At 42.5% G+C, this 61,162-nt stretch overlaps 1 protein-coding gene and 1 long non-coding RNA gene across 4 annotated transcripts; one reads left to right on the plus strand and one right to left on the minus strand.

Moving 5' to 3' along the window:
• Positions 1 to 7,447: 7,447 nt before the first annotated feature.
• On the minus strand, positions 7,448 to 25,851 carry LOC111097438. The gene is made up of 3 exons (XR_005364068.1): positions 25,437 to 25,851; positions 9,091 to 9,212; positions 7,448 to 7,535 (listed from the first exon to the last, which is right to left on the minus strand). It is a non-coding gene; the product is annotated as an uncharacterized LOC111097438 (long non-coding RNA).
• An 870-nt stretch (positions 25,852 to 26,721) lies between these two features.
• Positions 26,722 to 43,662, plus strand: WSB1 (WD repeat and SOCS box containing 1). 3 transcript variants are annotated; one of them, XM_038548208.1, is made up of 9 exons: positions 26,722 to 27,051; positions 33,583 to 33,751; positions 34,566 to 34,834; positions 36,523 to 36,654; positions 37,669 to 37,769; positions 40,011 to 40,183; positions 40,675 to 40,788; positions 42,062 to 42,169; positions 42,452 to 43,662. In XM_038548208.1, exons 1-9 carry the CDS (start codon positions 27,012 to 27,014, stop codon positions 42,609 to 42,611), a joined length of 1,266 nt encoding a protein of 421 aa, XP_038404136.1. In that variant the 5' UTR covers positions 26,722 to 27,011; the 3' UTR covers positions 42,612 to 43,662. The 3 variants fall into 3 exon arrangements, with proteins under 3 accessions (XP_038404136.1, XP_038404137.1, XP_038404138.1); XM_038548209.1 differs by lacking the exon at positions 40,675 to 40,788; XM_038548210.1 differs by lacking the exon at positions 36,523 to 36,654.
• Positions 43,663 to 61,162: the final 17,500 nt, after the last annotated feature.

The raw sequence follows: 61,162 nt of genomic DNA on the forward strand, positions 1-61,162 counted from the left end.
CAAGTTTGACCATGGAGTGTGGGGTGGTCCGAGGAGGGGCTCCAAGGGAGCCTGTTCCTGAGACTCCATTAATAGGACAGTTATTGCAGATGAGGCACATACATTTGCCCATCCCTGAGGACAGGGTTTTGGAAGGGCATTGATAATCTGAGCACTAGGGAGAGATGCACTTCCCAAAGATACTCAGCTGTTGTCTGTAACAAGTCTGAACCCTCAGGGCATAGGCCCATTGTTTTGATGCCCAGGTGACAGAGAAATGTGACCCAAAATGGTGGAGGGTCCCCCACCAACGGCAGCAGAGCCTCACATGGGCCTCTGGGCACTGAGGGCACCCCAAGGTGGGCTCATGGGCTGTCAGGTTTTGTTCTGGGCTGGTTCACCAGCCTGTGTCACATGACCTCACTTTGTTCACAGTCTCCACATTTAGATTCTTGTCCAACTTGTTTTTTAAAATTATTTTCAGCTCCTGATGTCACACATCCCTAAGGTGTTACTTCTCTATTTTCTCCAACAGGACTTACTGCTGTGACCTCTTACCTGCCTCCCTGCTGCCATTCACACCTTGCCACACCCCGTGTTCACAATAATAACCAGCAGGAACTTTTCAAAATGGAAATCTCTAGAGATGCCTGGGTGGCTCAGTGGGTTAAGCATCCGACTTTTGATCTTAACTCAGGTTTTGATCTCAGGGTGGTGAGTTCAAGCCCAGTGTGGAGTCTACTTAAGAAGAAGAAGAAGAAGAGGGATCCCTGGGTGGCTCAGCGGTTTAGCGCCTGCCTTTGGCCCAGGGCATGATCCTGGAGACCGGGGATCAAATCCCACGTTGGGCTCCTGGTGCATGGAGCCTGCTTCTCCCTCTGCCTGTGTCTCGGCCTCTCTCTCTCTCACTGTGTGCCTATCATAAATAAATAAAAATTAAAAAAAAAAGAAGAAGAAGAAGAAAAAGGAGGAGGAGAAGGAGGAGGAGGAGAAGAAGAAGAAAAGAAGAAGAAGAAAAGAAGAAGAAGAGGGATCCCTGGGTGGCTCAGCGGTTTAGCGCCTGCCTTTGGCCCAGGGCATGATCCTGGAGACCGGGGATCAAATCCCATGTTGGGCTCCTGGTGCATGGAGCCTGCTTCTCCCTCTGCCTGTGTCTTGGCCTCTCTCTCTCTCACTGTGTGCCTATCATAAATAAATAAAAATTAAAAAAAAAAGAAGAAGAAGAAAAAGGAGGAGGAGAAGAAGAAGAAAAGAAGAAGAAGAAGAAAAGAAGAAGAAGGAGAAATAATAATCTCTCCTTAATATTCCAATGTCTTCCTGTGGTCCTTAGCAGGAACCACAGACGTTACCCTAGTCTCTAAGCCCCAGGGGCGTCTGGCCTCTGCCGAGCTCTCTGACATCACCCACTTCAGCTCTCCTTGCTGGTTTCACTCCATCCATATGGGCTTTCCTTCTTTTTCTCAAATGCCCTGAGCTCTCTCTCCTGCTCTCAGTCCCCTTGTGGAAGCTGGTCTGGCTGCCTGGGCTCCTTATGGCAACTCAAATCCTACTTTCTTTTTCTTTTTCTTTTTTAAGATTTTATTCATTTATTCATAAGAGACACAGAGAGGCAGAGACATAGGCAAGTGGAGAAGTAGGCTCCCTGAGGGGAGCCAGATGCAGGACTCGATCCTAGGACCCCAGGATCACAGACCTGAGCAGAAGGCAGACACTCAACCCCTGAGTCACCCAGGTGCCCCCAAATCCTACTTTCTACTGTTAAGCTTCTTGTGACCCGTGTAAAGTGGCCTGCTCTCTGCTAAAACCACTTTCTATTACATCACTGTTTTATTTTTTCATCAAATGTCTCACTAAAATTTCCATGTGTCTGTTTCTTGCTTGTTTATTGCCTGTCTCTGTTCAGTACAATGAAAACTTCATGACAGCACAGGCCTCATTTGCTGCTGTATTGCCAGTACCTCGAACGAGTTTTGTGGATGCAGGACGAGGGCAATAAATACGCCTTCAAAGCACAAATAAGTGAACTCCCTCCCGTCTGATTTCCCGCTGGCTGCTGAGACTGTATGCCTGCCTTTGCTCCTCTGGCTGTGGGCGACCCCCTCTTCACTTACACTTGCTTCTGGCCATTCTGATGAATTGCTCAGGTGAATTCTATCCCTGGAATCTTCTCTAGCCCCAGAAGAGGAAAGCTAATGGATGTTGACTCTGTATTTAGACTTTTGGCGATTGAAAGTATTGCTTCCTGTTCCACATACATTTGACTCTGCAGAGAAATCCTTTCTGCCAGCACTTTGCTCTGTTTTGCCATTCTCTGCATGTTGACTCCGGTCTCCAAGAGAGCAGGCCTGGTTACTGGCAGCACCTGGGCCTCACATCCACAGAAGCCACCACCAGAGAGATGCTGATTCTCTCTTCTAAGTTCCCATTCGAAAAAACTCCTAGGAGAGGACAAACCTGGCTTGTGTCATGTGGCAGCTCTGGCAGGTGGACAGCACAGGCATGACCCCTGGGGTCCACTCCTGGGACTCAAGGCTGTTTCTGGAGAAGGGAGACTTGTCAGCTGGGAACCTACTCCCATTTGTCTTTCCAGTGGCTCTCTAGCCTTGCCTGATAGGATTCAGAGTGGGTGCCAAATGCACCCATATTAGGTCAATGAGTTTTGATAAATGTATACACCCATGGACTCACCACCATAATCAAGATATAAAATATTTTAATTACCCCCAAAAGTTGTCTTATACCCCTTTGCAATCAACTCCTTTACCCCATACCCAGGCAACTACTCATCAGTTTCCCACCATTATGGAGGAGTTGGGCCTTTTCTAGTATTTTGTACGGATGGAATCACACAGCGTGTATTCCCTCCATCATTTGCCACAATGTCTGTGAGATTTATGCAGTTTGTTGCATCTATCAATAATTCGTAGAGCACCCAGTGTTGGTCACAAAGTAAGAACCAACCAGTAGATATAGAAGAACAGGGGCACCTGGGTGGATCAGTCAGTTAAGCGTCTGCCTTGGGTTCAGGTCATGATCTCAGAATCCTGGGATTAAGCCCTGGTTTGGGAGCCTGCTTCTCTCTCTCCCTCTGCCACCCCCCACCTCTGGCTCGTGCTCCTGCTCTGTCTCCAATAAATAAATAAAATATTTAAAAAAAGAAAGAAAGAAAGAAAGAAAGAAAAGAAAGAAAGAAAGAGGAAGAAAGAAAGAAAAACTACTTCCCTTTCTACTGAAGGAAGTAGAAATGGAAGCCCACGGGGTCGAGGAGGTAGAGAGTGTGACATCAGAGCCTGGTCCTAAACCAAGTTTTTAAAAACAGCCATCACTACCCAGGCATGTACAGTACTATCCCGTTTATCAAAACAAAGGGAAGAAAAACAAGCCCGTATATCACTATATTTGTCTAGGCAAAGGCTGGAAAGATACACAGCAAGAGTTAATTGTGGTTATCTCTGAGTAGTGGGATTACAGATGTTTAAAAATATTATTTTTGCTTATCTAAATTTTTCGTTTTCTACCATCAATGAAGTTAGTTTAAGGGAAAAAAAGCATTTTTGTTTTCAAGTGTGCAGCCTTTAAAATCAGGCTGGGCAACTTCTCAAACGCTCCATCATTTTTAAATGATGTGAAAATGTTCCCAGTTACATTTCAAAGCTATGAGGTGGCAGAGTCAGCTACAGATGTGTGAAAAAAACCCAACCTCCCCCCCCAAAAAAAAACTTGTGAGATAAGGTCATTTTTGACGAATTATTCATGAAGCCCAATTATGCCGAAGGCCCTCTTAAGTCCTCTCGAATTCTAACAGTTCCACTTGTGGGCTAAAACCTTCATCCAGTTTTCCTGGGCATCCATGAGCCTCCAAACAAGCAGGAAAGATTGCTTTTCCCGTCGTTCACAAAATGTGGGCCAACAGAATCACTTGGATCGGTTGTAAAATCGCAGAATCCTGAGCGGCATCCCAGATATATCGATTCAGAGTCTCTAGGGGTAGAGTCCAGAATAGGATTTTTAAACAACCCAACTAGGCAATTCTGGGACACACTCATCTTGGAGAGTCAGGGTGTTGTTGTTTCTGGCCAAATATGCTTAGCTCCTGCCCTGTACAGGCCTCCTAGGACCCCCACATCTAACCAGCTGATCTTCACCTCAGCTCCACCTTGCTCCCAGGACTGGTCATAACCTTGGACACAAGAGAACAGAACCGGTATTCAGCTGGTATTAACCTTACTTTGTTCCAAAGAACTACACATCCTTTGTTTTGCAAGTGTAGTCTCTCTTGGGAATCTGAGTACTGCCCCTGAATCTTGGGCCTTCCTGGCGTCCCCACTATCTGGGGACTCTTTAATGCCTACCCTGTTAGATCCTATCCTAGGGTCCTATTGTTTTGCATTCATTGCCTGTCTCTTCGGAGACTGCTAATTTGACAACTGCCCTCCAGACTAAACCTTCTTTATCTGTGCTCATATGCAGAGCTTCCCTGCCCCTTCCCTACCCATCCACTTACACATGGACTTTGTTCTATGCTGGTGACTGGGTTTATTTCTAGATCCAAGTCCCATTCTGATGACTGGATCCCCAAAGATGGTGTGAAGGAGACTGGCTATAATGACTTAGGTTGCTTTGGGGCTTATTTCTCCAAGTTCAACAATTCAGGTTGAACTCATTGAGACTTATTGAATCTTTTGAAGTTGTCTCTAATTGGTCTTAGAAGACAATTTACTGGGGGGAAAAAGGAAGGGGATTTTTTGGGGGGTGTTGCTTTATCTGTATTTATCCTATCCTCATCTCTCTCTTTTTTTTTTAAAGTTTCTTTTCTTTTTCTTTTAAATTTTTATTTATTTATGATAGTCACAGAGAGAGAGAGAGAGGCAGAGACACAGGCAGAGGGAGAAGCAGGCTCCATGCACCGGGAGCCCGACATGGGATTCGATCCCGGGTCTCCAGGATCGTGCCCTGGGCCAAAGGCAGGCGCCAAACCGCTGCGCCACCCAGGGATCCCCCTTATCCTAATCTCTTATAAAATTTTGACTATTACATTCATTGAATTTATCCTCCAGAATAGAAATAATCAGCAGAAAAACAATGATTTAATTACTCTAGTGTCTATAATCACACTGAAAATCCAAACAGTGTGTGTTTTGTTTTAAAAGTCAATTCAGGGCAGCCCAGGTGGCTCAGTGGTTTAGCACTGCTTTCAGCCCAAGGCCTGATCCTAGAGCCCTGAGATCAAGTCCCACTTCAGGCTCCCTGCATGGAGCCTGCTTCTCCCTCTGCCTGTGTCTCTGCCTCTCCCCCTCTTCTGTGTGTGTGTGTGTCTCATGAGTAAGTAAATAATTTTTTTTTAAAGTCAATTCAATCAAAGCCTACTATTTTGGAATCAATAGCTTCTTTAAAATCATAGTAACACTTAAATATGGTTAAAACTGATATGGGGGGAGCAGCCTGAGTGGCTCAGCGGTTGAGTGTCTGCCTTTGGCTCAGGGCATGATCCCAGAGTCCTGGGATCAAGTTTCACATTGGGCTCCCTGCATGGAGCCTGCTTCTCCCTCTGCCTATGTCTTTGCCTCTCTCTCTCTCTCTCTCTATCTCTCATGAATAAATAAATAAAATCTTAAAAAAAAAAAAACCCTCAAATGTGGGGTGCCTGGGTGGCTCAGTTGGTTGAGTATCTGTTTTGGCTCAGGTCATGATCTTAGGGTCCTTGGATCAAGCCCTGCATCTGGTTCCCTGCTTATTGAGGAGTCTGCTTCTCCCTCTGCCCCTCCCTTGCTTATTCTTGCTCACTCTCTCTCTCTCTCTCAAATAAATAAACAAAATCTTAAAAAAAACAAAAAACTCAAGTGTAGAAATTTTGTTGGTTGGAAAGCTTTGTAAATTTCCAACTTGCCCAAATAAAATTACCAAGGGCAAAATTTAGGTTTTTTCCTACAGCAATACAGCACACTAGAATTACCATTATAGAAAGTTGTTAGAAAATTTTGAGGGCTGGGGTGCCTGGGTGACTCAGTTGGTTAAGTGTCTGCTTTTGGCTCAGGTCCTGATCCTAGGGTCCTGGGATGGAATCCCATGTTGGGCTCCCTGTTCAGTGGAGAGCCTGCTTCTCCCTCTCCTCTGCCTGCAACTCATCACCCTGATTGTGCTTTCTCTGTCTCTCTCTGTCAAATAAACAGATACAATCGAAAGAAAGAAAGAAAGAAAGAAAGAAAGAAAGAAAGAAAGAAAAAAGAGAAGAGAAAAGAAAAGAAAGAAAAGAAAAGAAAGGAAAGAAAGAAAAGAAAAGAAAAGAAAGAAAAGAAAAGAAAAGAAAAGAAAAGAAAAGAAAAGAAAAGAAAAAAGAAAGAAAAAAAATTTTGAGTCCTGAGGTATGGCAGATTGGATTTTTCAAAATGGCCACACAGTATCTCCCCCTTCCACACTTCTGCAATGTGACCATGCCCCTCCCCCTTCAAGAGGTATTGTCAAATTCTCCTCCCCGTAAATCTTGGCTGGCTTTCAAGACTTCTGGAACAATAAAATTTGGCAGAAGTGAAATTCTGAAAACTTTCAAGAACAAGTGATAAGAAGCTTTGCACTTCTCCCCAGGTCTCTTCAAATGCTCCCTCTGGGGCAAATGAGCCACCATGTAAGCAACTTAACTCCCCTGAGACAGCCTTGTAGTAAGGAAGCAAGAGAGATGGTGATGCTGCCCGACTCCTAGCTGCTGCAGCCATCCCAGCCCAGGCACCAGTCCTGGGAGTAAAATAACCATCTTGACCATGAAGTAACAAGAAATCTAAGCATATTTTGGACAGGTTTCCTGTTGTTCTTCCTAGATAGAGATTTGTGAAAAAATTACACCACCATTGGCAATTCTGGCCTTCATGAGTCCTGAGTCTCTGTGTGCAGTACATTTTTTCAGTTTAAGTGTTTTGATATATATCTGGTCCCTTCAAGAGTCTCCATGCTGAGTGACTCCTGGTTGGCTTGGCAGCAGCTGTCCCACACATCCAAGGCTGGTGTCGGGGAGTTTCAGATGCCAATGAACATAATGGACTGGCAATTACAAGCCAACTTTCTACCACAGGAATCCTTGTCTGTATTGGCCCTTCTAGAAACCTCTTCTGCTTTACCTTCAGCCATTTTGAATTCTTTTTTTTTTTTTTTTAAGATTTATGTATTTGAGAGAGAGCACGTGCACAAGAGTGGGGGGAGGGGCAGAGGGAAGGGAGACAAGCAGTCTCCCTGCTGAGTGGGGAGCCCAACATGGGGCTCAGTCTTGGGACCCTGAGACTATGACCTGAGCTGAAACCAAGAGTTGGAGGCTTAAGCGACTCCCCCACCCAGGTGCCCTGCCATTTTGAATTCTGCTGAAACTCAAACCACAAAACAAAGAAAGAGCCACTATAGCACCCAGAAGAGATATCATGAGACTAAGAAGATTCCTGATACTCCAACTGAGATCACCGGGGAGCTGCCCCCAAAAAGACAACTTACCTGGGACAACCTCCTGGCAAACAGCATTGAGAAGCATCTCTTTCTGTCTGCCTTTAACACTTGAGGTTGCATCTTGAGATTCACTAGGGCCATGAAATAAACAAAAAGAAAAAGAATGATTTCTTCACTCAGAAATAACTACTGAGAGGTCATCCAATACTTCTCTTTACACTGATCTAACACAAGCAAGATCATAAAGTAATATCCTCTTGCTGGTTAAAATACTGTCGGTGGAGGAGGCTAGACCATTGAATTTGCAGAAGAAGGGTGCTGGGACTCCTGTGAGTAGCTTCATTCTTTCTTATTTCTTAAGTCTTAGCCCTTAGTGAATTTTTGAGGCAGTTGGTAGGGGTAAGGATTACTTCAGGGTTACTTTTTGCCTCAATATAAGCTGTTGTAGGAAGACCATCCACACCCTTTTAATGCTATGCCAGGGCAGCAGAGAACATACAAGAAAGCTCTTAGTAAGCTTCATTCCTAGCTCCAAACAGTGTCCACTGGGAAGACTGTAGCAACAGAGGCAGTCTCTAGCCAGCAGTTTCTTGGCTCAGGGACACAGCTGCTTGGTAAATAATGTAATAATGGAGCAGGGGGGAAAGGGGCAGCCTCCTCTCACTATCTAAAACCAAATAATTTGTTTAAAATCAACACCCAAGTTTGCTTCACTTGCTGAGTCCTCCTTGCTGTATACATTGCAACTTTTATGCATCATAGCAAGAGAATACTAGTAAGTGAGAACAGTCCCTGTATTGCCTTGATTTTCCAAGTCCCTATTAACAAAGCCCCTAAAGACGGTACCATATTTTAAAGGTGCCAAGGTAAATATTTAAACGTAATTTCACGGCATGCTCTTCTAAAGAAGCATCTTGCATTTAGAAAGTCTAAAACTTCGGAGCAGAGAAACATGTCCTTTGTATCACGCTGAAACACAGCAGGCATATAAGGCACTGCTTCTGCAAAAGCAAGCCAGTACCACGTATTGAAAAGAAAACAATTTGCTGATTCATTACATCCTGGATAAGAACTTTAAACAGAAGTTGGTTTTAATGAGGACAATGAAACAACTGAGAAACATATGCAGAAAATGTTTGCTACTCTTTTGCCTCCCCCACCCCACCCCACCTCCATCCCCATCCCAAGTTAGGGATAAATGGAAATTCTGGCTATGATAGAATTTCTAGGTTTTCCATAAGTGCTTGCCAATCTTCTTCCCTCTCCCCCTTCCCAACTAACTGAGACTACCATTTTGACTCTTATTGCCTAAAGAAAGCAAGGCAGGCCAGCTAGCCTAGGAGACCAGTTCTGACCATTAATTCCAAAGGTGATCTGGCATCTTCCCACTGAGACCACACCTGCAAACTGCTCTGACCTTTGAGATGTCAGAGAGACACGGTAAACTTCTGTAGAATATTTAAGATTCTATGTCAATATTTGTGGGATATTCATAAATTTTATCAGTAATATGTTTCCTAGTTCACAGTGAAATTATATACCCTTTGCTATTTAATAACACAGCTAATTTGTCTACTAAGTTTGGCTTTTTAAAAAGTCATCTGCACACTTTTAGGCATTGCAAATTGAAAAAAATCACAAAAACACTACTAATTTTCAACATGACAAAGAGGGGCAAATCAGTACCTTTGAAAGGTGAGCTCTTTAAACTTAGGAGTCTAGGGTCAGTCTGCAGTTCGTGATCCTCATATTCCATAAGGTGCAGAGTACATGGATGGCCGGAGTCCAGCTCCAGCTGGGGTGGGTCTCTGGAAGGAAAGGACGGAGTCGGTGAATGAGGAGACGCACACACACAGAGTCAGGGTGCATACGTCTTCTCCAGACCATTTTGGAGGGACTTTATTTATATCATTTTACATTGCCTTGTTTTTCCAGTTAGTAGGTAATTACGTTTTACATTTTATCACAAGCATCTTAGATCATTCTAAACATCTTTTTCATACGAAATGTTTTTCCTTTCAGCTTCTACTGCTATAATTAACACGACCTTTACTGATTTCTTGAGAAAGTAGTGAATGCGACACAGAAGATAAAGGTGCTAGACAGAGCGTGACCTACTCTAGTGGAAGAACAAGTCTATGGTACTATGGTTACACGAAATGGGTTATTATAGTCTAAAGGTTATATGCAGAAATGTTTAACTTTCTTTTGTCAGTTTACAATACCTACAACCTACCCACAACCTATTTTATCAAAATATTTCTTCCATTGGTTAATTGACTGTCGTCTCCTTGTCTTGACACTTAAGAGGTGCCTGAAGGACTTCTTCCATGACAGCTTTAACTAGGCTAGGTTTCCAGATCTTTTACCCCTAACTGATAAAAAACTCAACATTTCTCATATTAGAGAAATTACAGGGCCGGGCGCATTGGTTTTTTGTTTTGTTTTGTTTTGTTTTTTGGGGTTTTTTTTTTGGGGGGGGGCATTGGGTTTTATTCTAAGAAGCATGTTAGAGGTTTTGATTATTTTTAGACTCCATATTTATTTTATGAAAATTCCCCAATAATATTATAATGATGCTGAAGATGGCCAAGAACAAAGTGAAAGGAATCAGTGGGAGCCAGCTGTAGCTTCTCTCGATTTTTCAGGATTAGCCCTCATGCCTGGACTTTGTCAAACAGCATGAGTAGCTTGGCTCACATCCATGGATAAATGAAGACACTGAATCTTTTTTTTTTTTTTTTAAGATTTTATTTATTTATTCATCAGAGACATAGAGAGAGGCAGAGACACAAACAGAGGGAGAAGCAGACTCCTCACAGGGAGCCCAATGTGGGACTCAATCCTGGGACTCCAGGATCACGCCCTGAGCCGAAGTCAGACACTCACCCAGTGAGCCACCCAGGCACCCCGAAGGCACTGATTCTTAAGGAATGTCTTGCTGATGCTAGAAAACCTACACAGTAAAGAAGTGGTAAAAGGAATTTCCCTGTGCCCAACACAGATGAATCCTCTATGTTATTCATTGTAAAAAGTAGAAAGACTCAGGGGTGCCTGAGCGACTCAGTGGATTAAGTGGTCTGCCTTTGGCTCAGGTCCTGGGATCAAGCTCCCTGCTCAGTGGGGTGTTGGGGGAGGGGGTGGTCTCCCTCTGCCCTTCTTCCCTGCTTATGTTCTCTCTCTCAGAAAGAAAGAAAGAAAGAAAGAAAGAAAGAAAGAAAGAAAGAAAGAAAGAAAGACATCTGGGGGGGGGAGTAGAAAGACTCAGAGCTGTGGGGTCTGCAGAAGCAGATCTTACAGGCACAGGATGATTGAGGCAATGCATTAACAGGGCAAGATGAAGCTCACCGAGAAACTGAGGCAAGTGGCTGAGCCCTGACAGACCACACTCCCCTGCCCCCAAACCCCAAACAAACCTGGAAGGCAAGAAAAATGGGGCATATCTTAGGATCTAGAGAAAAGTGAAGAGCGCATGATAGTTCCTGTTTGTCAGCAGCAGAAACATTTAAAAGCTATTTTTAAAACTTCCTGGATTTTAAACATCTGCCTCTGCCTTTGGGACACAATTACCGCAATTCTTTGTTACTGAATTTTGATATGAAGTACTGGACTAGGAGAATACCATTTTACCAATTAGATTGATTTCCTTTATACAGTTTACAGCTTTGCTTATTCTTCAGTTGATACGATCAACTTCAGCTAAGTTCATTTTTAAAAAGACATGATTTATTTCTGAAGAGTTTTCCTTTAGTGGAGATTTTTATGACTATCACATGGAGAAAGTTGAGAAGAAACAGATTGTTTTTGTCAGGGGCTTTTGTTTTGTTTGTTTCAGGTCTGTTGCTTATATGTCATGTCTTTACAGTGGAAAGAATGATAAATTTTATCTATAGACAGCTTAGGGAAATTTTTTATTTTTTTAAGGGAGCGAGAGACAGAGGGATGAGGGGTGGGACAGAGGGAAAGGGAGAGAGAGAATCTTTTTTTTTTTTTAAGATTTTATTTATTTATTCATGAAAGAGAGAGAAAGAGAGAGAGAGAGGCAGAGACATAGGCAGGGGGAGAAGCAGGCTCCATGCAGGAAGCCTGCTGTGGGACTCAATCCTGGGATTCCAGGATCACGCCAAAGGCAGACACTCAACCACTGAGCCACCCAGGCGCCCCGAGAGAGAGAATCTTAATCAGGCTCCACACCCAGTGCTGAGCCCAATGCAGAGCTCAATTTCATGACCCTGAGATTATGACCTGAGCTGAAATCAAAAGTCAGATACTTACCCGACTGAGCCACCCAGATGCCCCCCCAAATGATAATTTTTTAGATTTATAATTTATAGTTAAAATTTAGCTATTGTCTGACCTTTTATATAACTCTCTGTGAAAAAAGACCTATACTAAATGGAAATGATTTGCTCATCTAAAAACATTAAAATATTTGGCTCCTTCAGAACACTTTCCTTAATACTAAAAATTGATTATCTACTGAACAGTATGTATTGCTGTTGCTTATTAATATAAAAAGCAGTTTTTAGATTCCACTGTGATGATGAGAAATAAAGTTAAGCCTACCTACTTAAAAAAAAAAAAGGAAAAAACAAAATTCAAATAATTGCTAAGACATAAGAAAATAAATGCAGGATACAGAGATGATTCATTTGGAAGACTTTTGTTTTCTTTAAAATAAGTTGTTGATTGGAAATGAAAGGGCTCTGAATTACAAGCCTAGCTCTGTTATATTCTATTGCTTTATGGACTAGGGAATACTATTTCAGAAACCTTGACAAATATAACCTTATCTAGCAGTTATATTTGGGCAGTAGAAAAAAGAAGCTGGCCAAATATCCATGATGATGGACTTCTAGGTAATTTCCAGGGATTAGATATCATTATTCTTTTTTTCCCTTACAAATAATTCTTCCCTAAGTACACATAGCCCTAGAAATGTTAAGTGGCTTTTTCATTGTTCTATTAGTAAGGGGGCAGAATGGACACTTGAATCCTTAACTATTTTTTTGCAAGAGAAAAAATATATCGGGGTGCCTCAGTCATTGAAGCATCTGATTTCCACTCCGGTCATGATCTCAGGGTCCTGGGATCAAGCCCGGTGCAGGGCTCCACGCTCATCAAGAAGTCGGCTTCTCCTTTTCCCTCTGCCCCTCCCCCAGCTTGTGCTCTCTCACTCTCTCAAATAAATAAATAAAATATTTTTTTAAATAAATAAAATATTTTTAAAAAATATATGTGTATATATACATATGACAAACTGATAAGGAGCAGACTAATTGTTTTGCATTGTGTGTCAACTTGGCTACACTGAACTACATTTCCCAGAATTCCCTCCCCATATGTTTCTGACTAAGACTGACCACAAGAGACATTCTTGCACAGATTTGGAGCTTGGAAGTGAAGCAAGCAGCCATTTTGTAACTCATGTTATTACTTATCAACTTTCTTACCTCACTGGCAAGGGACAGCCAACTGGCAAGGCAAGGGACCTACATCTTCTCCACCTTCCCTGTGAATCCTTCTCCAGCTTTTCCAACTCCTGAGCTAGATTAGATACATAATGAAGGGGGACAGTTTCTCCTGCTGGATCTATACCATCAAGGTCAGAGGCAGTGAGAAGTGACAAGGTTTCAGTCTGTCCTCCTGGGTTCGTTCTAGCTCACACCTGCAAGTTCCAGTTTTTTTGTTTTTGTTTTTTTTTAAGATTTTGCTTATTTATTCATGAGAGACAGAGACAGAGAGAGAGAGGCAGAGACAGGCAGAGGGAGAAGCAGGCTCCATGCAGGGAACCTGACGTGGGACTCCATCCCAGGACTCCAGGATCACGCCCTGAGCTAAAGGCGACACTCAACCGCTGAGCCACCAAGGCGTCCCTACAAAGACAGTTTAAACAGTTCCTACAATTGTGTGAGATTGGATATGATATATAAGCTATGATACACACACACACACACACACACACACACACACACATGCAGAGAGAGCTCCTAGTGGGTTCTGCATCTGTGATCGAATCCTGACTGTATTCTATTGATTTTATAGTTGGATAAATCCACTATCTTCTTTGGACTTGCTCTTCCAAAACCTTCATCATTCAGGATGATGTATTGTAGCTTGGTTCTGTACATTTTGTACTTTGAAGGCTAACAAACTCAATTCCTGAATTTTGAAGAACAATAAGCTTGCTCAGATGACCAGTTTCCCTAAGCTCTTCACAATTGCCTAATTTATAAAAATTGCTATGTGACAAAATGAAAATGATACACATACTTCTAAGAAATAAGGAGGTAAATGTCAGAAGTCAGAAAAGTTCAATTTAACCACCTGAGCTATCAAAAAGTTGTTGCTTTTGGCATAAGCCTTTGTTTTTTTGGCATCATTTGTCCCCCTGAACTAATTGCATGGAATGTTTTGATAAAAATAAATATTGGCTACAAGAAAGTTTTAATAAAAAGCAAATCCGTGCTACTTATTTGTAATAGTGCAGGCAAGAAGAAAGGAAATAGGAAAAGTTATCATTTGAGTTAGACAATAGAATTTAGTTCTGGAAAGATTCCCATACAAGTTGAAAGGAAGATCAAGTTTGGGAAGGAATATGAAACAGTAAGATTTAAAGGGATAAGAGAATGAGCTCTTCCTCAAGAGTCATTTGCAATACAAATCTTGGCAACATATTCTTGGGCTTCTCTCTCCTCCTCACCTCTCTGCCTTCTGTCATCTATTTGTAGCGTACTAAGTGAATCCAAACCTAAGACATTAATGAAACAAGAGAATACATTGAAGCAGTTCCTTTCAGGTTTATGTTTCACAAAAATATGACGTGAAAATATTTTGCTATTTTAAGCCAAGCCAACACTGAGAAGAAGTAGGTAGTTAGTCCTTAAATAACACTCTGCCCCAAAAAAGTAGATGGATGAGAGATTGGAAAAAACAACAAAAAAAAAAAAAAAAGAAAAGAAAAGAAAAGAAAAGAAAAACAAACAAACAGAAAAGACAAGGTGCAGAGGAAAACATCAAGAAAGACCTAAGAAAAAGTCCTGGGGAAGTGGTTCTACTTTGGCAGAAGAAAAACAAATCATATATTCAGTAGTGTTGCTAGACCCATTTCAAAGCAATAAAGTAGCTAGGTGTTCTCTTACTAGGCCATTTATATCCATTTTAGAACTGCCTCTTCCTTCATTTGTACCTCTTCCTCAAATCATTTGGTAATTCCAGCTACACAAATTTCTAATGAATCCAATGAAGCCTGGGAGCTAAATGAATAATATAATATCCTACCTTATACACAATTTTCCCTTCTAGAAACATAAAGCATTTTACAGATACTTTCTCTTTTATTCGCAAAGCATTTCTAAGACTACAACAGAAGGCTGTGTACCCAAAGCCATGCAGATTGTTGGGAAGAGAGACAGCTTCCAGACTTCAAGCTCTGACGTTTCACCCTCGACTTTGCCACTTCTCTAGACCTAAGGATGTGCTTGCCAGACTCTAACCCCTTCTGATGACTGTTCATCTTCCTGGTTTCTAATTCCCCATGGAGTCTCTAATAGAGTTTCCTCTAGGTTGGTTTTATTCCATTCATCAATGCCTTTGGGTACAATTCCTCAACCAATTACAGATTCAGTTAACACCTATTGCTCTTGATACCTCATCAAGGAGTTTCTACTCTGGCTTTATGATCACATTTGTAGGTTCTTTTAGAACCCTGGGCTGGAAATTGTCTGGGCCTGAACACAAGCTCATTTATGGGACCATATACTCTCTTCATTTCTTTTCACTTATCTTGACTTTTTTTTTTAATTTAGATACAGTTGATATACAACATTGCATTCGTTTCAGGTGTACAACAGTGATTCAACAAATCTATATATTAGGCTATGCTCACCACAAATGTAGCTGCCATCTGTCACCATACAACATTATCACAATATCACTGACTATATTCCCTATCCTGTACCTTTCATCCCTTTGACTTATTCATTTCATAAGTGGAAATCTGTATCTCTCACTCCCCTTTACCCATTTTGTCCATTCCCCTCACCCACTCCTTTCCCTTCTGGCAACCATCAGTTTGTTCTCTCTGTTTATGAGCCTGTCGTTACTGTTTGTTTGTTTGTTTGTTTGTTTATATACTTATTTTGTTTTTTAGATTCCACATATAAGTGAAATCATACGGCATTTGTCTTTCTCTGTCTGACTTATTTCACTTAGAATTATACTCACTAGGTCTATCCAAGCTGTGGCAAATGGCAAGATCTCATTCCTTTTTATGGCTGAGTATCTTGAGCTTTAACTCCCTTTTAGAGATGTTTGTTTGAAATCACTTTTTCCAAGAGAGCAAGTCGAGTTCAGCCAACAATGAAAGATTTTGACTGTTGTCTTTGTCGCTGACTCAAGGATTTCTACTATATTCCTTGCTCTATGACTCTGAAAATAATTTCAGGGCTTTCCAATTGCATATCAAGGGGCACCTGGGTGGCTCAGTCAGTTATGCATTTGCTTTCTGCTCAGGTCATGACCCTGGGATCCAGCTCCTGGGATCCAGCTCCTGGGATCCAGCCCCAAGTCAGGCTCCCAGCTCAGCATGGAGTTTCCTTCTCCCTCTCCCTCTGCATCCCCCCATCCCACTCATGTGTGCTCTCTCTCACTCTCTTTCAAATAAATAAATAAAATATTTTTTTAAAAACATGCATTTATTGCATATCAATAAAACTTGAATCTCTCCAATGGCGATGATTTTCCAGTTTAAAAATATTATAAGACATTGATACGAGGGAGCCCATGCTTCTTAAATGCCATTTCCTACCCACAATCCTTATGTTTATTGACCAAAAAAGAAAGAAAAGAAAAAAGAAAATGATTAGAATTGTGTGTGTGTTTATGTATAATAAGTTGTGTTGAGAGTGAAATGAATGGTAGGTGAATTATCCAAAATCAATGATTGCATCAGACAAGACATTGAGAAATAAGAGGGATATGTCACTTACTGGTTCTTCATGTGATATGGGTCTGTTAACTTTTAACTAAATCTCAGTAAATACAATTGAAAGAGAACCTTTCTTCCCCAGTAGAGAGTATTCCCCAGATGCTCTATAATACTTACGCATTAAAAAGTATGATGCAGGGACGCCTGGGTGGCTCAGCGGTTGAGCCCCTGCCTTCGGCCCAGGGCGTGATCTTGGGGTCCTGGGATCGAGTCCCACATCAGGCTCCCTGCATGGAGCCTGCCTCTCTTTCTGCCTATGTCTCTGCCTCTCTCTCTCTGTGTCTCTCATGAATAAATAAATAAAGTCTTTAAAAATAAATAAATAAGTAAAAATAAAAATAAAAAAGTATGATGCAGTAGGCCATGGAGACAGCAGATCATGGCTTTGGGGTGTGAGAACTGCAGAGTGCAGGCGACCACAGAGACTGAATGAGGCAGTGTCTATGGATGAAATAAAGATGATGATGTTCTCCAAAGGCATCAGGCTGCTAAAGGAGTCGCTGCCCAAAATTGAGCAAAATGAGGCTGTATCTTCTACCTTGCTAAGGGCATGACCAGCCCAGGGGATGTGAAAAGGCCCTAAGAAATACACAGGGCTGGGATGTCTGGGTGGCTCAGTGGTTGAGCATTTGCCTTTGGTCCAGGTCGTGATCCCAGGATCCTGGGATCAAGTCCTGCATCAGGCTCCCTGCATGGAGCCTACTTCTCTCTCTGCCTGTGTCTCTGCCTCTCTCTGTGTGTCTCTCATGAATAAATAAATAAAAACATTTTTAAAAGGAAGGAAGAAAGAAATACACAAGGGCTGCTGTGAACAGAGCAGCCAGGCTAAGAACCGAAGAAAGGAGAAAACCATCTCTACTCTTCCTCCTATGTCATCTCCAGTCCCCCTACTCCCCACCATCCTTATCTCTAGCTCCCCATACTTTTCTCCTCATCCCCAAGTCGCTCTGAATTCCTGGTTATTAAAACCCCTCACCCAGGGGCACCTGGGTGGCTCAAACAGTTGGGCATCTGCCTTCGGCTCAGGTCATGATCCCAGGGTCCTGACGTCAGGAGCCTGCGTCAGGCTCCCTGCTCAATGAGGAGCCTGCTTCTTCCTCTCCCTTTGCCTGCTGCTTCCTTGATTGTGCTCTCTCTCTCTCTCACTCTATCTCAAATAAATAAATCTTTTTTTTTTTTTTTTTTATTTATTTATGATAGTCACAGAGAGAGAGAGAGAGGCAGAGAAACAGGCAGAGGGAGAAGCAGGCTCCATGCACCGGGAGCCTGACGTCGGATTCAATCCCGGGTCTCCAGGATCGCGCCCTGGGCCAAAGGCAGCCGCTAAACCGCTGCGCCACCCAGGGATCCCACTAAATAAAATCTTAAAAAAAAAAAATCCCTTCCCCAAGCTCAGGCTCTTTTCACTTCCATTTATTTATTTTTTTAAAGATTTTATTTATTTATTCATGAAAGAGACAGAGAGAAAGAGACAGAGAGAGAGAGAGAAAGAGAGAGAGAGAGGCAGAGACACAGGCAGAGGAAGAAGCAGGCTCCATGCAGGGAGCCAGGCAAGGGACTGGATCCTGGGTCTCCAGGACCACACCCGGGGCTGAAGGTGGCACTAAATTGCTGAGCCACCAAGGCTGCCCTCATTTCCCTTTAAATGACCTCTCTCCAAGCATTTCTGCTCAGCATCCCCTCACCTGTTCACCAAAGCCTTTCTGATGAGATTCAAGAGATAGCCACATCTCACGATTTCTATACTATCTCTCTGAGTGGATTATGTCGACAAATGAAAAAAATTAGTCTTGTTTATGTTGATTCTTAATGGCATTAATTTTGGAATGAATTTCCATTTTTAGACCAATTTCTCAAATTTGGCATTGCTCAAAGAATGTAACCATAGCATACAATGTAAAATAAGGGCCAAATGATACTTGCATAGACACTTGTGCAGGGAAGAGAGATGGAGCAAGAGGCCTACTACGTGAATCTACTCATGCACCTGTGTGAGGTGACAAAAGAACCATGCAAGCCCAAGACTGGGTGAAAAGGAGTAGCGATGATAATGTCTCAGGATCTTTTGATCTTTTGAGCAGTATCATGTTTCAATTTGGTGGCAAAATCAGCCTAGAATCCAGGTCTCAAAATTTATAATCTCATGATGTCAGTGAAGCACAGGAGCTTAAGAAATCAGGAAGAGGAGGGGCACCCGGGTGGTTTAGCTGGTTGAGGGACTGACTCTTGATTTGGACACAGGTCTCAGGATTGAAAGATCAAGCCCAGCGTTGGAGCCCCACACTCATCCCCCACCTCCCAGTGCAGAATCTTCTTGAAATTCTCTCTCTCTCTTCCTTTCCCTCTTCCCCTCCCCATGCTCTCTCTCTCTAAATAAATAAATAAAATCTTAGAAAAAAACAACAACAGGAAGAGGAGTTTGAATCCTGGCTCTGCCTCTTACTATAAGTGTGTGAACTTGCCAAGGTTATTTAGCATCTTTGAAACTGTCTCTCTATCTGTGAAATGGGGATACATTTGCTGGGAGGATTAAATGAGCTAACCTGGCAAGAGCCAGAGTTTGATGAGAGTTAGCCTTCTCTCCACTCTCTTAGCTCTTTGCTTGACCGCTGGAGTAGGCCTGGGTTGCACAATGCTTAGACTCCCAGATGACTTTGCAGGGAGGAAGGTGGTCAAATCCTATCAGGAATTTGAGCTCCCAACTTATTTGCCTCTGGCTCAGTCATACTTATCACTGTGCTGGGATAATTCTTGAAACCTCTTTGGAATTCAGAACATTCTTCTGTGGGATGAAGAAATAACAATCTATGCCCTTAAGACACAGATGAGGTAAGAGCCAGGTAACACTTATAAAATACATTACCCAGGGATGAAAGTGCATAATCAAAACACGCTTTTCAGTAAGTGCTACTATTGAATAAAGTGGTGTTTCTGAAAATGGGGATGTGAATTGCTGGTGGCACACAAAATTATTTCAGGTGAGAATCAGCTGTAGCACAAAATGACAAAATATCAAGGGAAGACACCATTACCTTTGCAATTTTCTTTGATCACATCAAGAAGTAATTTTCATTTTGGGTCTTTAACACTTGCTTACTCCTCTCTTGAAAAAGAGAATAAAAAAAGAGGAGCCTTTGGCAAGAGGAGTAATTAAACAGAATTTAGAAATATTTCCAAAGTTGTTATTTTTATGTTTATCTTCTAATCATAGCAAACAATACTGGTTTCCCACTTACAATAATGGCAAAAAGAATTTCTTTTTAAAATAAATTGGCGTTTGAAAATATATTACATATTAGAAAATTTTTAATTAAAAAGAACAAACTGTCAAAAATAGTAAGTACTAATACCGATGGTATGTGGATTCAGACAAATGGAAAATGTAGTTTGCAAATGACTGAAATGTAGAAACACTGGCCTTGTGGATTGGAAATTAGGATACAGGTATTCTAGTCCCATCTCTGGTAGCAATTTACTGTGTGGCCTTGGTGAATTCATTTTAACCTCTTAGAGCCTCAGCATCTTCATCTGGAAACAAACAGGGCTTGCGTAAGTGGGCTCTAAGGATCCTTGTGGCTCTAATTATCCTATGATTTAAAGCGCATAATTAGGGCATTTTCTGTTCTTTTGGCTAAGAATCAAGTGCTCTGTCTTCCTACTCTATTTTCACTCCACACTTCCCCTTCAGGCATTTTGATATCTAATCCAGAAGAAATGTGGATCTCCGTTTGATTAACATTCATAAATTTAATTAATGCATATGTTATTCCACAAATGCAAAAGGAAGAAAAGAAATCTTTGTAACAGAAAAAAATATTGGATTTTGAGGGAGATGACATACATTCTGGTCATTGCTTTGCCATTCCCTGATGATGAAAACCTTAAGTTCTCTTTAGCACTAAAATTCTATGAAATGCAAATGAACCTATAGGAAGGAAATATATCAGTTGAAAATTCATTTCCTTTCCTTTCTAAGTGAGATATTTAACACCTCACAGTAATATTTTAATATAGACTCAAAGCAAAATGGAGATCTTCATTTTAACTCTCATTTTGATACTAGTATGGCATTTGGTACATAAGCAGGTAGACAACAAATATTTAATGAATAAATAAAGAGTGGCATCCTGTGAACATGAGGCCAAGAAGGATCATATCATCAGATAAGAATTTGATCAAAAGGGAGTTAATTGAGGGGTGCCTGGGTGGCTCCGTAGGCTAAGCCTCTGCCTTCAGCTCAGGTCATGATCTCAGGGTCCTGGAATCCAGCCCCACATCATGCTCCATGCTCTACTGGGAGCCTGCTTCTCCCTCTCCCTTTACCCCTCCCCCAACTCGTGTGTGCGTGCACGTGCTCCCTCTCTCTTTCAAATAAGTAAAATCTTAAAACAACAACAACAACAAAGGGAGCTAATTGAGCACCTACCACTTGGTAACCACAATTGCCAGGCATTATACCTTTTATCTTTCATAAAGAGCAAAATGAAAAAGACCATGACCTCTGTCTTCCATTAATTTAGGACCCTTTGGGGGGAGATGACATCTATACAAATAACTATATCCTGCTAAAAGAGCTAAAGTGCAATAAAAAAAGTGCTGGGTTCTTATGGGAAGAACTATATCTTATTCTCATTTTTCCACTACCTAGCTGTCTGAATGTGAAAAAGTCATTTGTACAATTGACCACCAGTTTCATCACCAGTACAATAAGATTATACCATATGATCTCTAAGGTCCCCTGCAGCTAAGAGTCTGAAAATGATTCTATGCCTCCGAAAAAATAGGTTTTTTTTTTTTTAAAGAGTTATTTATTTATTTGAATTAGAGGTGTGCAAGCAAGGGAGGAGGGGCAGAGGGAGAAGGAGAAGCAGTCTCAAGGCTGAGTGGGGAGCCTGATGCGGGGCTCTTTCTCACAACCTGAGATCATGACCTGAGCTGAAACCAAGAGTCAGATGTTCAACCAACTGAGCCACTCAGTTTTTCTTTCTCTTTCTTTCTTTTTTAGGTCTTATTTATTTATTTATTTATTTATTTATTTATTTATTTATGATAGTCACACAGAGAGAGAGAGAGGCAGAGACATAGGCAGAGGGAGAAGCAGGCTCCATGCACCCGGAGCCCGACGTGGGATTCGATTCCGGGTCTCCAGGATCGCGCCCTGGGCCAAAGGCAGGCGCCAAACCGCTGCGCCACCCAGGGATCCCATTAGGTTTTATTTATATAAGCAATCTCTATACCTAACATGGTGCTGGAACTCACAACCCTGAGATCAAGAGTCATGTACTCTTCTGACTGAGCCAGCCAAGTGTCCCTGAAATATTAGTTTAAATGCTTAGTCTTGAAGACCTCTAAGTATATATTGAAGATGAGCTCTTTTTTTATTTTTTCCTTTGGAGATGAGCTCTTCAATACGCTTATTTTTCCATGTAAAACTAATAAACTAATAAGCAAAGTCACACAATACGTTTTTCTTTATCAGTCTCCATCTGCAATGCTTCAAGACATCAACCCTCCTACTGGCAAACTTTCTAATTTGATAATTAACTTTCTAATTTGATAATTTTCTTTTTATTTTTGTAAAGGCACTAATAGTAACAATTGCTTTCTAAGTAATCTCAAATAGGGCACCTGGCTCTTGATTTCAGGGTTGGCTCAGTCAGTGGTGCGTGTGACTCTTGATCTCAGGGTTGTGAGACTGGAGCCCCACTTTGGGTATGGAGATTACTCAAAAAGATACATAAATAAAATATTTTTAAAAATTAATTAATCTCAAATAATCTAGGAGGAAGGTAGATGAAAGATACAACTCGATTCTATTCGACAAACATTTATTGAATATCAATTATGTGCCAAGTCCTGAAAATGACTCTAAGATATGGACAGGTCATGTCCTAAGGAACCTACAACCAGGTAGAGAAAATGAAACGTTTCCATTATATCAAGAACATTCATTTCATAGAAAGGAAAAAACAAATTCAGAAAGTTAAAAAAAGATAAAAAGGCAACGATGTGGCAGTGTGTCAGAAATCAGTCAGAAGTTCCTTGGCCTCAAAATGCTAAAAAATGCTCTGACCTATTAGCCAGCAAGTAAAGGCATCCATAGGAAGGTCCCACATTCAAATCCATTACACGAGGCAAGACTGGCAGGCTTGAGTCAGAAGCTTCGGTGAAGAGAGCCTGTGAGCTGTCTGCAGGACTCTCTGGGTTCCAGGGAAAGACACGCTCCAGCCCATGTGGTTGCCTTCCACTAGGCAGGAGAAACAGCTGCCTAAAAATTAGTCTGCCCCAAAGCCAGGCAACTGGAGACAGGAAGACTCAGAAAGGGTTCCCCAAGAAAGAAGCCAAAAAACAGAGAGGTGGACAAGTGAGAGAAATCCTTGCATTTTGTACAGTTGATGAAGGATAATTTTCTTCCCCCTCCATAATCTTTATAGGATGGTCACAGGCAGAAACATTCAGAAAAATGAAAATGCACAGCTGTCTCAGAGGAAGAGAAAAACAACTGATATGGGGGGAAATCTCCATCCTAGCATGGAATATTCCATTTTATACAGATTTCTCCTGAAAGTCAAGGACTGAGCTAAAGGACACAGCCTGCATGTTAAGTGCCCGAAGTTTGGAGTTTGAGGGTAGGAAGAGGACATGGATGGAGCTAGGCTGGCTCAGCAACAAGAGTAGGGAATCCTACAGAACAATGGAGCCAGGGGCCTCTCGATTATTCTTTTAGATATAACACAATAATTGCCTATGCGCTGCCAGGAGCATTCTGGCTCAGACACAGATGTAGAAACATCTAGATGGCTGTACATTTTCACACTTTTGAGCCATTCTGGGTATAGTATAGCTGTAAACTAAGATCAAATTATACATCTTTAAAAACTACTATTCTAATATTCTGCTCACACCACACTGCCAAAGAGCCCACAAAAAATGTGAAATCAGGAAGAGAAGTGAAAAATAAGATAGCAGGGTGGGGCACCTGGGTGGCTCACTTGTTGAGCATCTGCCTTCGACTCAGATCATGATTCAGGGGCCTGGGATTGAGTCCCACATTGGGCTCCCAAGTAGGGAGCCTGCTTCTCCCTCTGCCTATGTCTCCACTTCTCTCTCTCTCTGTGTGTCTCTCATGAATAAATGAGTAAAATCTTTTAAAAAGGGATCCCTGGATGGCTCAGCGGTTTAGTGCCTGCCTTCGGCCCAGGGCATGATCTTGGGGTCTTGGGATCAAGTCCCACATTGGGTTCCTTGCATGGAGCCTGCTTCTCCCTCTGCCTGTGTCTCTGCCTCTCTGTGTGTGTGTCTCTCATAATAAATAAATAAAATAAAATCTTTAAAAAAACTTTTTTAAAAGATAGCAGGGTAAAACTGGGAACACCAATAGACATTTAATCCCCAGCAAGACTACCACAACCAAAAGGAATTGCCTCCAGGCTTTTCCTCTTGGTCCTATTTCTTTCCAGCATGTTACACAATTATAGAGGTTTTCTGTTATAGAAGTATTACTACTTATTAATATATATGTTTATGTGTATAAATTATGCTTGTCTAGCTAAATCTAGAGCAAATTCCAAACTCTCAGTCTAGAATCATGTGATTTAAAACTCCTAACCTAGCATGCAATCACTGAATAAACTTGGATGAATTCTTAGGTTTAGCCTAGGAGAGTTGTAGTAGCCATAATAGTAAAAAGGTCCAAAGAGCAAAAACATGCAAAAGAGCAACTCTCCTACTGCTTAAACAATGCCAGCTTTCTTTCTTTCTTTTTCTTTTTCTTTCTTTCTTTCTTTCTTTCTTTCTTTCTTTCTTTCTTTCTTTCTTTCTTTCTTTCCTTTTTTTTTAAGATTTTATTTATTTATTCATGAGAGACAGAGAGAGAGAGGCAGAGACATAGGCAGAGAGAGAGGCAGGCTCCATGCAGGGAGCCCAATGTGGGACTCCATCCCAGAACTCCAGGATCTGCCCTGAGCCGAAATCAGACACTTAACTGCTGAGCCATCCAGGGATCCCCCCAATGCCAGCTTTCCAAATTGCTTTTAACTGTTTGTTTGTTTGGTCTTGATAATTACAGAGTCAAAAAACTATGGTAATCTTTTTCATCTTTAAGATTTAACCGTTAGAGGTTATTGTCCATTAGAGGACAATAAATATTTGTGTTTTTTTTTTTTTTTAATATGTGGCATTTTGATGTTGTTGTTGCTGTTTTTTTTTTTTTTTTCCTTTTTCCTGGTGGTTGTGGTGGTAAGCTTCAAGCCCCTATTGTACAATTTATTAGCTCTTTTTTTTCTTTTAATCTTGGTCATATTTTGTTGTTGCTTTAAGTAAATATTGCTTCCTTTTTGTTATAGGAAGAGGACACTTACTTTTACTGTCACCAAGATATAAGTTCTGAAATGGAATCCAGCGGGAATCCCTCCCAGTTTAAGAGGTTTATTATTTATTTACTTATTCAAAAGGTTTGCCTGTAACTTTGGAGATTTGTTAAATGCATAGCAGCAACCCATTTGAATTACTCTAACTTGAGATGAGATGTATTTTCCAAAAACAGTTCGCAGTTGTGAACTAGATACATTCATGATGACATTGAGAAAAATACACCTACAGTGTCTATACCAGTAATGAAGAGTTAATTATAGAAGAAGGCAACCTTTCTGTGCTGTTACACATTCTGGCAGAGGAAGGGGAAAAGTTCACTTCCAATGAAGTTAAGAAAAGTTTAATTTCGGACACCTGGGTGGCTCAGTGGTTGAGTGTCTGTCTTTGGCTCAGGTCGAGATAGGGGGGTTCTGGGATCGAGTCCCTCCACATCAGGCACCCTGCTTCTCCCTCTGCCTGTGTCTCTGCCTCTCTCTCTGTGTCTCTCATGAATAAATAAATGAAATCTTTAAAAAAAGAAAAGAGAGGGGTTTTCTTTTACCTTCTATTAAACATTTCACTATTGGAATAATTGACAGGCAAAGAAAACACATGCCCTACGTGATGTCATCTGAGAACTCTCAGGAGAGTTTGACTAATCCAACCCCTCTCCCATCAGTATCTCACATACTTGAAATTCCCAGTCTTTAGATGTCCTCCTTTGGAAGACGGCTTGGAAGCCGCTGAAGGGCCCCTGAAAATGCAAGGACGTCATCCGCGATCATCTGCGATGGGGAACCAACGTGGCCCCGGCAGACAGACACTGCCCAGCTGCCTCCCGGGGGCCTGGTCCGCCCGGGCCGAGGCCAGGACGCCGCGGGCTCCCCCCGTCCCCCCTGGTCTCGGGAGGGCGTCCCGAGCGGGAGCGGCCGCACAAAGGGAGGTCCCGCGGCGGGTGTGGGCCGCCGGCTCGCCCGGGCACCTCGACCCTTGCAGACCCCGCCTCTCCACCCCGGGGCAGGGCGGCCGCCGCGCAAGGCTGGGGCCAAGCGATCCACGTTCATTCTATTTTATTTTATTATTTATTTTATTTTATCTATTTTATTTTATTTTATTTTTTTATTATTTTATTTTATTTTATTTATTTTATTTTATTTATTTTATTTTATTTATTTTATTTTTTATTTTATTTTATTTTATTTATTTTATTTTATTTTTTTATTATTTTATTTTATTTTATTTTATTTATTTTATTTATTTTATTTATTTTATTTATTTTATTTTATATTTTATTTTATTTTATTTTATTTTATTTTAGCATCAAGCACGTGGGGGCTGTGGCCAAGTCGGGGTAAAACCTGCAATGTCTTTTTTGGTCTTTGGTTCAGCCAGTTTATTTATTATTTATTTCTTTATTTATTTAGAATATTTTATTAATTTGTTCATGACAGACACACACCGCGAGGCAGAGACACAGGCAGAGGGAGAAGCAGGCTCCCTGTGGGGAACCCGACAGAGGACTCCAGGATCACGCCGTGGGCTAAAGGCGGATGCTCAACCACTGGGCCACCCAGGTGCCCCGGTTCAGCCAGTTTAAATCCCACGCCATCTTTGGGCGGTGGGCTAGTCCGTGTGACACATTCATTCTCCTTTTGCCTTAGAAATGCAACCCAGGCTGCGGCCCCTGGGGGCGGGGAGCGAGGACTGGGGCGAACCCCGAAGTGGGCGCACAGGTCGTAGCCCGCGCTCCCGGCCTCCGCCGGGCTCCGGCCGCAGCCCCGCCCCCGCCTCCGCCTCCCCGCGCTTTCCGCCCCAGCCCGTCGGGTCCTCGCGGAAACGCCCGCGCGCCCCCGGCGGGGGGAAGGGGCGCCCAGCCCCGGCCGGCACGTCCGGAGCGTCGGGGGGCGGGGCCTCGGGCGGCGGCGTCATCAGGCCCCGCCCACGCCGCCCTGCTATCTCCCGCGCTGCCCGCCATTTTGTCTCCAGTGTCTGGTTTGCGGTCGGCGGTGTCGGAGGCAGTGTCTCGGTCCGTAGGCTTGAGGCAGGGACCGGCGTCTATTGTCTGTGTTTGACTCCATAGTTTGGTCCCGGGCCTTCCGGAGCTGTCCCGGGGCAGTCGGCAGAGGCTGCCGCCACCGCCCCCGCCCCGCCCCTCCGTCCCCGGTCCGGGAGGGACCGAGCCCGCGTCACGCCCCTCAGCGCTCACCGGTCCCTTCTCTGTCGTTGCGTCCGCATCGCGCCCCCGGAATCAGACGGTGCCCCATAGATGGCCAGCTTTCCCCCGAGGGTCAACGAGAAAGAGATCGGTGAGGAATGGGACGGTGGGTGGGGGCTGCTGGGGAGCGGGGAGTCCCCGGAGGAGGAAGCGACTGAGTCTGAACGGTGGGGGGTGAGCCGGGGCCGAGCGCTGGAGCCAGGAGGAAGGAAGCGGGTGCCGCCGAGGGGTACGTGGGCAGCGCTGATGCGGCGCCTGCCGGGCGCCTGGCTCGGCGGCAGGCAAGCGGCGGATCCTCGGGTCCGGGGAGCCCGGGGAGCCCGGGGAGCCCGGCTTTCTCTAAGCAGGTCCGCACACCGCCAGGGTCCTGGGGTCCTCCGGGCCCCACGTCTGGGGCGTCCAGTGGGTAGGCGAGTGCCGGCCAAGTCTCGGGGACTCTAATCTCACGACGGGGAGGCGAACTTTGTTCCGAGGGTGCTCGAAGGGGAGGGGTCCTCGTGCACCTCGGCCGGAGGGGCGCCGGCAGCCTGAGGGAAGCGGTGTTCTGGAGAACGGTATGGCGTTCAGAACGGCCGGGGTTCAGGGGAGGAGACTCGGTATCTCGCCTACACAGAGGAGCGGGGAGGAGCGGAGCGGCTGGGTGGAGCGACGGAGGGCAGCGGTGGTATGAGAGCGCACTGTGGAAAGGCCTCTGGAAAGCGGCGGGACCGCCTCCGTGGCTCCGTGAGAGCGCCCCGCGTTTCGCCCCACGTTTGAATTCTGCCTTGACGGTGGAATCCGTGGGACGACTTTGGGGGGGGGGGGTTGGTGCTGTGCGTTGATGGAGAGGCTGAGTCGACATTGGACTTACCAAGTCATGTTACGCTTCTTAAATATGTACGGTTTTCATTTAAAAAATTAAAATAGAAAAAAAAAACAAAATAAAAATTAGTAAAATAGGGTCGCCTGGGTGGCTCAGCGGATGAGCGTCTGCCTTTGGCTCAGGGAGTGATCCCAGGATCCAGGATCGAGTCCCACGTCGGGCTCCTTGCGTGGGGCCTGCTTCTCCCTCTGGCTGTGTCTCTGCGCCTCCCTCTCTCTCTCTCTCTCTCTCTCTCTAATAAATAAACAAAATCTTAAAAAAAAAAAAAGGATTTAGCAGGCCCCTTCTCCAGAAAAAAAAAAAAAAAAAAAAAACACACACAACAAATCCAACACTGAATTTACTGTGTTAATTAAATGAAAATTGTTGGTGGCTCCAGAGCAGAACCTTTGCATTTTCCTGTTCTTCGGCTAAATGTATGCCTTTAAATATGTGGAGGAGGTATTTCTAGAGAGAGGGAAAAGCTGAAGTATCCAAAAGGCCCTCTATCCTATATGCGGGTTGAGTTTTTATATCTAGAGACAGTAATTTTAGAATTCTGACTTTTGGGGGACCTGGGTGGCTCAGCGGTTGAGCGTCTCCTTTCAGCTCAGGTCGTGATCCCAGCCTGGGTGCTGGGATCAGGTCCCACGTCAGGCTCCCTACGTGGAGCCTGCTTCTCCCTCTGCCTGTGTCTCTGCCTCTCTCTCTCTGCCTCTCATGAATAAAAAAAAAAAAAAAAAAAAAAAAGGAATTCTGAACTTTTGTTTTCTGAAGGATAAGGATGAATGACAGGTTAGGAGGGGACTTTAACCCTGGTCTTAATAACTATAAAACAAAATTCATGCCCAATTTTTATTATAGCTATTTAAAGACTTTAAGTCCTACTAAAGTGGAACGTAGAACTCAGAAGTTCTTAATCTTAGTCCAGTGGGCTTTTTTTCTCCCTCTGCTGCACAATAATATCACAGATAAGTGATCTGCCTTTCATTTATCTGTTTTACTTGATCTTGATGAACTATTTTGAAAACTTTCCAGTCCTGTCTTTTAAGGGCTGGATAGTTTCTGAGCATACCTGCATGAGGTAGAAGAACCATCCACTAAGTAGCCTTTTCAATTGAAAATTTTTGCATAGTAGATCTCTGTGTTATTTGCTGGCTATAGTATAAAATTTCTAGCCAAGTCCCACATATCTAAAAGAACTTTGGCCTTTCTTAAGCTTTAAAAAAAAAAAAAGAGTTTCTTTGTTTCTTTTTTCTTTGGAAGTACCATTTGGATACAGAGTTAAACAGTAATATCTTTGTAGCTTTTTATCTTTCAGTGAGGACTTAAGTTTTCCCCTTTTTTCTCGGTATTAATTATAGCTCTTTGGTTTCTCAAGTACTGAAAGAGGAGAGGCAAGATTCCTAGAATGATTAAAGGAGTCCTGTGTGACAGGGAGTACTGCCTGAGGCTGCTGCCCTCTTTCACAAGGCACTACGGAAGATCCTCCCTTTCTGGTTATGAAATTGCAGAGAGGAATGTGAAGAAGTAGCTAAATCTGGTTCACTTGGTTCAGCAGTGACTCGGTGTGTTACTACTGTACAGATAATGTAGTGTTAAATTTTATGGCTGAGTTCCCATGGCAGGCAGCTTTCCCCTTATTAAAAAGTCATTTAAAAAATAAAAAAATAAAATGTCATTAAATCATATATTTCTTAGGATACTAACATTAAACAGCTGCAGATAATAAAGGTGTAACAATTTTTTTTTTCAAAGCACTTCATTATAACCCTGTGCTACTGATAATATTGTACCAGTAAGTATCTAAAGGAGTGCTTGGATCATTTGATGCAAAAATCATTTGAAAAAAAATCACTTGCTATGACTGTACAAGCAAGGAAACACAAAGCTAATTATTAATACAATACTTTGACAGTATAGCATCTATTTATTTGGTAGTTTCAAAATAATGACCTTGAATTTCTATATATTTAAGAATGAATCAGCTTATTATTTCATGGTTTTTGTTATTTGAACCAGTGTTCTAGTTACTTTCCAACCTTTATACAGAGGAGTTTTGTGATTGTGGTCACGCTAAAAGAAAAATAGAATGATCCTAAAATACAGACTAAAAAGAGTCTTTTGTGGGAAAGTTTATGCTTGCTAAAGGAGTGATGAGTTCTAGTCTAATTAGCCAGATGTTTTTGAAGTTGAATGCAAGGGCTAGTCCTCTGTTTTTTTGACACAAAGTTTATATGAATATACTCATCAAGTTTAGCTAGGGGCTTTCTCTTTAAGATAATGCTTGGATTTTTCAGTTGAAAAGATTTTTTTTCCCAGTTGAATTTCATTTTATTTTTATTTTTTTTCCCAGTTGAATTTTAAAACTTGCTTCTCTGACTTGTGAACTTTGCTTTTTTTCTCTTAGAATTTATGGATTTTAAAAGATAGGTAAGGGGGATCCCTGGGTGGTTCAGGGATTTAGCGCCTGCCTTTGGCAGGGCGTGATCCTGGAGTCCTAGGATCGAGTCCCGCATCAGGCTCCCTGCATGGATCCTGCTTCTCCCTCTGCCTGTGTCTCTGCCTCTCTGTGTGTGTCTCTCATGAATAAATAAATACAATCTTTAAAAAAATAAAATAAAAGGTATGATTAAACAGAAACCCAAATTATTAAAAAAAAAAAAAAGATTTAGGCAGGAGTTGCAAATTCAGGAGCCAGGCCCATGAACTACCGTAGTGAGATGACTGTGTGACACTCTGGACTTGGAAGAATATAAGGAAAAAATCAAAATTTTTCAAAAATCATTTATATGTTTCAAAAAAAATCATTTTGCAGGCATATGAGGGTTGCTGATTTGTGGATTTTATATTAAGAAAGTCCTGTAGGGATGCCTGGGTGACTCAGCAGTTGAGCGCCTCTCTTCTGCCCTGGGCGTGGTCCCTGGGGTCCTGGGATCAAGTCCCGCATCAGGCTCCTCTGGGGAGCCTGTTCTCTTTCTGCCTGTGCCTCTGCCCCTCTCTCTGTGTCTCTCATGAATGAATAAATAAAATCTTTTAAAAATTAAAAATTAAAAAAAGAAAGTCCTGTAACTGCTGGTGAGATTAATGTCCCCTTATGTCGTATTGATACAGTTGGGGTAGGGGTGGGAGTGGGGATGGGATTCTGCTGCTTTAATTAAACCACACCTGAAATACTGTGTTTATTTCTGGATGCCACTTTTACGAGGACCATTACTAACTAGAATTTATCCAGAAAAGTGATGGTGGCAAAGGTGGGGAATGGACTTGAAACCATGTAATCTAAGGATTGATTGACAGGCCTACGGAGTTTAGCCTGGTGAAAAGATTTAGTTGCTGATGTCACAGCTGACTTCAGTATGTGACTATCAGGTGAGAACGGTTTTAAGTTTATTCTCTTAGGTCAAAATTGGGACTGAGTGGGTAGAGTGGGCAAGGAGGAGATTTTTGAGCCGTGAGAAGGGAAATTTTTGATAATGTCAGCTGCATAAAAATAGAATAAGCCTTATTAGGTATTCATATTTATGAAGATCGTAGAAAAATAGGTCTCAGTTTTGTTTTCCCTTTTTTTTTTTTTTTTTTTAATTTTGGTTTTAGGTTTTACTTTTAAGTAATCTCTTTACCCAACATCAGGTTTGAACCTACAGCCTTGAGATCAGTCACGTGTTCTGCTGACCTAGCCAGCCAGGCACTCCTTTTACTTTTTAAACCATAGCTCATTTGGTAATGTATCAAAAACTTGGGCAAGGAAATATTGAAATCATTCAAGAATGGGAGCTTATACATGTGCTTTCATATTCATTCAATAAATATTTACTGATCACCCATTATATCCCAGGTGCTCCACTGGCTGTTGACAGAACACACATTGAGACTTGAAGTGTCATCACCTGAATGAATATGTGGGGGGCAGGGGGGTTTTATCTATCTGCTCTAGCAATAAGAGTATAAGTGGTTCTTTTTTTTTTTTTAAGATCTTATTTATTTATTCATGATAGAGGAGGAGACACAGGCAGAAGGAGAAGCAGGCTCCATGCAGGGAGCCCAACACAGACTCATCCTAGGTCTCCAGGATCACACCCTGGGCCCAAGGCGGTGCTAAACCGCTGAGCCACCCAGGCTGCCCGAACAAGTGGTTCTTATTTAAAGTGCAATATATAGGATATATGTAATTTAATTGTTGGTAAGTTTAAGCCAAAAACAAAAAATACGCTAGATGTTGATCACACAACTAATCACAAAATAGATAATAGGAAAACTAAAATGATAATTAGTTTATACCTAAAAAGGAAGAGTAGCAAAATTTGAAATCAAGACGAACCCAAGAAAGCAGTGGTAGTGATGCACTGATAAAGATTCTTTTCCCAAATTGAGGAAACTCTGGTCAAGTTTGCATGCACACATGTACAGTAGGAGCTTATTGATCATGCTTCTTGATAAATGCACAACAAAAAGTCTCTGTATACTCTGGTAATATGCCAGTTTTTGTATGAATGATAAATTTATTGACTAAATTTTATTTTTATTTTTTATTTTTGACTAAATTTTAAAATGTATGAAATTTTTCCATTCTCTGTCCTTAAAAACCAAAAGAATTCCATTTTGGGTCAGCTTGTGGTCCACTAGTAAGCTGCTTGAGGACCCCTATTTGAGGATCACAAATGTAATGCATTTTAAAGCACTGGTTGGGAGATTGTAATAAATAACTTTTAAGTCCCTTCTAGTTCTGGGGGGCTTGTGATTTTTGTGACCTGGGCCTGGAAAAAAAAAAAAAAAGAATTTTTTTTTTTTTTTTTTTTTTTTTAAGAATATTCATGTGGGGTACCTGGCTTGCTCAGTTAGTGGAGTATATGCCTCTTTATCTTGGGGTTGTGAGTTAAATTATTTTTAAGAAATCTTTAGAAAAAGAAAATGATCTCTTTAATATTCATGTTTAAATAAACTTTTTTTTTTTTAATTTAATTTATTTATGATAGTCACAGAGAGAGAGAGAGAGAGAGGCAGAGACACAGGCAGAGGGAGAAGCAGGCTCCATGCACTGGGAGCCCAACGTGGGATTCGATCCCGGGTCTCCAGGATCGTGCCCTGGGCCAAAGGCAGGCGCCAAACCGCTGTGCCACCCAGGGATCCCTAAATAAACCATTTAATAGTGCTTTTCTTTGAGTAATGTTATTGTATTACAGTGATTTGTGGTTTTTGAAAACGACAAATTTTTTTCTTTTAAGATTCTATTTATTCATGAGAAACACAGAGAGGCAGAGGCAGAGGCAGGCTCCCTACAGGGAGCTCGATGTGGGTCTCGATCCCAGGACCCCGGGATCATGCCCTGAGCTGAAGGCAGATGCTCAACCACTGAGCCATCCAGTTGCCCCTGAAAGCTACGAATTTTTGGAAGCTACTTTTACAAAATAAGTTTAGCCTGTTGCATTTTAAATGTTAGTAATTTGATGAGGAGATAAGACAATGCAAATCAAGACTTACTCATTGCTGGCCCTGATATATATCATTATATTATTATCACTTAACTAGTTTGTTTAATTGAAGCTTTCTAAAACTCTTGGGTGGAGAGAAGTTGGAAAATCACTTTATCTAAACTTGAAGATAGTTATCATTAAAGGGTCTTCACATACATCCCTTAAGAGAGTAGAAAGCAGAACTCCTTATACCTTGTCTGCATAGAAACTCAATGGAGTTAAGAGTTCCAAATTAATACGGAGGCAGTCTCAAATTCATTATTGGTTATATATGGCATCCTGTGTATTTTTTTTTTTCTTCTTCTAGTGAGATCACGTACTATAGGAGAACTTTTAGCTCCAGCAGCTCCTTTTGACAAGAAATGTGGTCGTGAAAATTGGACTGTTGCTTTTGCTCCAGATGGTTCGTACTTTGCTTGGTCACAAGGACATCGTACAGTAAAGCTTGTTCCGTGGTCCCAGTGCCTTAAGAACTTGTAAGACACTCTTCTTTTTTTGTATTTTGTATCTCTTTGTAGAATTTACCATTTTCTTTATGTGGAGTAATAAAAAGATTTTGATATTTAAGTTTTTCCTTTGTAGACTATTGTAAATGTATTTTAATCATAAGCTGAATATATTTATTGGAAAATTTGTGGGAAGAATTGCTTAGCTTTATATGTTATAGAATACTTTCTCAGATACTTTTATGCTTTTGTATTAAAAAGTGGGTTAATGGTTCCTTGGTAGTATGTATATTGTGCCAAAGCAGGTGACCTTTGTTATGTGATGCCTTTTGGATTTTACAACATTTTATAGTGATAACAGTGATCGTATAATTATTTTTTATGTACTTACTGTTCCTCTGCTTGGATTTGAGTATTTGTTGGAATTTTTTCTAAAATGTATCATATACTAAATTGAATCTCTCCCTCCCTTTTGTGTCTAGTTGACTTTCATGGTTGTATTAGTTAATGTCCTTATTACATATTATTTTAGGTCTAGAAAGTATGGGAAACTACTAATTATTGTGGGTTATTTTTGAGGTAATTTTCTGGTGTCAGTTTTATAATATCTTAAGTAAATCAGGCTTTGAATTTATTTGGTTATACCCTCATAGCTAATAGCAACTTTTCCCCTTCCCATCCATAGAATTCTATTGTTACTCAGTATCACTATGATAATAGTGAGGTTATTTTAACCTTTATCATTGTTTCATTTATCTATTTGCTCTAGCAATAAGAGTATAAGTGGAGTCCAGAGTAAGTAAGTAATAACTAGATGTCAGTCTGACCTTTTTTCTCCCCTCAGTCTCTTGCATGGCACCAAGAATATCACCAATTCAAGCAGTTTGAGATTGTCAAGACAAAACAGTGATGGTGGTCAGAAAAATAAGCCTCGTGAGCATATTATAGACTGTGGTGACATAGTCTGGAGTCTTGCTTTTGGATCTTCAGTTCCAGAAAAACAGAGTCGCTGTGTCAATATAGAATGGCATCGATTCAGATTTGGACAAGATCAGCTGCTCCTTGCCACAGGGTTAAACAATGGGCGTATCAAAATATGGGATGTATATACAGGTACGGAGCCATAGTTTTATTTTTTTTTTATTTTTTTTTATTTTTTTTTATTTTTTTTTATTTTTTTTTTTTTGGAGCCATGGTTTTAAAAGCAAACTTGATTTTTTTGTGATGCAGGGCATCTCTCATAGGCACTAGAATATGTGATTTGAGGATTTTAACGTACTGAAAAGCAAGAATTGGTGTTATGAGTGTATCTTTTTAATCGTGGCCTGCAGAGCATCTTCAGCTCATGGTTTTACTTTAAGAAAATAGAGTTCTCATTGTTTGATACTCTTCAGAGAATACTACAGCAAGAAGGGCATGACTAAGTAATGTTTAATTCTTATTTATAAAATAATTTATAAATTAGTTTAGTTTACGGTTTAAATGGCAAGGTACTTTTTTTTTTTTTTTTTTAAGATTTTATTTATTCACGAGAGACCCAGAGAGAGAGAGAGGCAGAGAGACACAGGCAGAGGGAGAAACAAGTTCTATGCAGGGAGCCCAATGTGGGACTCTGTCCCGGGTCTCCAGGATTGGGCCCTGGGCTGAAGGCCATGTTAAACCGCTGAGCCACTCAGGCTGCCCCCAAGGTACTTTTTATATACTTTTTCGATGAGAGCTTGGCAGCTTTCAAGGCAAATCTGATTTTCAATAATTGTCTAACCTTTGGGAGGTTTTAGTGATATTTTATCTAAGGTTTAACTAGATAGGTTGAGAAGTTAAATTCTTTGGGCAATTAAAAAAAATGACTGTGTTCATTGACTAAAACAGTTTCTGGCTGATATATACTCAAAAATTTGAAGGATTTTTTAAAAATGACCATTAAACTATGTACAGTAGAACACAGCAAGTGATATTACTATTGAGTGAGGATAATGAGTTGGTAAATTTGATTGGATTCTTGAAAAAAATTTAAGGAAAGCACATTAGATTTTCATAGAAAACTCACAAAATTAAATAAAATACATTTTTCACTTATTTTTGAAAATTTAGGATTTTGTGGAGTGACATGAATCTTTGGGGAATTTAACAGTCCATTAGTAATCCAAGGCCAAGGAAAAGAAAAGGGAAAATTTGGTTTTATATTTAAAATCATTATACAAAGATTAAAAATTATAATCTAGGTATTCCTCATAGTAAAATGACTTATTTACATTTCAGGAATTCTCTTTAAAGTTATCTAAAAAATTTAGGCTTAGCTCTTCAGGAAACAATCCATTTTAAAACATTGTAAATAGAGAATCTTTAAAGGTGACAGTAAGGGACGCCCGAGTGGCTCAGCACTTGAGTGCCTGCCTTCAGCTCAGGGCGTGATCCCGGAGTTCCAGCATCGAGTCCTGCATCGGGCTCCCTGCATGGAGCCTGCTTCGTAGTCTGCCTGTGTCTCTGCCTCTCTCTGTGTCTCTCATGAATAAATAAATAAAATCAGAGAGAGAGAGAGAGAGAGAGAAAAGAAAAGAAAAGAAAAGAAAAGAAAGAAAGAAAGAAAGAAAGAAAGAAAAGTGACAGTGAAGTCCCTTTAACTTGAGAGAGAAAGAAAGAAAAAGAGAAAGAAAAGTGACAGTAAAGTCACTTTAACTTGGGAAACTAAGGAGGTGCCAAGTGTTTCTGCTTAAATTTTTTTAATGAAGAACCTTATGTTTTTTAAAATGGGAAGCTGATAAAAATTAACATTTTTTTTTCTGCTTTTCCATTGCATTTAGGAAAACTCCTCCTTAACTTAGTAGATCATACTGAAGTGGTCAGAGATTTAACTTTTGCTCCAGATGGGAGCTTGATCCTAGTATCAGCTTCAAGAGACAAAACTCTGAGAGTATGGGACCTGAAAGATGATGGTATGTCTTTTTTCCAGGCTGGGAAACAGAATGATTTTCTTGATGTTACTACTGAGAGATGTCAAGAAGTGTTGATTATTGGGGCATTTGACTTTAAAAGTGATGTATGATCAAAGTTTCCTTTTTCTCTGCTTAATCATTTGGTACCTTGACCCATGTAGATGAAACTATAAATGTGACCCAGAATAGGAGCCAGCCATTACTTTGAACAATCTGATAATATTCAGAAACTAACCACACAGATCTGTATCAACTATATGAGGGCAAAACCTGGGTCAATTTTAAGGTTTTATATGAATTGGTCTGCATTAGTTTATTTCCTTCATCTTAAAGATTTTATTTGGGATGCTTGGGTGGCTCAGCGGTTGAGCATCTACCTTTGTCTCAGAGCGTGATCCCGGAGTTCTGGGATTGAGTCCCGCATCTCCCTGCATGGAGCCTGCTTCTCCCTCTGCCTGTGTCTCTGCCTGTCTCTGTTTCTCATGAATAAATAAATAAAATATCTTTTTTAAAGGGGGAGGTCATATCAGAAAGGGAGACAGAACATAAAGACTCCTAACTCTGGGAAACGAACTAGGGGTGGTGGAAGGGGAGGAGGGCGGGGGGTGGGGGTGAATGGGTGATGGGCACTGAGGGGGGCACTTGACGGGATGAGCACTGCGTGTTATTCTGTATGTTGGCAAATTGAACACCAATAAAAAATAAATTTATTATTAAAAATAAAATAAAAAAGGGGAGGTCAGATGGTAAATATTTTAGGCTTGTGGACCATGCTGTCTCTGCTGTAGTTACAGCTCTCCCATTGTAGCACAGCATAAACAAACGGGCATGGTTGTTTCAATAAAACTTTACAAAAATAAGCAACTGGTTTATTTTTTTTATTTATTTTTATTTTTTTTTAGCAACTGGTTTATATCCAACCCTTGCTATAGAAGTTTGTGATTCTCCCATTTTTGAAATGCTGCTCATTTGAAGTGAACTTTAGAGTTAACACAGGTATTTCTTTCTGTTCAGGAAACATGATGAAAGTATTGAGGGGCCATCAGAACTGGGTGTATAGCTGTGCATTCTCTCCTGACTCTTCTATGCTGTGTTCAGTGGGAGCCAGTAAAGCAGTATGTATCAAAGTTCTTGTACATTCATTGTGAACTGGATTATAATAATGTGTGCATAATCATTTTAAATCTAAGAAACCTATTAAATCTGTGCTCGGTGTCATGAATATCTTAAATGTTTTATTTCATGATGGGGGAGAATTTGCATGAGGGAAATTAAATATAGTTATTGATTGTGGAGTGAGAAATTGGATTGCCTATAGTTAGATAATACTCATAAGGTAAGGGGTATGTCAAATTGACTTTTTTTAAGATCTAGGAAAGGTTATGTGCTATAGAAGAGATCTAGTCCAAATGTTAAGACATTCCCGCTAATTATCTTCTTCTCTGTTGTTCTATTTTTTTTTGTCCAGTTTGCTGTTTAAAAAGTTTTGATTCCCAGCTGGTCCTGGACATTTAACTGAAAAAAAAGTAACTTAAAAATCTAATACTAAAAACAGCACTCATGATGTCTAGAGTGAATTATAGATAAAATTGATATGGTCTGTCTTGCATAGCATACCTGTGGACAGATTAAGTATAAAGTGATTCTTGAGATGTTTATGCTGATTAATGAGCTCTCTTTTAGTTGCCTACCAGCTCTTAGTGTAGTTAAAGAGATCTTATTAGCTTCAGATGTTTATGAAAAATGTTGGAAGTCCAAATACATGTGATATTCACAATACACTCTGAATTATTGGGGGTGGGAGACTGGTTTTAAATGCATTTTATTTAGCCAAGAAGTATGTTAAAATGATAGTAGCAAATGTTGGAAGTTTAGAAAAAAAGTATTTAGTTCTTTAAAAATCATAAGAAGAACAAAGCTCTAGATATTGACATTGCTATTTTAGGCTGTGTGTTTTCCATATGCTTCTTGCTTTCCCTGTCACAGGTGGTGGCAGCAATATTGGTGTGATTGAGGTTATGCTGGCACCACTCGCACACAGGCGCACAATGGTGTTAGCTGGGCAGAAAGAGTGGCATCTCTGGCTACCGGGCTGGGGGCGACCTTTACCATAGGATGAAGTAACCTTGCATTCGGCTGCAAGGTGTACTGTACGTACACAGGTGCTGGTCGATGTCCACTTTCTGCTTTTCTTTCTTTCTTTTTTTCTTTTTTAAAGTAATTTCCCCCACAGTGAAACCGACTGATGACTCCAAGTAAATTGTTCTTCCAGTCTCATGGAATTGGGAGTCTGAGATGTGAAACCAATTTAATGTAATGTAATTGGCTTTCAGATGGTTTCTCTGTGCTGTTTTTTTGGAATTCTTTGAGATGTTAGAGATACCTTAAGACTTTGATCCAACTTGAAATTTGTATTTATTTTTCTTTGGTAGTAATAATATTGTGTCTGTGCAGAAAAAAAAGTAGCAAAAAGGATTGCTTTACTCCAAGAGGAGAGATTGTCTTAACTAGGATTGTTGTAAACCTCCAAGCTTGCATTTACTATAACTAGACTGAAGTAATAAACATTTGAATCCTATTCAGAACTATTCTGCACAGTCTAAGTACTGATCTTATAGAATCAAACTATGTATAAACTTGTACTAAAGTAATTTAAATATTTTATGCTTAAAATGACTAATGATTGTGGTCGGTTTGGGAAAAATAAGATTGGCAAATCTTGATTCACAGACGTGTTAATTGTAATATTTTTATAAAGTAGTCTTTTCGTTTTGTAATGTGGTTTAACATCCTTGTTGTTTGCCAAAGAAATTTCATTTGGCTGTGAAAATTTCTCTTTGCTTGCAGTATCTGTTTCTCTTCCTAGGCTCACGTTGGTGACCCAAGCCTATTGTAAACAAGTGATTATCTCAAAGGGAGATGCCAATGGAGTAACAATTTGTTAACATTACATTTTCTGTCTGTATATTTTTTAAAAATTTGGTAGTTTCTGGAAAAAAAAAAGGGGGTTTGTAGTATTTAACCCTATTTATTTCTGTATATTTTAGTTAATTAGTTTTTGGAATAAATGGATTTCAGTATAACTTTGTGGTTAAATTGCATTGCCTTTTTTATGTTTAGGCTTATTTTTAAATTAACATTTAACAGAAACATTTGAAATAGAATTTGCATGTTTACTTTAATTAACTTAAAGACTGATTTTAATCTGACTATGACACTGAGCATATTCTCTTAATTATTCATAATTTGTAATGTTTAATATAATGTTAATTAAATTTAGCAGTTTTAGATTAAGTTGTGCCATTTTGTCCTTTGTGTGCCTGAATGAAGCTATAACATTTGCCTTTTTATTGCAGGTTTTCCTTTGGAATATGGATAAATATACCATGATACGGAAATTAGAAGGACACCACCATGATGTTGTAGCTTGTGACTTTTCTCCTGATGGAGCATTACTGGCTACTGCATCTTATGATACTCGAGTATATATCTGGGATCCGCATAATGGAGACATTCTGATGGAATTTGGGTAGGTACAGCATGAATTAATTGTAGTCTGGGATTCATGTCTGGCTATTAGTATAACGTTTAAGAAACTATATGAATGATTACAATCACTAACATGCAAGACTTAAAATTGTAGTATATCATAGTTGTAAATTTCAGTATTATTTAAATCCTTGAATAAATCAAAGCTTTAAATATAAATTCTAAACAAATTTGGCTCTCTTGATACAGATTGTGTTATTGTCGTTCGAATAGTATAGGACTCTAATTACAGTTTCGGGCCAAGGTTTTTGAAAAACCATTGAAACATGTTGGAGTCACATTGTAAAAAGGAGATTGGTAATTCTTTCAAGGTTCCTTTCATTTAATTTGGATCAGCTCCACTCAGTCTCCTTGATTGTGTTCATTAAAGCCACTTTAAACATTATTCAAAGTCAGATGTACTTTGTACCTGGGCAATTTTGCTTCTTGAAGTGACTCACATTTTCACTGAAAACATGTACTTGACCTCAGGCACCTGTTTCCCCCACCTACTCCAATATTTGCTGGAGGAGCAAATGATCGATGGGTACGATCTGTGTCCTTTAGTCATGATGGACTGCATGTTGCAAGCCTTGCTGATGATAAGTAAGTGTGGGAATTACAGTTTGACCTATTACTATCTTTTAAAGATTTCCTTTCATCTTTCTACTTACTAGAAACCTTTTCAAGCCTTAAAAAAAAAAAAAAAAAAAAAAAAGCTTTTCTGCCATGTGGGTTTTAATTTCTCTTTCTCTAGATAAGACTTTGGGAAATGTGTGTCTTAAAGAAAATTGACCTGACAAGTATCCATGTAAACTAAAGATAATGTATGCCTTTCTCTGTGTTTCTTGTTTGTTAACTGGTGTAGGGAGACTGGGTAGATTTTTAATTAGCTTTTAGCTCACAGATTTATTTTTCAGTAATACCTTGTAAAGGTTGAAACAGAAGGACATTTTCAAAGTGAAACATGGTAAAAGCAGAGTCACTTGTGTCCACTGCAGTTGAGGCTACAAGATGAAATGTTGCACGAGTGAGCTGTGCTGCTTACTGGTATGCAGAACTGGATAGCCATTCCATTTGCTCAGCTTTTATCATGCCATGTGCATGGATACAGTATTAAGTAGTTTGGTCACATTAATTCAAAAAGCAACTCATTATCATCTTTCAAGAACAAAGAGGAGTTTTTTTTTTTTTTGCCAACAGTCATGGTTTTTCTGTTTGTGCAGATTTTGAATATCAGGTCTCTGCTGTTTCTAGACACATTCTACCTATGTGAAAGGCTTTTTAAATCCTTGGAAAGAGTAAAACAGATCAGATATTGAGTGTAAGGAGAAAGATCCTGGTTGTGACCATTATGGATCTGAACACTAGGAAGGGAAGGCAGCTAAGCATTATAGTCTCTTAAGTGTGAGTTGATCCAAATTACTGATTGGTATAGGCTAGAAAATATTTTTTTTTTAATTATTGGAAGATTTCTTTTTTTTTTTTTTTTAATTTTTTTTTCATTTACTTATGATAGTCACACAGAGGGGCAGAGACATAGGCAGAGGGAGAAGCAGGCTCCATGCACCGGGAGCCTGACGTGGGATTCGATCCCGGGTCTGCAGGATCGCGCCCTGGGCCAAAGGCAGGTCTAAACCGCTGCGCCACCCAGGGAATCCCTAGAAAATATTTTATAAAGCAAATTAGAGTAATCACTTGGCTGCAATGGTGTGTGTGTGTGTGTGTGTGTGTTGTGCACGCATGTGCCCACACACAATTGCAGGTATGGTGTATATTTTGTGACTTAGAGTGGCATTTTTTTTATCTGAAGTATAGATGTTGCTTTTACCTTTAATTTTGGGTTAGATACTCACTGGACAATTTATTTTCTTTCTAGAATGGTGAGGTTCTGGAGAATTGATGAGGATTATCCAGTTCAAGTTGCACCTTTGAGCAATGGTCTTTGCTGTGCCTTTTCTACTGATGGCAGTGTTTTAGCTGCTGGGTAAATTGATTTTTCTATTTTCTTTAAGAGGCCATTTAAGGTGGCTTTTAGTCAAAGTAGCCAGTATTTTATTGTCACTAAATCTTCTATAAGGGCTCTTTATAATTCTGCTGCTTTGTCATAGAGAAGGTCATTGATTAGGGCTCCTTTATTAGGTTTTAATGTGTATTTGTGACTCTTGATACACAGCCTTGGATGTTAGTTGTTTGAATGGTGGGATATTGAGATTACATGTATGTAGATGACTGAGCTTATGATTTTTTTTGTTTTGTTTCTGTTTAGGACACATGATGGAAGTGTGTATTTTTGGGCCACTCCAAGGCAAGTCCCTAGCCTTCAACATTTATGTCGCATGTCAATCCGGAGAGTGATGCCCACCCAAGAGGTCCAGGAGCTGCCTATTCCTTCCAAAGTTTTGGAGTTTCTTTCCTATCGTATTTAGAGGGCTCTCTCTTCCTGGTACTAGGGGCTGACAGAGCACACTTGACACAAACCTCAAGCTTGACTGACTTCAAGTATCTTTTTCAAGGTTTAGAAGATTTATTTAATTTGATGCATTCTTGTAGTGCATTTTGATCGTTTGAGCATTTAAAAATATTATTTATAGACTATAGAAGAACTGTTTGCGGACATATCAAATGTAATTTTTTTTCCTAAAATTTAACTGTGAAAACATATACATAAATGTATATATTTAGATATAAGCTGCTATGTGTTGAATAGATCCTTTTGCTTTTTTAACTTAGTTACAACGTGTATATATTACTTCAGTAGAGCCTCAATATGTATCTTCACTGTAAAGTGGAAGGAAGTTTTGTTTTTTGTTTTTTGTTTGTTTTTGATTCTGGGCCGCTGAGTTTGATGGTAAATATTGGCTAAAGGAACCTGAATTTCCTGATTTAAAAAAAATGCAGATTTGGTCAGGGGTGGAGTCAGACATCTGACCTGCAAGTAAAACCTCTGAGGAAAGGATTTTTTTCTTTAGAAATGGCATCCAAGGGGTAGAATTTGAATGTGACATTATTAAATAAAAAGCAGAGCCAAGGTTTAACTAGGAAAGGGGTGTGTGTGTGTCTGTCTTTTTCTCATCATTTCTCCCCACCCCCACCCTCGCCCATAACTATAACTGTTGCTGCGGGCTTTAATTTTGGAAAGCAACTTGCTACTTCAACCCCGTGGTATAAAGTATTATAAATTTTAGTTATTTTGCAAAATCCGTCTACTGTATTATTGCTAAATATTTTGTTACTTGTACTAAGGGACAATTTTAAGACCATGGTTTTGCTTGTTTTTTTATGTTTTTTTTTACATGTATCATATGGTTCTGCAGAGGGTAATATTGGTGATTTGCCAAAGAGAAGCAATACAGTATATCTGCTTTTGCCTTCTGTTTTTTGTCTTACCTGCAGATATTAAGAATGTATGCATTATGTAAAATGCTTGATTATATATATTTTTGAGTTTTTTAATTAAAGACTTGTGAAAAACCACCATCACAAATGTTTCTTAAGTATGTTGGACGGTTTAGTGCTTTTGTGTGTCTCCAGTGTAGGACCAATGCAGCACCACAGCAAATTAAGCAATAAAGGTAATGAATAGCATAAGCACTACTACTTTATAGAGTTGATACTTCATGAATGCAGCAATTTTTATATTGATTTGTTCTGGGAGCACTGCTGTAGTACTTAATGCTTACTGGCTGGCTCAGGCAGTGGAGCAGATGACTCTTGATCTCGGGGTCATGAGTTGAAGCCCCACATTGAGAGTAGAGATTACTGGAATGCCTGGGTGGCTTCGCTGTTTTAGTGCCTACCTTCCGCTCAGGGCGTGATCCCGGAGTCTGGGATCAGGTCCCACATCGGGCCTGCTTCTCCCTCTGCCTGTGTCTCTGCCTCTCTGTCTCTCTCATGAATAAATAAATAAATAAAATCTTAAAAAAAAAATAATAAAGATTACTTAAATAAACTAAAAAAAAAAAGGCATAGGAAAGCTCTAGAACAAGGGAAAATAACTGTTGAGTGAAAGAAAAATACAACCTTTTAGAGGAACCAACAGGCTTATGGAAGTCTATCAAAGGAAAGTCTAGCGAGGTGGGCCTTTTGAGGAGGTAAAATCAGCAAAACGTTTATTAGTCCTGTGTGCTCTTGAAGACTTGATTGTTGCCACTGAAATTATCTGAAAGTTCTTAGAGTTGGCTCTATGAAGGATGTAAGTTATAAGTTTGATAACCAGTAGGAAATGTGCCCAAGTTACTTCTTGAGAATCACCTATTTTACAAAAAGCACAAAAGCATCTTATCTTTAAACTTGTGATTTTTCTTTTTGCATTTTACTTTGTAATGTCTGCTTTATAGTTTGAAAATGATAAGATCCCATTACTTATTCTCACACCATGAAATTACTCTCTAACCAACATACCTGATCGGGTAAAAATTGCCTATTTGGAAGATGCATTCTCTGAGGCCAGATGGCTTGATACCTTTTCGTATGAAAATCATAGTGCCAAGGTGAATGGAAAACTGTGGAATATGGGATGCCTGGGTGGCTCAGCGGTTGAGCATCTGCCTTTGGCTCAGGGTGTGATCCTGGAGTCATGGGATTGAGTCCCACTTCAGGCTCCCTGCATGGAGCTGCTTCTTCCTCTGCCTGTGTCTCTTCCTCTCTCTGTGTCTGATGACTAAAGTGTGAACCATAGAAAAGAACCTCTAGTGAAGTCAAGTAGAAACATGCTTAAATTTTCCATTTGTTTATGGAGAAGGAAATATAGGATATGCTACTTCAGAGTGACAGAGGAAGGTAGAGATGTGGTCGGGTCAGATTCTAGCTAGAGGATTTTATCAAAATGACACTTTATCCGATTTGCCAGAGGCATGCCATTTGGAGAACTGGTGAGATCATTTATGTTCAGATTCAATTTCCTATTGTAGTGCCCCACCGGGGTACCTCACACTCAGCACCCAAGCTGTCTTTCACAATGTCACATGATTTAAATGACCTCAAATGATTTTAAGATCTGTAACTTGATCTTAGGTTGGCAAATCTTAACTTTATGATCCTTGAAGTCCCCTGCCTACTTGTGGCAGAGTGAAGTTGGATTCAACAGGTTTGCACTACCCTCTGGGCAGCAAGACCAAAAAAGGCTGGACCACTCTAGCATGCCTGTGGGTTGAGGCAGTGGCTAATGGGTGCAGGGGACTTGGCTATTAGCCAGCCTGCACAGAGATGAGAAAGTCCCAAGTATGAGAAAATGCTTGGAAAGTATACTTGGGAAGAAGATGTTTTCTTCTCACAAGCCAGAAATCGGAATGAATCCGTCATATGAATCAAATGAAGGTTTGTGGGTTATCTTTTATCTATGTAATTCTGACCAGGTTCTGGCCTAAGAATGCATTTTAACTATAGACTATAGATTATAAAAAATTTCTACAGTAAAGTTAAACACCAGTTAGTTACATGTCCATTTCAAAATCCAATAAAGTATCAATTTGGAGTATACTGGAGTTTTGTTTAATCGCTTTGGAAGTAATAGCTGTGAGCAGTAAAGTGCAACCTGGAGAAACGGTCATCATAACCGTTTATGTTTACATTTATTTATGTTTATGGTAAGATGTTTAGGAGGAATAAAGATTAGTAGACAGTTTCATCCTACCCTTTGCTCTGTAAAGCTTGCTTTTAGCCAAAAGCAAAATACCTGGTTTAAACAAGGTATAAATTTATTTATATTATGGGTAGTTGAGTAGCTTTGTGGTTGTGATTTGGCATTTTATATAGGTTTAAGAGTTGAGTCAGGAAAAAAATATTGAGGCTAGAATTGGGGAAGGAAGAGCAATCTCATTCAATTTTTATTAACTGGCATTTTCCCTATTGGAGACAACCATGATTATCCTTGTGATTTCTCTTTCAGAAGTGATAGAAATCTAGGAACTTATCTGCCTATATATAATACCACTGGGAGTCGCTCTTCTGGTCTGAAAATAAACCCTAGACTGTTTTGAAAACGTGTAACAGTGATGACCGTGATCATTTTGTTTTGTTTTGTTTTAAATGAGGCTGAAGCACTAATGATGCTTTAAATTTTTTTCTCCAAAAATAAAGTGTGAACCATAGAAAAGAACCGCTAGTGTAGATCAGGAAATAGAATTAAAAGGACTTGCAATGACAGATGAAGTGGTGACTCCAATGAGTGGTTTTGCATGTTTCCCAACTGCTAATTAATAATGAAATGTTCTTGCAGGAAAATAAAGATTTAAAAGCTAGCTGAGAAAGCTCGTGAGAACAGCCCAGGGATGATGCTACTAGAAAATGGAAACCGTAAAGAACCTCAAGTTTGCACTCAGCCTGATGGGCTCTAAGGCAAAATGGGAAGCTCCCCCAGTGAGTCACATGATTCCCTGAGTGTCTCATACCATCATTCGGTCCTTAATTGTTGAAGGTGAGCACAGTTAAAGCTTGCTTTCTTTTTTTTTTAGTTAAAGCTTTCTATAGGACTGGCAGGAATACCTCCTTAGTACCTCTTAAATCAGTAGCAGCTCTGCTAGAGCAAGCACATGGGTATCTGTTTCTTTGTGTTGCCCAACTGTCTCCCCACCCATAAGGTCCATAAGATAATTTGGCAGGAATGACAGGTTTCAGGCCTGAATGATAATAGTTGAGCTTAGAAGAGAAACAGCAGACATTCCTGGGGGAGAAAGGAAAGAAGTGAAATGACATCCAGGATTTGAATTCCAGTTGCTTATCTCCAGGTCTCCATGGTGGCCACAGATGGGCACAATAGGTAAGGTATTCAGTCAACATAGACTGTGCTAGTCCCTGCCTGTGTCTGCCCACCCCCCGGGTCAGCATGCTGTCCGGTATAACCTCTTCCCAACATGCCCTGCTTTTCACTGAATCACGGAAATTTTGAACATGGAAGGACTGACTCCAAATTTAATTTGGAGATTGAAACCCACACAGATGAGAAAATGGCCTTTGGGCTCTGTCCTTTGCCCACTGCCTGGGCGAAATTACACTGGGTGTTGGTCAGTTTCTTCCTCCACGCTGCTCCCCTTAGGAGCTTATCTCAAATCATTTTTATTACCCATGTGAACAGCCACAGGGCCAAAACGGGAAGCAACAGAGCAGTCACTACAGATGAAAAAGTCAGCTGAGCTCACAGCCACTGGCTCAAAAGATCAACACCAGGTCTGGTTACAAGTCACCAAGTCCAGGGGGGAAACCTTAGCCCCTTGCACCAGCTGCATGGACAAGCTTAGACTCACAAGCTCACCCAACAGGAGTACCAGCTACTAGGATGGCAGTGCGCCAGGTTGGAGACTTATCCAGGTCAATTGCTATAGATGCCGTCAAAGGAGCCAGGGCAGTTCATAGCCAGGAAGGGCCCAAGTCAAAAATAAAGGATCAGAATACTCCTAACATATTCATGGGTTAAATACTGTCCTCCCTCTGCATTTTATCAACTCCAAAATTGGGATATATTTTAGAATTGATGGTGTCTTCAAATTTTTCTTTTGGGCACCTGGGTGGCTCAGTGGTTGAGCCTCTGCCTTTGACTCAGGGCATGATCCCAGGGTCCTGGGATCAAGTCCCACAAGAAGCCTGCTTCTCCCTCTGCCTGTGTCTCTGCCTCTCTCTCTGTGTCTCTCAAGAATAAATTAAATCTTTAAAAAAAAAAATCTTTGCTCTACTTTAGCTGTGTGGCCTTGAACAAGGTCCTTAGCCTCCAGAACCTCCTCTTCCTCGCCTATGAAATTAGACATCATCCTAGTACCCAAACCCCGGGGTGATCCATGGTTAAGTAAAACCTAGCCCCAGAAGCACTTAGCATAGGGCGTGGCCTAAAGTAGGAAGCTGTTTCCACGCCTCCTGAGGGAGCACATCTCCATAGCAACAGGGGGCTTATTATCCCCTTCCCCAAATAAATTCGAGGCAAGCCGGAGACTTTTTTTTTAGCATATCAGCCACTGTTTTAAGTGTTTTGTTGTTTCTGAAGTAAATGCTAAAGGCCTTAAAAACCCACACCTCGGCCTAGGCCTCCTGTGTGCAGGAGGGATCGAGGAGGGATGGACAGGGAGCTGGGGAACTGGATCAGATTGAACACAGCCCTGCAGCCCCAGGCCGGCAGAGGTTTTCACAGGAACCAGCACTGGGGCCACCTCCCTGAGGCGGGCTGTGTGCAGATTAACTGTCAGAGGACACTGTTCAGCTGCTCCCTGGGTATGCACCCGTCCGGACACAGCCCCCCTCTCAGGCCTGCCCCAGCTCTGTCCAGGCAGTGGTTGTCTTCCCCTGGCTTCCTTGGCATCTGGGCCTCCCTCTATTCCGGCACTTGCCTGTCATTCATGCACTCACCCATACATTTGTTCGTTCCTTCGTTCATTCGTTCATTCGTTCGTTCATTCATTCATTCATTCATTCATTCATTCATTCATTCATTCATTCATTCATTCATTCCTGCCTGTCTTAACTGCATTCATTCTGTTAGCTAGGAGGCAAGGGAAGTTACTCCAATCAGAGGGCTGAAAGCTATCAGGAGACGGGAAGAGGGGGAAGGGAGACACCAGGGCAGGACCAGCACTTCCCCCTAAAGAGACAACATCACCACCCAGGTAGGTGTTCCATTGGTGTTTCACCGGATTGCCCTTTACGGGAACCAGTTTCAGGTGGTGTGAGCTGAGGACCTGCACTGAGCTATTCTAAAGTTACCTTAAGTTAAGCTCATCTGAATACTAAGATCACCTCCCACGGGAGGGGTTCGCTGCCAATTTTTGAACATGTCACATATGCACTGTTGACATGCTAGGCATGTGCAATTGAGTCACACTGCCTAAGTAACAGAGTCTGTGTAAGTCCTGTAACATATGTGCAAGCTCCCTGCCCCGCCCCCCAACACATAGCATCAAAGCTTCCTGTACTAACCCCGCGGGGAGACAAAGCTTTGAGAGCTCTTTGCTATCTCCTTACTTGCACCAGGTAATAAAAAGTCTTTGCTTTCAACTTCCTTGGGGTGTGTTCAATCGCATGCACCCCACCCGGGGAGCCCCTTGAGTTCAATTACAATTCATCCACTCAGTAGCACCTGAGCCCTTGCCACGTGGCGGACCATACTGGGAGCCAGGGATACTAGACAGAGCGCCTAGCCCTCAAAGAACCCCAGTCTAGAAAGTAGTTGGAAACAAACCTGCAAACCACTACCGAGCTATGGAAAAGCCACCCTCATAATTACTATAAAGGGCTACACACAGGATCACTTTTCACCACCTCATTTGCTGGGCTTAGCACAGGAGAAACAGAAAGTGGGTTGACAGCAGAGTCTGCAGCCACACCGTCAGCTGGGTACCCCGGCTCTGTAAGAACTAGCTGTGGGACCTCAAGCAGGAGCAGAGCTTCTGTGGGCCTCTGGCTGTAAAATGTGGTGATAATAATTATATCCTCACAGAGTTGTTATCAGCATTAAAGGACTCAGTAGTTCTAAGACTGGAGTAGGGCCTGGCCCACAGCACAAGATGAGTATTGTTTTTCTTTAAGCTGCCAGTTCTCGGGATACCCTGGGGTTCTGTACCCACCCCACCAGAGCTCTCAGCAAGTGTGCCCTGTGGCCTTCACCAGGCAATGGATAAGTTAAGACCAGTGTTGACCATGAGAGAGAGCTACTTGTGGAATTTCTGAAAACATACGTGCCAGGCCCTGTCCCTGGAGATTCTGAGTCTGAACCACAGCCCAGGCCACACAGAAGTGAGTTCCCTGTTGAAAACCACCGATCTGGTTCAAACTCTTCATTTTACCGAAATCAATCAACTGGATCAAGACAAGGTGAAATTCACAGCAGAGCCCAGACTGGGAAACTGGTGCTGTTTCCTTTCACACTTCTAGTTGGAACCAGTGCTCCAGTAGTCTCCATAGACTCAAAAGGAGGGGCCTTGGGGACCACCAGAAACCAGGGAGAACCTTGGGGAACTTCCCTGTGGCCTTCCTACTCCGCAGCCTGTTCCATTTCAAAGAATACCTTCTGCTCCCCGCCCCAGGAGCTCCTGCCTCCCCAGGCTCATTCCTTAGATAGCAGTGGTACCTGCCCTTGGGCAGAGCAAGGCCTCAGAGATCAAGAATTTCTGCTCTTCCAACTGAGCCAGCCAGGTGCCCCGGTTATCTTTTTTTTTTTTTTTTTTAACTTTTCATAGTTACCATTTATATTCGCCACATATTTCAGAATGTTTTGGTTTGTTCAGTGATAATGATAGCTAATAATTTTATACACTTCTTCACATATTTTACCTTTAAAAAAAGATTTTATTTATTTATTCATGAGAGACACAGAGATAGGCAGAGGGAGAAGCAGGCTCCTCAAGGAACCTGATGCAGGACTCGATCCTGGGACTCCAGGATCACGCTCTGAGCCAAAGGCAGATGCTTAACCACTGAATCACCCAGGCATCCCATATTTTACCTTCTTTATGCTTATAATAATCCCATGAGATTGGTCCTGCTCTAATCACCATCCTCGTTTTACAGAAGAAACTAAGGCACAGAGAGGTGATAGAAATTTTTAGGCTGCGCAGCAACTTAGTGGAAGAGATGGGACTTTTTTTTTTTTTTTTAAGATTTTATTTATTTGGGATGTCTGAGTGGCTCAGTGGTTGAGCATCTGCGTTTGGCTCAGAGTGTGATCCTGGGATCCCAAGATCAAGTGCTGCATTGGGCTCCTGCAGGGAGCCCACTTCTCCTTCTGCCTGTGTCTCTGCTTCTCTGTGTCTCTCATGAATAAATAAAATCTTAAAAAAAAAAAAAGATGTTATTTATTTGACACAGAAAGAGAAAACACACAAGCAAGGGTAGGGGTAGGGGGAGAGGGAGAAGCAGGATCCCCACTGAGCAGGGAGCCCAATGTGGGGCTCAATCCGAGGACCCTGGGATCATGACCCAAGCTGAAAGCAGATGCTTAACGAACTCCACCACCCAGGCGGCCCCAGAGATGGGACTTGAATCAGGCAGGCTGGCTCTCAGAGCTGCACCTCTGACCACCACACCTCACTGCAGCTCTCCTCAAAAACATTTCCTGACAGCCAGCTCGGGCTGCTCCAGCCTCTGGCAGCCCATATGCACAGAGAAAAGGCCCCAGATCTAAGGCGCTTTCTATCTAAGGAACAAGCTGGCTCTGGCTAGACATTGGAGGTTGCTCCCTCTTTTCTCCTGTTAAAAATAGCTCCCTGAAGAAGGAAACTTGTAATGCCAAAGACGGGCTGTGAGTCAAAAGTTAACACCTCATAGCTCTTGTGCACCTGCCTGATGGCTTTCCTGAAGTGCAGAGTCTGTGTAAGCCACAGGCAGCAGCATGGGTGGATCTAATAATCTCCCCATAGCCTCGCCAGCACCAGGTATTATTCTACCAAAAATGGTTTGGCATCCAGCTTGAAAAACAGGCAGGTGCTGCTTCTTTGGGGTTCACATCCATAGCCCAGTCCAGCTCATGAAAGGTGGATGAAATATTAAGGTATGGAAAGGACAGAGGATTCATGCAGGCCTGTGAAGCAGGCCAGAGTTGTGGGGGTTTTGCATTTCAGTGGGGAAGGTTACTATCTTTTCTGCTGTCCAATATAAAAATATTTCCTTGAAGGAAAGATGGTAGGCTGGGCACCCCTAGTGCCTGGCTTGGAGCTGAGCATGTAGACTGGTTCCATGAGACCCTACTGTTCCACTGGCCCACACCACTCACCCAATGCCCCTGGAGTGGACCCCAGACCCCGTAACAAGACAATAAGCAGACACACTACAGGCAGATCCAGGTCCAGCTCTGAGCCAGTTTCTCCGTCTTTGTCACTGCCTTAAAAGGGGGGGAACGGGGATTTGTCACCAAAGCTAGTGGGCAGAGCTACCAGGCTGCAAAGGGAAGCCTTTGGAGTCCACGGCTGGATTGGTGGCGCCCCTGGTGGGACAGTTGGTGGTGCTGACAGCTGTAGGGTCAGGGAAGTGTTTGATGGTAAATAAGAAGGTTGTGTGGCAGGGAGGAAGGGGTGGGGGTGACAGAAGGAGCCCAGGGCTTGTGCACAAAGGCAGCTTTAGCCTGAGCTGCTTCCTGGCTGGGGGCGGGGGACAGGCAGACAGCAAGGAAGCAGGCGGTGAGGGAGGGAATCACTGGAGGCTGACCTCGGAACTGCGAACTGCTCTCTGCTGTCTGCTGGCTCCGTACAGCCCTGCCCCTGTCAGCTCCTTGCAATCACGAGCTTTTTTTTTTTTTTTTTAAATTAAAAAAAATTTTTTTTAAGATTTCATTTATTTATTCATGAGAGAGAGAGAGAGAGAGAGAGAGAGGCAGGGACATAGGCAGAGGGAGAAGCAGGATCTATGCAGGGAGCCCGACATGGGACTCGATCCCGGGTCTCCAGGATCAGGCCCTGGGCTGAAGGCGGTGCTAAACTGCTGAGCCACCCGGGCTGCCCCAATCATGAGCTTTTAAAGGGACTAACAGAAACATGAATTTCCTTTGTCTCACAATTCCACTTTTAAAAACATTCTACCGGGCAGCCCTGGTGGCGCAGTGGTTTAGCGCCGCCTGTAGCCCAGGGCGTGATCCTGGAGACCCCGGATCCAGTCCTGCATCGGGCTCCCTGCATGGAGCCCGCTTCTCCCTCTGCCTGTGTCTCTGCCTCTCTCTCTCTGAATGAATGAATAAATAAATAAATCTTAAAAAAAAAAACATTCTACCCAGAGATGTTCCCACGGTGCACAAGGATGTGTACCTGTAAAGACAAAACCAGGAAACGACTTACTTGTGCATCTGGGAGGGCCGGGTTAGCCACACGCCGGGATATCAGGAGGCTTTCTAAGAAAGAGATAAAGCTATGGGGAGAGAACAGAGAAAGTCCAAGACTGGTATGCTCAATTATATTTGTTTGCCTGTCTGTTGTTTATTGTTGGAAAAGCTTGGAAGCATTTATACCAAGATGTTAACAGTGAGATATGAAGGGGGGCAGGGAATTAGACTTTCACTGGATTCTATTTTATTTTATTTTATTATTTTATTTAAGATTTTATTTATTTATCCATGAGAGACACACACAGAGAGGCAGAGACACAGGCAGAGGGAGAAGCAGGCTTCCTGCAGGGAGCCTGATACGGGACTCGATCCCGGGATCATGACCCGAGTCAAAGGCAGACACTCAACCACTGAGTCACCCAGGTGCTCCCAGATTCTATTTTAGATGCTTTTGTGTTACTTGGACATTGTACAGCAAACATTAAAAAAATAATTTTTAAAAGGTTAAAAACAAATGGAGCCCTGCAAACCTACGAACAAGCCATCCAGCAAAGGCACAGTGCACCTGCTTCCCAATTGTTGGGGCCTCTGGAGTGGGGAGCTTGGGGCCTCAGGTAACCCCCCCCGCCCCCTCCCAGTGTTTCCTGGCAAGTCATTTAGCCCTTCTCAGCCTGTGTCCACCCATGAAGCAGGCAGAGCCATCTCTGAAGCTCGGGGGCTGCCAGGAAGCCGGGCAGGGGACAGAGGGGGTGAATGAGTTGGCAGCGTCAGCAAAACTCAGGCCCAGGCAGCAGCAGTGTCAGGGTGGCTTCAGTGTCAGACCCAAGCTCAAGCTGGGGGGGCTGGGGGGCTGCAGGAAAGAGGAAGGAAGAAGAGAAGGAGAGGAACAGCTTGGTTTCTTCTGGCCTCAGCCCCTCCTCCACGTGACTCGCTGACCTCCCTGCTGGCACAGACCGTCTTTGTGCTGCTCTGGCCCACGGCTTCTTCCTTCCACGCCGCTTCCTCCTCCCCCAGAGAGGCCCTTGGTTTCTGGGTCTCCCCAGCCACACCCCCGGCCTCCCTCTGAACAGATCCGGTCTATGCAGGGTGCTTCTAGCTTCACTGAGGTCCAGCAGCACACATTTTAGAACCAGGTGACAAAAGCATCCTCTTTATTAGCCAAAAGTGAAAATTTTGGAGAATGTCAAAAAGAAACCCACAGGCCCCAAATGGCATCACTTAGGCTGGTCCCCAAACAGGGGCTCAGTACTGAATCCAAGGGCAGTTTCGGCCTTCCCAAGAAATGCAGTCAGAACCCGTCATTTAGGATCTTCCGACCAGCACCAAGGAGTCTGCTAGGGGTGAGTGGGCACCTCGTTCTCTAAAGGAAGATGAGATCAGCTGCTGATAAGACCCCTTGTGATTGCCGCTAAGGGAAAGCCACTGTGCCTGGCACAATCCTTTTTATTTCTTCTTATTTTTTGGGGGTGGGGGCGGGGGGAGGCTAATAACTTTCTTGCTCCAGGCTCCTTCCTATAAAAACCTTCCATTTGGGACACCTGGGTGGCTCAGCGGTTGGGCATCTACCTTTGGCTCAGGGCGTGATCCCAGGGTCCCTGGGTCAAGTCCCTGCATTGGGCTTCCTGCGTGGAGCCTGCTTCTCCCTCTGCCTGTGTCTCTGCCTCTCTCTCTCTGTGTGTGTGTGTGTCTCTCATGAATAAATAAATCAAATCTTTAAAAAACAAACAAACAAAACAAACAAGCAAACAAAATCTTCCATTTAGTACCATTGCTCGGACCTCCTCTCTACTTGCTAGTTGGGATGCTGCCTCATTCATGAATTTTGGAATCATGGATTCACCAGATTTTTAAATTTACTCTGTTGGGGATCCCTGGGTGGCGCAGCGGTTTGGCGCCTGCCTTTGGCCCAGGGCGCGATCCTGGAGACCCGGGATCGAATCCCACATCAGGCTCCCGGTGCATGGAGCCTGCTTCTCCCTCTGCCTGTGTCTCTGCCTCTCTCTCTCTCTGTGACTATCATAAATAAATAAAAATTAAAAAATATATTAAAAAAAAAATTTACTCTGTTGAATTTTGTTTTTTAACAAGTGAAAAGGAAATGCAGCCCTGGGACACCCCAAGGCAGGATGAGAAGTAGAGAGAAGACAGGGCGGGCAGGGGGGGAGGAGTAGGAGGCGGAAGGCCACCTTGGGCTGGAATCCCAGCCCCAGCTGGGCCCCAGGCTCAATGGGCAGGTCCGGGGTGGAGGGTGGGGGGTGCTCGGGACACCAGAGCCAGGGCACCTAGTGCAGCCGCGGGGAGAGGTGATAGGGTTAAATCCCAAGGGAATCTAATGCCAGGACTAGACGGTCCAATTTGATCAGCTTAACTTGATACGCGACAGGGAGCCCAGGGATCTGGGGACCTGCCCAGGCCAGCCCAGCATCCAGGGCCCCGCGGTGACACACCCTGAACTCCCACGGCCCCGGCTTCTGTCAGTGTCTCCTGACCTGCCTGGCACTTAGTGGGGACTCTTCAGACACCTGTCCCCTGAGTGAGCCAGTTAGGAAATCGAGAGGCCCGCGTGGGTGAATCCAAACCAGGCCCGAGGGGCCTGCCCCAGGTCTGCGGCCCGGCCGGGAGGGAGGGAGGGCGACTGGGGACAGGCCGCCGCGCCTCTCTCTCTCTCTCTCTCTGTCTCTCTCTCTGTCTCTCATGAATAAATAAATAAAATCTTTTTTTTTTTAATAAATAAAATCTTTAAAAAAAATGTCAAGACTCTCAGATGCGTTGCAACCTCTTCGTTTTGTTTTGGTCATTTTTTCTTAGGTTTTATTTATTTACTCATGAAAATTTATTAATGAGAGACGAGAAAGAGAGAGGCAGAGGCACAGGCAGAGGGAGAAGCAGGCTCCACGGAGGGAGCCCGACGTGGGACTTGATCCTGGGACTCCAGGATCTCACCCTGGGCTAAAGGCAGGCGCTAAACCACTGAGCCACCCAGACGTCCTTGTTTTTGGTCATTTTTAACACATAGTGCTTTACATTTCGATGCGGTCCGACCTTTTGATGTTTTCTTGTATTCTTTTTCCCTTTGCTTTTTGCTTGTAGGACTGTTCCCGTTTGAGTACCAAAGATTTCCCTAGTTCTCTTCCACCTCAGCTTCCTCCTCATTCCCCTCCTCCTCCTTCCTCTTCTTCAACAACTAGTTCTTAATCCCCTCTGGAATTTGTTTTGATATAAGGTAGGAGGTAGGGGATGCCTGGGTGAACTGCCTTCCTCTCAGGTCATGATCCTGGGGTCCTGCAATCAAGTCCCACATCCAGCTCCCCACAAGAAGCCTGCTTCTCCCTCTGCCTGTGTCTCTGCCCCTCTCTGAGTCTCTCATGAATAAATAAATAAAATCTAAAATCTAAAAATAAAATACAATAAAAAAATAAAAAGGCCTGAACAGGGGTGCCTGGGTGGCTCAGTTGGTTAAGTGTCTCCCTTTGGCTAGGATCATGGTCCCGGGGTCCTGGGATCAGGTTCCCTGCTCAGTGGAGAGCTTGCTTCTCCCTCTCTCTCTCTGCTTCTTTCCTGCTTGTGCTCTCTCTCTCTCTCTCTATGCGTGTTAAATAAATAAATCTGTAAAAAAATTAAAAATTAAAAGAATAAAAAGACCTGAACAATTTAAACGCTTATAATACAAAATGGCAAACTTACCTCCAGAGTGGCTAGACTCATTTTTATCTCACCAGAAATGTGTCAGAATGCCCTTTTGAATATACTCATGCCAAATTGGATTATTATTTGTGAAAACATATCCCAGATTGAAAGACAAAAAAATACCATTTCATTGTTCTCTTTTAATTTGTGATTGACCCCAGGATCCCTTTGGCAGGACTTTCTGGGCAGGGGAGGTCACTTTCCTGCTTCCTATGCAGCTCACCTGAGAGCTGCATCGGAAGAGATCTTTTTTTTAAATATGAGTGAAATTCACATAACATATAGTTAACCATTTAAAACAAAAAAAAAATTCTGGCAGCCCTGGTGGCTCAGTGGTTTAGCGCCACCTTCAGCCCAGGGTGTGATCCTGGAGACCATAGCCTGACAACCACAGTCTGCTGTGATTTAACAATTCAGGGCATTTCATAGAAATGGAATAATACATTATGTGGCCTTTTGTGCCTGACTTCGAAAGAATAGCATAATGTTTTGAGGTTCATCCATGCTACAGCATGTATCAGTACTTCAACCCTTTTTATGACCGAATAATATTCCACTGTAAGGATACACCACCATTTTTAATTCATTCATCCATCGACGGACATTTGGGTTGCTTCCACCATTTGGCTATTGAATAGTGCTGCTATGAACATTCAAAGAGACTATGATTTTTATGAAGTAATAATTGGGTACTGATCTGATAAAGCAAGTTTTCTAACTGGTGCATTTTTTCTTTAATATGAAAATTTCATGATGTTGCGAAGGCAAATCTCACGTGGACAACAGACACTTAATGAAATCAATGCTATTGATTTTCAGGAATGTCTGGGTAAAAAAAACAAAAACCAACAACAACAAAAGGACCTATAGCGAGTAGGGAAGAAGATGAGCATTTGTTGAGCACCCATATGTTAGGCCTAATTCTAGGTAGCAGATGTGGCCATGCCTGTGTCCCCTGGGCCACCTGGAGTCAACTGCTGATGGTACCTTATGAAGGTGACTTCCCTGGATATGAAGCCCATGGCGGGAGTGGGGGCAGCTCAGAAGGGCCAGGGATTTGCCAATACCCTGGGTGAGACCCTCAACCAATGAGGAGTGCTCTCCCTCCCCTGCTGAATCCTGATGTGCAGTCTCTGCAGCCTCTCAGCCGGTCCCTGGTGGGAATGAACCCTGGTTGCCCACCTTGCTTATTTATGCAGACATCAAAGGCTCTCCTCCCTTCCCTGTCTCACTTCTTTTCCTTTTTTCTAAAGATTTTTATTTATTTGTTTTATTCAGGAGAGACACAGAGAAAGAGGGAGAGAGACAGAGACACAGGCAGAGGGAGAAGCAGGCTCCATGCGGGGAGCCCAATCCCAGGACCCAGGATCACACCCTGAGCCAAAGGCACATGCTCAACCACTTAGCCACCCAGGCACCCCTGTTTTTAAATCGTAGTGAATTATTTAAGCCCTGTGCTTTAGAGGCCTCATTTATACCACGCTAATCATAGTACCTGCCACAATTAGGACAAAATGAGTTAACACGTATGAAGTGTTTAAAACAGTGTCTGGGGATCCCTGGGTGGCGCAGCGGTTTGGCGCCTGCCTTTGGCCCAGGGCCCGATCCTAGAGACCCGGGATCGAATCCCACGTCGGGCTCCCGGTGCATGGAGCCTGCTTCTCCCTCTGCCTATGTCTCTGCCTCTCTCTCTCTCTCTCTCTCTCTCTCTCTGTGACTATCATAAATAAATAAAAATTAAAAAAAAACAAAACAAAACAGTGTCTGGTGCAGAGTACGTGCTCAGAAATGTCAATCACGCTTTATAAATAGAATGAGCATTAGCTGTGGGAAGTAAACCACAACTGGGTCCAGTTTCCTCATCTGAGAAGTACAGGTTTAAACGTCCTCATGAGGGGCGCCTGCCTGGGTGGCTCAGTTGGTTAGGCATCTGACTCTTGGATTTGGCTCAGGTCATGATCTCAGGGTCCTGGGATCAAGCCCTGTGTCAGGCTCCATGCTCAGCGTAGAGTCTGCTTGAGGCTTTCTCTCTCTCTCTGCCCTCTCCCCCTACCCTACTCTTGCATGTGCTCTCTCTTTCAAATAAATAAATAGATCTTTAAAAAGAAGAAGAAGAAGAAGAAGAAGAAAATAAAATGTCCCTTTGAAAGATGACTGTAAGGAGTGAATGGATTGACATAACCTGGGAAAATTATAAAGCATGGGCCTGCCTGAGGTGAGGGCCAGTGCTGGGCATGCCAATTGGGCCATCTTCATCCAGTGGCTGTGACCACCACCAAGCAAGAGAGGCCAGTGCGGGGGTGCAGGTAAAACCACTTCACAGTCCTGGGCTACTTCCTGCTTTATTTCTGGAGAACGGTGTGGCCTCAGCCAGGCCGTGTCTCTCAGGCCGTGGTCTCTGCATCCCGGGAAAGAAGTGGTTGGGTTTAGGGGATTGCTAATGCCTTACCAGCTCCAGAGATCTAGGGAGAGGCCCTGTCCTGGGATGGACACACCCACCCACACCCACACTCACTCACATACACGCATACATACACACACAAAATACACATCCAGACATACACACATGCTCGTACACATGCTGCAGAGAGGGAGTAATTGTATATCTGTTCAGGCCCCTTGAGTCACTCCCAGGAGCCCTAGGTCCCAGGCTCTGGGGGCCTTCACCCCAGAGAAGAAGAATGTGTCTGGAAAACATTTCCAGGCATTTTCATGTGTGAAAGCTGTTTTCTTCTTAGGCTCCTCCTCTCCTTTCATCACTTTGCAGATGTCTGTGGCTGTCTCGCCAAGTCTTGGGATCAAGCCACATGGCCCTCTCGAGGGCTGAGTTGAGGGGGTCATGGGGAGCCTTTGAAAGACCAGCCTGGGGACGCCTGGATGGCTCAGTGGTTGAGCATCTGCCTTCGGCTCAGGGCGTGATCCCGGGGTCCCGGGATTGAGTTCCACATCAGGCTCCCTGCATTGAGCCTGCTTCTCCTTCTGGCTAAATCTCTGTCTCTCTCCTTCTGTGTCTATCATGAAAAATAAATAAAATCTTTCCTAAAAAGAGAAAGACCAGCCTGTACCATCCTTTCCAGTGCCTGCAAGAGTCTAACTGACCCAGAGGAAGAAGTAGCCCCACGATGTTTCACAGAGGTCATAAAATGTGGCTCCACCCTCAAGAGGAAGCCAGAGCTAGCTGTGACCACAGAGCAGCTGGGGCCTAAGGAGGAGGAAGCATTATGTACAAGGTCTCGAAGGAAAGCCGAGGAGGGATGGAGAGTGTGTGTGCAGCCCCTCCTCTGGATCCAGGCCTTACATCCATAGGCTTGAACTTTCTCTCAGTGCCCAGGAACCCCAAGGAGACAAGAGATAGAACTTTCTTTGTTTTCTATCACTGAGCCTCATTTTTGACTTCTAGTTTGTTTTCCATCAGGCTGGTGGGGAAAATATATAACTTCTTCCAGGAGTTATGTTGTAGTTCTGAAGCCTTAATGCAATGCTGCATGATAGAAGCATGGTGTGTGGTCCTCATACAACAGTCGCCAAGTCACTTCTGAGGCTGTCCTTGCCTGGTCCACAGGGCCCCCATAGGCCCAATGTTTCCCTCTTTGTTATGGTCAGAGTCCCAGCTTAGGTGCATCCCCAACCCATTTGCCCCAAACTCCTGCCACCTCCCTAAAAACAGCTCTGGGGCCCACAGATCTCTTGCCCTCTGTCATTCTTCTTCAGGCCAGAGCACCTGTTCCTGGTTCAGGAGTTGAGGGGGTGGGGTGGTCTCCTCTCCCCACAGCTTCCAGCCAGCGGGACTCGAAACTTGCATGCACTTTTCTCCCTTTATCACCTCCAGAAACCATCTCAATTCTCCTGAGGGCTTAGGCTCTTAAAAGAGCTTCATTTTAAAAACATTTTCAGGGGATTCTTGGGTGGCTCAGCGGTTTAGCACCTGCCTTTGGCCCAGGATGTGATTGTGGAGCCTGGGATCAAGTCCCACGTCGGGCTCCCTGCATTGCATGGAGCCTGCTTCTGTCTCTGCCTCTCGCTCTCTCTGTGTCTCTCATGAATAAATAAAATCTTAAAAAAAATAAAAACATTTTCAACTTAATTTTTTTTTGCTATTGACTGATTGATTGAAGTATAGTTGACAATTAAGAGTTTTAGGCTACTTCTGTTTCCCTCCTCTTCTTCTCTGCTCTGCCTCAGTCCTCAAAGCTGCCTGTATGAGGGAAAGAGGAATGGAACACAGAGAAAAATGAACATTGGTGAGTATACCAAAATAATGCCTGGCCACATGCCCCAGCCTGTTTAATCTCACCACAATCCCCAGTGCTCTCCTCATTCTACGGATGAGGAAACTAAGGCTTAATGATGTCACATAACTGGGGCACCTGGGTGGATCAGTCGGTTAAATGTCCGACTTTTCATTTCAGCTGGGGTCATGATTTCAGGGTCGTGGGAAGGAGCCCCACGTCAGGCTCTGTGCTCAGCAGGGAGTCTACATGAGATTCTCTCTCCCTCTCCCTCTGCCCCTCCCCACACTCTCTCTTTCTAAAATAAATAAATAAATCTAAAAAAAATGTC

Source organism: Canis lupus, chromosome 9 (assembly GCF_011100685.1).
Source record: "Canis lupus familiaris isolate Mischka breed German Shepherd chromosome 9, alternate assembly UU_Cfam_GSD_1.0, whole genome shotgun sequence".
Classification (NCBI taxonomy): domain Eukaryota; kingdom Metazoa; phylum Chordata; class Mammalia; order Carnivora; family Canidae; genus Canis; species Canis lupus.

What these genes read in the sequence shown, in the direction of transcription:
- WSB1 (XM_038548208.1), top strand. Translation starts at nt 27,012, where the DNA reads ATGGCCAGCTTTCCCCCGAGGGTCAACGAGAAAGAGATCG. An exon ending in GGTCAACGAGAAAGAGATCG is followed by an intron (nt 27,052 to 33,582) that starts GTGAGGAATGGG and finishes TTCTTCTTCTAG; the next exon opens with TGAGATCACGTACTATAGGA. An exon ending in GCAAGCCTTGCTGATGATAA is followed by an intron (nt 40,789 to 42,061) that starts GTAAGTGTGGGA and finishes TTTTCTTTCTAG; the next exon opens with AATGGTGAGGTTCTGGAGAA.